The 72089-nt window shown below is 37.6% G+C and overlaps 2 pseudogenes; both read right to left on the bottom strand.

The window, feature by feature from the left end:
• Positions 1-5426: 5426 nt before the first annotated feature.
• LOC129395919 (ankyrin repeat domain-containing protein 18B-like) lies at positions 5427-7021 on the bottom strand (annotated as a pseudogene).
• Positions 7022-19620: 12599 nt separating this feature from the next.
• On the bottom strand, positions 19621-42742 carry LOC117977893 (putative ankyrin repeat domain-containing protein 20A2; annotated as a pseudogene).
• Between the last annotated feature and the right edge of the window lie 29347 nt (positions 42743-72089).

Genomic DNA, 72089 nt, shown 5'->3' with positions numbered 1-72089 from the left:
CCAATTAATGTACTTGTAGATGTATCTTATCTTAACTTGAGTCTTTGCTGCCCCTAATGAGGCATGAAGGACTCTTCTCCCATGGAGAAGTTTTTCTTTTTCAGGAGGGAGGAGGGCTTTCCCAGGTAATGTGTCTAGAGTGTTGGGCAGAAGAATCTGGGAGCACACCACACCAGTTCTCTCCTTAATCCACGTCATTTGCCTTCTATCCCAGCTATGTTTCCAGTGTCCTCTTGGTGTTTCCAAGAGCAACAGGAAATGAATAAATCTCTGGTGAGTTGTTTATTTGTTCTTCAGTTTGTTTTACACTGTATTTTCTGAGTTTATGGGTGTCTGTGAATTAAAAAGGAAAAGTAGAAATAAGTAAAACTCAAGTTGAAGGAAATATACATAAATAAGATAAAGCTGACCTGTAGATATAGGCAGGTTATAAGAGCTTAGAGTTGTCTAAGTTGAGTGCAAATTTTCCTCTGATCTTTCTGATGCCGAGAGAAAAAAGGCAGTCATATTTGTTATGTGATTGGAATGGAATCCGAGAAGAGAGCATGCTGTGTTCTTGTGGGACAGGAAAGCTTGTGTGCACCAAGTCTGAACCACCACCTTCATTGGTGACATAGATTATGTGCTGGAACATATTTCACACCAGCCTGGCAGTAAGCACTTGTAGTGTTGTGCAGTGGAAATGGTCATCGGCCACTAAAGCACAGCTTCCATCATAAGGTATGCTCCTTGCTCAAAGAGTGTGGTCCCAAACAGCTTTTGGGAGGTCCTCCTCGATTCATGGATGAAACCTGGAACATATTGAGGACTGAGTTAACCATAGGTCCTTAAATAACTCTCCACACCTTTTTCTTAGTTTATCTGTACATGCAGGGTGTGCAGCAGCCTGTTCAAAGTCATATTTTCTGGGAAATATTTCCAGTGTTTATTTGCACTTTAGCTCACTCTGTGTAGTCTTAACTTATTTCTTCTAAACTCACCATTAACCTAAATAATAGTCAAATTTAGGGGGACTGTATTTGCCTTACTCGAGTCTTCTACCATAGTTGAAACTGTCATACCTGAGTGAGTTAAAGAGAAACGCCACACTTTGAGATGAATTCGGGAGTCCTTTATTAGCCGGTGACTGAGAGATGGCTAATGCACAAAATTCTCTTGGCCCCGAAGAAGGGAATAGATTTTCTTTTATACTTTGGTTTAGAGAGGGGACGGGGGATTCTAGCTGCAGCAACTTTACAGAAGAAAAAAACGACACAAATGTTAAAAATACTTATGGTTACAGGAAAACAAACTGTTCCAGGTGCAGGGGCTTTAAATTCACCACAAAGTGATAGGTGAGGGGGCTCTGGGCATTATCTGCTGGACAAATGTGGGGGCTTTATGATACTATCTCTGAGTAATTTGCTGGGAACTGTGGACATCGCTTGTCTCAGCACTTTATCAGTTAATTGTACTCTTTGATATGTTGAAAATCAGCTTGCACAAGTTAAAGTACTTGAGGAAAGGGGGTGGTTAAGGAGCCCTTGATGTCTTGTAAATGAAGGAGTCAAATGGAGTTTGTCTGGTTTTCTCAGCTAAGGGAGAGTCTGTTCATATTAAAAACAAGGTTAGCTATCTAAGGAAGAGTCTATTCATGTTAATACAAGGTTGGATATTACAAAACGTCTGGTCATGATCTGGAAATTCTTCTGTGTTAGTTCTGTTAAAAGGAAAACTTTAAAGGAGTTTAATTGAGCAATAAACAATTCACGAATCAGACAGTCCCCAGAATCACAGCAGATTCACAGAGACTCCAGCGCAGTCATGTGGTGGAAGAAGATTTATAGACAAAAGGGAAATGGCATACCGAAATCAGAAGTGAGGTACAGAAACAACTCAGCATTTGCCTTGTTTGAACAGTTTGAACATTTGGCAGTGCCTGAGTGGTTGAAGTTTGGCCATTGGGATTGGCCAGGATGTAGCTGTTGTTCCAGGTGCATACTCTCAAGTTAGTTTTTCATTCTTGTATACCTATTAAAGTAGGTTGCAGTTCATCCACAAGGACTCATATATATAATTATGGAGTCCTTCTCAGGCCATACTTAGTTCACTTTAACAATGCCTTCCCTTTGGTTATTTTCTCAATTTTGAGAGATTGGCCAAAACTTCAGTCACTGGTGTCACTATTACCCTTGCAAATGTACTTACTTGGTTTAGAAACCCCTTGGGAAATAGAACAGTGAGATTTGAAAAGGTGGAACAAGGACTTGAGTAGAAGATATCTTCTTATGCTGGAACATCCTGTTTACAGGAGAAAAACAAAACCTGGCTTCTTCTAGGATTTATGTGTTTCCTTAAAGTCTTAGTTTGATTATGTTACATTTAGCATGAGTGACTCCATTTTGGTTTGGTTTGGTCTGTTGGGACCTATTGCATGAGCTTAGTTCAAAACAATGGCCTCCCATAATTTTGCTTAAAAAATTCCTCCTTTTGGCTGGGTGCAGTGGCTCACACCTGTAATCCCAGCACTTTGTGGGGCTGAGGTGGGCAGATCACGAGGTCAGGAGATTGAGACCATCCTTGCTAATACGGTGAAACCTCATCTCTACTAAAAATACAAAAAATTAGCCAAGTGTGGTGGCGGGTGCCTGTAGTCACAGCTATTCAGGAGGCTGAGGCAGGAGAATGGCCTGAACCCGGGAGGCGGAGCTTGCAGTGAGCCGAGATCGTGCAATTGCACTCCACTCTGGGGGACAGACCAAGACTCTGTCTTAGAAAAAAAAATCCTCCTTTTCAGTCAAGTTCTCACTTAGTTGAGAGTGTGACCAAAATGTAGGGCCTTAGCATCACTCTTAGTTACCATTGTTTTGGGTTCCGATTTTAGCAAGTCATTCCCATTGTTTTGGGTTTCTGGTTTAGCACGTCACTCCCATTGTTTTGGGTTCAGGTTTTAGCACGTCATTCCCATTGTTTTGGGTTTCTGGTTTAGCAGGTCACTCCCATTGTTTTGGGTTCCAGTTTAAGCACATCACTCCCATTGTTTTGGTTTCTGGTTTTACACTCACTTCCATTGTTTTGGGTTTCTGGTTAGCAGGTCACTCCCATTGTTTTGGGTTCTTGGTTTAAGCACATCACTCCCATTGTTTTCATTTCCGGTTTTAGCACATCACTCCCATTGTTTTGGGTTCCAGTTTTAGCAAGTCACTCCCATTGTTTTGGGTTTCTGGTTTAGCAGGTCACTCCCATTGTTTTGGGTTCTGGTTTAAGCACATCACTCCCATTGTTTTCATTTCCGGTTTTAGCACGTCACTCCCATTGTTTTGGGTTCCAGTTTTAGCAAGTCACTCCCATTGTTTTGGGTTTCTGGTTTAGCACGTCACTCCCATTGTTTTGGGTTCCAGTTTTAGTACATCACTCCCATTGTTTTGGGTTTCTGGTTTAGCATGTCACTCTCATTGTTTTGGGTTTCCGGTTTAGCATGTCACTCATAGGTTATGGTGTCCTTATGGTTGCACTTTTTTTTAATCTCTTGTCATTCCAGTTGAAGAGATACCATTTGATATTTTAGAGATGCCTGCATGCAAACTCGTAAAACATTTGAGTAAGTACAGTGCACCAGGGAGACTCTTATGACTATTGGGATAACACCAAGAATTTGGTATATGCTCCTAACTCAGGGTCCCCATAAATCAAACCACCTAAAATCAAATAGATTAAAGAATGAATTAGATAAAGAGCTTACTTGCTTAACTCGTGGGTTTTTCTGTTAATTCCCTACAACCAAATCTTTATAATACCCCATGTTTTCTCCACATGTTATAAGTGTTAGCAGTTGCACAGATACTTCAGATAAGTGTCTCATGATAGTAGAGAAGTCTTGATCTGTGATCTTGGGAAAAGCTGTTCACATTAAGGATGCCATCTTCTTCTGGGGGGGGAACTGTCCTTGTTAGCTTTACCTTAAGGGTTCCAGTGGGTATATGGTTCCAAGTGTGGAAGGACCCTTCTGAGTTGTGAGACTATGAACCCAAAGTTTAAGGTTTTAAAGTTTTGCTGTCATGTGGATGGCAAGGGCAGTCCTTCTCTGATGTTCTCAGAAGATCCAGTCATCAGATTCTAGATTTTGCAGGGGTTGACTGTCTTCAGTGAACCATAAAAGGCTTTCTTTACCTGGTGAAAATACACTGCAGGGTAATAATCTACTATTTTAACATCAACTCTCTTGCATGGAAGAGCTTTTATACAATCAGAAAACATGCACTGAAAATGACAACTGAATGAAATCCCTTTATAAAATGTTTAAATGGCCCATCAGGTAACCAAATGTACCTGAAGTTTTGATTGTTTTCCTAGGAATATAGGTTTGACAAACCAAACATTGGTTATAAACTATTTTAGCAGTTTACAAATCACCACACCAATATATTTAATTTGGATCATTTTCTCTTTCCATGATGAGTTATGGAATGCAGAACTTTTAATAACAAAAGTTTTAAGGACTTAAGAAGGATAAGGTGGCCATCCTGGTTCTTCATAAGTCTGTGCTTAATTAACATTAGACTTACATCCTCTTGAATACCAGCTGCTTCTCCAAATTAGGTGCATGGCACTGGTAACTGATGAGTAGTTATAGGTGATTTGACTTAGACCATGGAGTTTATTTAAATTATATATCTAAACAATTTCAATATTGGTGATTTAGCTTGCAAATGTGGCAAAATATTTCCTTGGTATACAATTTTTGTTTTACTTAGGTTAGCAGTCTTATAAACCAGTTGGTCTTTTTATTAAACTTTTGGGATTTTTTTTTTGAGACAGAGTCTCACTCTGTTACCTAGGTTGGAGTGCAGTGTCACAATCTTGGCTCACTGCAACCTCCGCCTCCTGGGTTCAAGCAATTCTCTTGCCTCAGCCTCCAGAGTAGCTGGGATTACAGGCACATACCACCACACCCGGCTAATTTTTATATTTTTAGTAGAGGTGGGGTTTCACCGTTGGCCAGGCTGGTCTCAAACTCCTGACCTCAAGTGATCCACTGGCCTTGGCCTCCCAAAGTGCTGGGATTGCCGACATGAGCAGCTGCACCCAGCCTAACTTTTGAGAATTCTTAACCAGTCCAATTCTTGGGGTATCGGGGAACTTATGGGGAATTTTTACCCATGATATTAAAGTTATTAGAAATCTGTGTTCACGAGTGTTTTTCAGGATCCTTTTCATTCTTTCATGAATCTTCTAAGAGACACCATATTCTAGTGACAAAGGCCCATATTCTGTGACAAAGGCCCTGGAGGTGGGGCATGTTCTTTCTGCCTTCCACACACTGCTTCAGGCTGAACAAGGTGCTATTTTTTAACCGCTTTGTGAATTACACTTCTTTAAATTCCTGTGATAATTATTCCCTATTTCACAAGGGTGCCTTTCTGTAACATCTTGAATATGTTACACAAATAGTCTTTCTTGAGGCACCCTCTGGTGATAATACTAAAGATCACAATCAAAAACAATTGTGCCCAGAGTAGCAGGACCACTTTGCATTTAGGTTGTGATCTACAGAAAAGTAAATTAAACACATTAATATTTCTATTTAGGGAAATTCTGACAAGTAATTTTATAACAAGATCACTTCATTAATTATAAAGCTTCAAAAATACTTAGTGAAAAAAACTAACAGATCAGGTTAATTACATGAGACTTTTCAGGAAAAAAAGCCATACAAAAGCAAAAAAAAAAAAAAATGAGAGGAGAGACAAAAACTATCTTTGACTAACATTTTAAAGGTAAGATTATTTACTAACATTATTTTTCAAAATTACATTGTGAAATTAGCATTCACTTCCTTCTAATCTCATGAAGCCATCTCACTAAAAATTATGCTTTTGAAACAAATTAATGAGCTTAATTCATTTTCTATGAGTGTATATTTTGACTTACTTAGTTAATTTTTTTGACATGGAATTGTTAGCTTTCAACGCTGCTGCAAAGGCTTCCTTATATTCTTCTAACTCAGTTGTAACCTCTTCATAAGCAGTTTTCATTTTGTAGAATTTACATTCCACATCTTTAAGTGTGAGTTCCTTCTTATTTAGTGAAGCTGTATTATATCCTCGTTTAACTGCTCTAATTGTTTTTTATATTGTGCTTGTTCCTAAAACAGAGGAAAAGAATACACTTTTAAAACAATTATAACCTAATTATTATGTTTGTTGCCTTTCATTTTGCGTCAGTGATTCAAAGAGTATTTTTAATATGTTAAAAAAGAGGCTGAAGTTTAAAATATTTCAGCAATATCAAAACTAATAACTGAATTCAGAATTAAGTCTGATTTGTAAAAATTTGAAATCATAATTATGCTAGTATTAATGTAATCTGGTCATATAAAAAGTAATAGAATCCATTCATAATTTTAAAAAGTGATCAATGAACACTGTAGCTTAAGACCAATTCATAATTATCACATAATTTCTAAATCACAATTTTTTCCTTTGCCAACTGGTCTTAATCATCAAATGACTCCATAATGAGAATCATTACTCTGAAAGATTTTGTTATAATAATAATGGAAATTTAAATATTTAAAAGAAAAAACAGATACCATTTTTTTCTAGAACTCTACAAAGCAGATTGCTACAAGAGAGGCAGATGAAACACTATATATATATATATATATATATATATATATATAATCTCCAAAATATAATTTGCAGTGAAATAAATGAAAGCACATTACAAGTAAACTTACCTGATTTAAACAACTCACCTGTAAATGGATTTCTTCTAATTTTTCTACTGCCTGCATTGCCCTTTCATCTAGCTCTGATTTATATTCTTGTAGTTTACTAAGTTCTACCATACTGTTTTCCATGTGTCTTAAGATTTAATATTTCTTCTTCCAACATCTTTTTTCCTCCTCAAGTTTTTCACATTCCTGTTGTACTTTTTACATAGATAATAACTCCTGTTGAAAAACCTGATTCTCTTTAGCCAAATTGACACATTTTGAAGATACAGCTTCCTTCTCTGCCATAAGATCATCAAACTGCATGAATAAAATAGTATAGCTTGATAATGAAGTAGGCTGAGAATAGTCTAATACAAAACCAATAGCAAATTTTGAAATGCATTTACTTGCAATAAAATGTTATCTGTAATGCAGCAGATTCTTCAAATGTGAACCCTTAAATTACTCAGAATTTTAAGAACAAAGTTAAAGCTACCATGAGTCATAAAAATATATTCTTTACTATCATCATCTTTGCCATAGAATTTTTATACTTCATTTAACTTTTATTTTTCTGATAATTCATTTTTGTTCCTCCTTAAATGGTACAAAGTTATCTCCTAGTAAAAAGTGTCTAACCCCCTTCCTTCATTATCATTCCCCACAGTATGTCAAAAAAAGTTTCAGAGATATCATATTGAGTTATTTAGGCCAAAGTCAATAAATGGGTCTAGGAATAAGACTTTGAAAATAATATTACACTCTATATTAGGCATGGTGGCTCATGCCTGTAATCCTAGCACTTTTAAAAGCTGTGGCAGAAAGATCACTTGAGGCCAGGAATTTGAGATCAGCCAGAGCAACATAGTGAGACCCCCATCTCTACAAAAAAAATTTTTTTTAATTACCCGGGCATGGTGGCTCATGCCTGTAGACCCAGCTAGTTGGGATGCTGAGGCAAAAGGATGGCTTGTACTCAGAGTTCAGGGCTGCAGTGAATTATTATCACTGCACTTCTGCCCGGATGACAGACAAAAACCCTATCTCAAAAAAAAAAAAACACAAAATAATGAAATCTATGATTAAGGATTCTGATGCTATAAGCCTTTCCTTAAACTGCAAAAGTTTCGTGCTAATTTGAATTGCATTTTAAGAAGTAATGATTCTTGGGGTAAAGGCCATAGAATACGGCACCCAGAAATAAATCCACATATTTCCAGCCAACTGATTTTGGACGAACATGCCAAGAACATACGCTGGGGAAAGGACAGCCTCTTCAAATGAATGACACTGGGAAAACTAAATATCCATATGGAGAAAAATGATATTAGCTTCCTATGTAACACCATATAACAACATAAACTCAGAATCGATTGAAGACTGAAATGTAAGGCCTAAAATTATCAAACTACTCTAAGTAAATATAGGGAAAATGCTTGAGGACATTCGTCTGCACAAAGATTTTTATGGGTAAGACATCAGAAGCATAGGCAAACAACAAATCATAGACAAATGACACTACCTTAAGCTAAAGAGCTTCTGTCCAGCCAACAACTGAGTGAAGAGAAAACCTGCAGAATAGGAGAAAATATTGTCAAGCTATTCACCTAATAAGGGACTAATATACAAAATATACAAAAAAACTCAAACAACTTCACAGTAAAAAAAATCTGAGTTTAAAATTGGGCAAAATATCTAACTATACTTTTTTTTAGAAAAAGAAATACAAATAGCCAATAAATAAATTTTAAAATGCTCAGTATCACTAATCCTCAGGGAAATACAAATCAAATCTACAATGTGATATAATCTTGCTTCAATTGGGATAAATTGCTGTCATTGAAAAGACAAAAAAAATAACAAATGCTGGTGAGGCTCCAGAGAACAGTAAACTCTTACAAGCTGTTGGTGGGAAGGTAAATTAGTGCAGCCACTATAGAGAACAACAGGAGGTTTTCTCAAAAAAACTAATAATGGGACTGCCGAGGGATCCAGCAACCCCACTACTGGGTATTCAGGCAATAGAAAAGAAAACAATAGATCAAAAGGATATCTGTCCTCATATGTTTACTGTAGCTCTATCCACAACAGCTTGTGTATGGAATCAACCTACATGTCCATCACCAAATGAATGGATGAAAAACTGTGGCACACAAACACAGTGGAATACTATTCACCGTATAAAGGAATTAAATCCTGTTATTCGTGGCCACGTGGATCAGTCTGAGGGATGTTATGTTAAGTGCAGACACAGAAAGATAAATACTGCACATTCTTACTCATATGTGGGAGCTAAAGGAAAATTGAAGGCTGGGCAATATGGCTGATGCCTGTAATTTCCTAGCTCTTTGTAAGACCAAGGCAAGAGAATCATTTGAGGCCAAAAGTTCCAGAGCTCCCTGGACAACATAGGGCGATATCTCTACAAAGTCAAAAATCAGACATGTGCAATGGTGCATGCCCATAATGCCAGCTGCTCAGGAGGCTGAGGTGTGAGGATCAGATGGGCCCAAGAGTTTGAGGCTGCGGTGAACCATGATCAAACCACTGTCTCCAGTCTGGGTGACTACAGTTGCCCAGAGCCCAGACTACACTAGCAAGACCCTGTCTCTTAACAAAAAAAAGCTGACAGAAGTAGGGGAGGGGAGGCTGGTTAATGGATACAGAATTACAGTTAGATAAGAGGAGTGAGTTCTGGTGTTCTGTGGCATTGTAGGGTGAATATGGTCAACTATGACTTATTGTATATTTTTAAAAAGCCAGAAGATTTTGAATGTTCACAATTCAAAGAAATGAAAAATGGTTGAAGTAGTAAATGTGCTAGTTAGCTTGATCATTACACACTATATACGTGTATAAAAATATCACTCTATAGCTCATAATTATGTATATATGTGTCAATTAAAACAAAAGAGAAGCTTCATTCATCCCATTTAAAAAACAAAATATGGGCCAGCCTTACTGACTTCCTTCTAATGAGTAGAATGTAGTGAAAGGAATACCATGTGGCTTCCCTAGCTCAGACTGTTTTCCCTTGGAACCCAGCCCCAATTGTGAGAGCCATCAGGCCACAAAGAGAGCCTGAAAGTGCCTGTGTCAGTGTTTATGCTTCCTGTTCCAACCAAGTTTACAGCCGATGGCCAGCATCAACCATCAAACAAGTGGGTGACCAAAGCTTCAGAGGATTCCATTTCCCCAACTAATCAGCTGTTCCTAGGGAAGCTGAAGGGAGCAGAGACAAGCTGTCCTGGCCAAGTTTTTCCCAAACCACAGGTTCATGAACAAAATAAATGTTTTTCTTTCAAGCCACAAGACTCTGGGTAATTGTTAGGAAAATAAGTTTTAAAAAGAGACAACAGGAAACATAACTTATGCAGCAGAAAAGAGTCTCCTTTAAAGCAGGATCTAATAAATGTTGCTATTTATTTATTGATGTCAAACATTATTGAGAAGCAGCAGATAACCAGGAGAGAGACATAAGCTGCTGAGGAGGAATTTTCCTAAAACTCCTTCAATTATGAATTCTGATAACAAGGCAAGGGTGTCTCCTTACAATTTCCCCTCAAGTTAGGAAATAAGACTGGGAAGCAAGAAGATGTATGATTTGAAAAACAACTAGAAATACTTGGTGACATAGGCAAAATCAGACATTTACCTGATTTCAATTAACTAAAATTCTAAAAGAAGAAGCTTTGAGTGTTTACTAATCAACCTAGTATTCAATTTTCATTTTATTTTCTAAATGAGGAAATAAGGAGATTATTATGGAATGATTTTTAGTCTTCACAGAAGTAAAATAAGCATAGTATGTTTTGAGTGTTAAGACATCAAATGCAATTTCTCCTTTACCTTACTCCAAGCTTGTTTGTATGGAGAAGTTAAGACCATCCCATCTCTATGTTATGCCACAATGTCTGTCTGTAGCACACAACTTGGCTCTGAAATTTTGAAAGTCAAAATACTAATCTACTATGTGTCTCTGATAAATTGCCTGAACGTTACCTGATTTTGAAGTGCTGCACTCCTAAGACTTTTTCTTGGAATGAGTTAAACGTTTTATTCCAAGAATCCTCTACTGAGCTAGAAAGCAGAGCTGTGCATCTCTGTTTCAGTAAAAGGAGGTCAATACAGGGAACTGTGGTTTCTGAGAATGCAAGATCTGCACCAAGAAAAGGATTAGCCACAGTGCAACCCAAGAGAACCAGATACCAGGAGGAAAGAGGGTCTGTAAACTGCAAGATGATGACTTCACTTGATTTCCACTGAGGAAAGCTGGTGGCTCAGACTTAAACTTCTCCTTCCTAGATGGTAAACATCTATGGAAGGTTCTATGAATTATAATGAGTTAGTAAAACATAATGCATTAAATATTAGACTATATCAGCAGATCCTGTGACCAAAATTTACTGAAAATATAACTATAGCGGGAGGCAATGAAAAAGAGACTAAAGGCTTGAATGGAGAAAAAAAGAAATTAAGTGTGTCTTGTAAGCCTGGCGTCTGATCATGTCTTACAGGAAGTAAGGTATAAGCTGGCCAGAGACTCCTTTGTGACACAAAAGGTAAAGTTACAGATATTCCACTAAATTTAATTTTTATTATGACATAATACAACTGGTAATATGCAACATGATTGAAAAAAACTTCTCATTCAATTCGATTGGGCCTTGACATAAGAATAGACATAAACAAGCTAAGAATTGACAATCTAAAAATAAGCCTGCACATTTACAGTCAATTGATTTTATACAAGCTTAACGAAAGAACAAAATGGGAAAAGAATAGTCTTTTCAACAAATGGTGCTGGGACAACTGGGTATCCATAAGCAAAAAATAAATAAAGTTCGACCAAATATCTTATTTAAAAATTAACTCAAAATAAAATAGTTAACTGTAAAAGCTAAAACTATAAAACTCTCAGAAGAAAACACTGGCATAAATCTTTGTGACTGCATTTGCCAGTGTTTTCTTAGCTATGACTCCAAAGGAAAAATGGATTCAATGGACTTCAAAATTGAAAACTGTTGTGCCTCAGAAGACAGTATGAAGAAGTGAAAAGGTAAGACGCCAAGTAGAAGAAAGTATTTGAAAAGCGTGTATCTGATAAGGGACTTACATATATAGGAAATATAAATAACTCTTGCAATTAATAAATAACAAGATAAGCCAATTTTAAAAAATGGGCAAATATTTTGAATAGATATATCTGCAAAGAAGATATAAAGATGGATAAGCACATTAATAGATGCTTAATGTAATTAGTCATTAGGAAAATGTAAATCAAAACCACATGTGGTATCACTTCACACCACAGGATAAAATCTTTGTTCAAGAAAAAAGAGTAAGTGTTAGGAAAAATGTAAAGAAATTAAAACCCTTATCTAATGCTGCTGGGAATGTAAAGTGATGCAGCCACTTTGGAAAACAAACTGGCAGCTCCTTAAAGGGTTAAGCATGAAGTTACCATATGACCCAGAAATTCCAGTCATAAGTATATACTCCAGAAAAATAAAAACATACGCAAGCACAAAAACGCATAGATAAATGTTTACAGCAGCATTATTAATAGTAGTCAAAAGGTGGAAAGAACCAGAACGTCTGTCACCTTTGGGTGGGAGAGAACCCAAAGGTCCATCACCTGGCGAATGGATAAATAAAATGTTTGATGTATCCATACAATGGAATATTACTCAGCAATAAGAAGAAATTAAGTACAGATACCGTATTAGTAGGAGACAGCAAAATGCCTAGGCAGATACAGAAGGGTCCCCGGAGAATCTCCAACCAGCCCCACAAGTGTTTAGACCAGATGTTATGTGCAGATAAGGGAACCTGGACTTGTCTTGCCTGGACATGCCCGCAGCAGACCGGAGGCCCACATGCAGTGGGGGGATGGGGTGGGGTCACCAGGAATTCACGCCTTATGCAGAGGAGGAGCCTGGCAGCTTCAGCTCATGTGATCCTGGTATTCAATTGTGAGGTGAGAACCTCTTTGCAGGAACCCTCTCTTTGCTGAGAGCTGTCCTTTCACATAATAAATTCTGCCCTCCTCAATGTGTCTGCATGCTTAATTTTTCCTGGTCACGAGAGAAGAACCCAGATGTAGCTGAACTAAGGAGCAAAAACCCGGCATCAATACCTGCTACAGCACAGATGCAGCATGAAAAATTATGCTAAGTGAAATAAGCCAGTCCCAGCAGACCACTTGCTTTTTATTTCAGAGTTTTATAGGCAAATCTATACAAAGAAGGTGGGTGGTTCCCTAGGGCTGAGGGAGGAAGGGAAAACTAGTGAAGATGGCTAAATGATGTGGGGTTTGTTTTTAGGGTGATGAAAATGTTCTAAAATTAATTGTAATTATGACGGCATAACTCTCTGAAAATACTAAAGTTAATGAATTCTATACTTTAAATGAGTGAATTGCATGGCGTGTTCATTATTTCTCAATAAACCTGTTACCCCCCACCCCAAATTAATTTGGTATTAGAGATCTGGAGATAGGTACTGCTTGGTTTCAAATCACTGGCCAGGGTTCAAGGTCTAAGAGAATCAATAACATGTCCTTTTTATAGAAAAAGAGATTTATATTTTACAAGCTATCCTTTTCATTAGTATCAAGTCTGTAAAATTAAATGAAAAATCTTTCTTTCACTGCTTAAAGCACTGACAGATTTATATAGAGGAATAAGACCTTGTTTTCTTTGGCCCCAATTTCTATCTAAAGGGTCTGGGAAACACACCCTTCAAACTATCAAATCTCATCAGATGGGTTTTATTAACACTTATAATGTGGCTTCCTTTCTAATCTGATTCTGGTGCAGCATCACAGAGAGAAGAAGCTGAAGGAAATCAAAATATTTTACCCCAAAATATATTTTTTGACGTATTTTGAAATGGCTGCTGCAGGGCCAAGAGATTGAAATGGCCCTCATTAAGGTAGTCCAATCTCTCCCCTTCTAGGTCTTCGCAGATCTGGGGAAGATTAACTAAGTGCCTGAGGCATTTAAAGTTTGAAAAGATATATTTACCCTCTATTTTCTCAACATATTTTGGCAGAATTTGGATTTTTCCATTATCAATATTTTCCAAAATGCATGATTTTTAATACCAAAACTGATTTAAAATTACCATACTTTGGAATATAAATTATTCTATTATAAAGATACATGCATTTGTATGTTCACTGCAGCACTATTCACAATAGTAAAGACATGGAATCAACCCAGATGGACATTATCAGTGATAATGGGATAAAGCAAATGTGGTATATATACACCATGGAATACTATGGAGCCATAAAAATGAATGAGATCATGCTCTCTGCAGGGATATGGATGAACCCGAAGCTGATGTCTTCAGCAAACTAATGCAGAAAGAAAAAACCAAACACTGCATCTTCTCACTTATAAGTGGGAGCTGAATGATAAGAACACATGGACTCGGGGAGGGGAACAACAAACACTGGGGCATGTTGGGGTCAGGAGGGAGAACATCAAGATCAATAACTAATGCCCACAGGGCTTAATATCTAGGTGATGGATTGATAGGTGCAGCAAACCATCATGGAACACGTTTACCTATATAAAAAACTTGTTGGCCAGACTGGTCTTGAACTCATGACCTCATGATCTTCCTGCCTTGGCCTCCCGAAGTGCTGGGATTACAGGTGTGGCCACCATGCCTGGTGGTTATTTCTCTTTTTAAATTCTCTCAGGACTCCTAAAATCTCAAAACTTTGACCTAGATTCCCTAATCTACATTTCCAGCTCTGACCATTTTCTTGAGGTCTCTTCCTTCTAGTACACATATTATAGAAAATATTCTCAACCACATGCTCATACATTGCTAATTGGTGCAGATTACTTTTGTAGATAGTGAATGTTGTCTATTTTATGTTTGTTCTCATTAATGTTGCTTTGAGTGTACTGTTATTTTCTAATCTCAAAGGGGGACTATCTCACTGTTATGATAGTAACCAGTATACTTTGTCCTTTTTTTCTTGCTTTCTTCTTTTTTGGACCAGTATACTTTGTCCCTTTTTTGTTTTTCTTTTTTTTCTTTTTTTTGAGATGGAGTCACACTGTGTCATCCAGGCTGGAGTGCAGTGGCACCATCTCGGCTTACTGCAACTTCTACCTCCTGGGTTCAAGTGATTCTCCTGCCTCGGCCTCCCAAGTAGCTGGGACTACAGGTGCACACCACCACGTCTGGCTAATTTTTGTATTTTCAGTAGAGACAGGGTTTCACCATGTTGGCCAGGCTGTTTTTGAACTGCTGACCTCAGGTAATCCACGCACCTCAGCCTCCCAAAGTGTTGGGATTACAGACGTGAGCCACGGCATCCAGCCCTCTTTTTCTTTTATAATGAAAACTTTCCCATGAGAATCATATTATCAATTGTTTGCCTTTGTTTTCTTTTAAAGAAATTCCTTTTCCATAGAGATATGGCATGATGAAAGTCTTCTAAATTTTCTTTTGGGGGACACTTAACTATGTCATTGGGAAGCTTCAGTAAGTAGAGATCTCCCTTCTTCTCATTCAAGATTGTTCATCTCAAAATGGTGTCCACCAAATGTCTTAATCCAGGTAGTCGCTTGTTTAGAAATTCATGAAATAAGAACCTTCTCGAGAAGTTGGAGGCTATTGATTGAGATGGTTTAACGCTGCCCCTTATTATATGTTTTACTCCCAAGGTAGACATCAAAGTAGCTAATAATTCTATGACTGATGTCTAACTCACTTCTATGGGAATCTATACAAAACGTTTTATTTATGAGACAGTCTCCCTCTGTTACCCAGCCTGGAGCGCAGTGGCTTGATCACTGTTCACTACAGCCTCAATACTCCAAGCTCAAACAACCCTCCTACCACAGCCTCCCAATGTAGCTGGGACTACAGGCGTGCACCACCATGCCTCAGATAAGTGTTTAAAAAAAAATTTTTTTTTGAGACAGGGTCTCACTATATTGCTCTGGCTGGTCTCAAACTCATGGGCTCAAACGATCCTCCTGCTTCAGCCTTCCAAAACCAGGTGTTTAACTGGGGACTAACATGAAACACTTAGAAGACTACGTGGAACATAGTGAGCTACATAAAATATTTGCTATTAACATAATAATTTTATAGTATATCTTAACAAAATTGTGTATTTTAGGCAGGTGGCATGCCAATGGAAGTACTCTCCTATAGCTGCACTGAATCATTCTTACCACTGAGAGTTGCAGCAAATGGGGGACATAATTTATAACTTACTTTTCTCTCTGTATGACTCATTAGGCAATGACTATGTATGTACTACAATGTAAACAGCACCTCCTGGATTGAATAGTACATAACTGACATGACCAGCAGAGACAGGCTAAAGACAATGAGCTGAAAACCCTGGACTCTATTGTTAAATCAAGGCTCCTGAATCCGTTCCCTCTGAGCAACTGTTGCTGTGGTGCTGCCTTCACAAGCACTCTGCTGAGCACTCAGATTGAGGTGCTGTGCTATCCGTCATCGGACAAGCTGCACCCAGAACTGTTCAGCTGACAAACTGGTAGCAGTCCAGAAATACAGTTCTGCTGCATAGTGAAAAAAGGCCAATTTAGATTATTTTTCATAGAGAGAAAAACATAAATATGTGATTTAACAAGTCTCCTGTATTAAACTAATTGGTTTAGATTTGATATATAATTGCTAAAAACACACTTAGAATATAAATCTTACTGTGTCAAGGTCTCAAAGAAGAAATAATTGGTATGGTATAAAGTATTGAATTGTATGCTACAAACTTCTAAGCTAAAATATTTTCAATGTATGCAAGGATAGGTGGCATACATATTATATATTATTCCCCCATTAAGCAAATTTATAATGAGAGAAAATTATCTTCCATAAAAAAAAGCCATGTAAAATTAAGAACTAAGTTTTTCTGCACAGACTAGACAATGATTGCTAACACATAAGGTCAATGAGAGAACAGTCAGAGAAAGCTTCATGAAAACAATAATTTGTCTGCCACGTCTGAGTGAATGAGGCTAGATGAACACAAACTGAGAAGGTAGAAAGAATAGCATGAGCAAGACAAGTGGTGAAATCTGCCCAATTAACTCTGAGGATAAAGTCCAATGGCAGAGAAATAAAAACCCGTGTCCACATAATAACCTGTAAGAGAATGTTCACAGCAGCATTTTTCATAAGAGCTAAAAAGTGGAAACTAACCTAAAGGTCCATCAACTGATGAATGAATGGAAAACCAGTATAGCCATGGAATAGAATATCATTTAACTATAAGAAGAAATAAACTACCAATGTGTGCTAAAACATTATGCTAAGTGAATTCTGAAAACATTATGCTAAGTGAAAAAGCCAGTCACAAAGGACTACGTATTGTATAACTCTATGTATATGATATAAGCAGAACAGGCAAACATATGGAGACAAAAGTAGATAGATGGTGGGTGGGTGCCTACAACAGAGGTAGGTGGAGGGACATGGAGGAAGGCTGCAGTCATGCCTAGGAGATGTGGGGTTGCTTTTCAGGGTGATGAAAATGCTGTGAATATACTAATAGATACTGAGTTGTACATTTTAAATGGTTGAACTCTCTGAAATGTGAATGATATCTCAGTGAAACTGTTTTTAAAATCCAAAGGCAGGATCAAGATAATTTTCTCAACTCTCAATTTTTGATGTACATGTTATCTCAAATTTAATTATTTCCACAGTTTTATAGTATATTTTAAATAAAAGATAATAAAGAAAATACCTAACTTTTCCAATAGTTTGTAAATTAACCTAAAACATGCACTTTTAAAAGAATAGTATAACGGCCTTTCTGTACAAGTTAACCTAGAATCTGTGAAATAAATAGACACAGATTCTGTGTCCACTCACAAAAGTGAAGAAATAAGACAATTTTCTGGAACATTCCATGAAACATTCTTCTCTGATTTAATCTGGTCTGCCTCATCAGAGCAATACAAAAATTACTTAAAAATACTGTTTTAACAGGACAAAAGTCAGTTTTCTATGAGGAATGATGTATAATTCTCAACTTTTCCAAGGGTACATATTGTAAGAGAAAAGGTATGCAATGGTTTTTCAAAATGGTAGAATGAAAGTCACTATATAAAAAAATAAGTACATTATAGAGATAGTAAAATGGAAATAATTCATTATAATGAAAATAAAAAATTAAGCTTCTGCCATAATTAGTATCCTAAAACATGTTATGTAATTCAACTAGCTACAGAATAACAGTTGACATGCTAAGTTCCATACATACTTGACTTTCCACTTGAAATAATTTCTTCTTTGGGACCTGTGTCTCATCCAAATTAATGTGATAATGTGATATACCTTCCAGTGGAGACTCTAACATAGTTAATTTTTTTAGTCTGTCAGCCGCTTCTTGTTGAAGTTGTCTCACAACCTCCTGAGAAAATATTTTTGTTACTGATTTTATAAATTGTCTTATTATTAAATTATGTTAATAATATTTAACTCTAACATACTTACTTTGAAAATTATCACCACATATATCAATTCACCTTCTTTTAATCACATGTACACATTTGTATTTATTACTGAATTCAGTGAGGGATGCACAATATGTTCTCTTCCTGCCAAGTTGGTATTCTCTTACTTACATAACAGATTCATCCCACCATTCAATCACCTTAGAAGCTCAACTCAACCTCAAAGTTCCTGACATATTCAATCACCTGTTCAAATCCTTCCAACAGATTCCTATCTCAGAATAAAAGTAAAATTCCAATGGCCTTTGAGGTCCTAGGTAAACAGGTCTCTACCTCCCTCTCTGACTTCAAAGCTCCCACAACTCCCTCCTGTAATTACTCCATTCCCACTGTACGTGAAGCCTGCCACCCCTCAGTCTGAAAATAGGGATCTAATGCCTTACTCATAAATCACAGGCAGCTACAAGTATCTTTGTACTGAACAAAATTATATTCCAATGATAGTCATTGAGCCTTGAAATAAAAATTAGGAGCTAATTATTAATATAAATATTCAAAGTAAACTATAAATACCAGTGGGAAGACTAAACCAAATATAGTTTTGCTAAATATTACCACATGTATCCTAAATTATGATTTTATAACAAGTAGGTGCCTTTAAAACATTACATAGTCATAAAAATATGTAATTTGACATATTTTCAGATCTGTTAAATTAATATGATTAATAACAAAGATATACCAACTAAAATACATAAAAAGCTACTTAAAGCAAGGTATTACAAGACACAGCAATACACTTCAGTTCATCTGGGAAATCTAGAATTAAGTGTCAAAGAAAATCAATTAAATTTTAATTTGAAAATACTCATTTCAGGTGTAAACATTTCCATTTATACTTACATTATGGTCTTAACATGTGGCAACATAAAGTCATTAAAATTATTATTTCAGCAGTACAGAACTATCTACCTTAAAATATGACTCTGTGCCTAATAAAATTTCATAGGTGACACAATGTCTTTTCTCAAAGTAAATCATCTCTCACCTCTACCTTTTATTTCCTAGAAATGAGGCACGTTTCTAAGCTGGTATAGTAAACACGGTTTTCCTTTTTTTTATTAAAATAGCTTTGTTGAAATATAATTTACATACTATAGAATGTATCTGTTTTAACTTAAAGTTAAAAGATTTTTTAGTCCATTTACTGAGTTGTGCAGCCATCTCTACAATCCAAATTTACAGCATTTCCATCACTGCAAGATCCCTCAGGCCCATTAGCAGTCACTACCAGCTTTCAGCCCCAGCCCTTTGCAAACATTAGTCTACTTTTTGTCCCTATACGTTTATCTTTTCTGGATGCTTCATGTAAATGGAATTATACAGTATGGTAAACACACTTTTTATCCATTGATTTTTATATTCAACTAAGTTCAACACGTATCCAGAGCCAGATGTTTAAATATTCTTTCTAAAAGTTTGAAAATATTTATCTTCCTTGATACTTACTACTCTTTCTGCTTTCTCTCATATTGAAAGAGACTTTCTTTTAAATGATCACATTCATTCATTAGCTTCTTATTTTTCTCTTCTAGCATGAGGTCTTTCTTTCCACTCTCAATAAAGCCTCTTTGGATATTAGTTACTATCTCTTTATGATCCTCTTTCTGATGAACATCATCTAGTTGCTGTTCAATGCACGGATTTTCATGTTGGAGTTGACATATCCTCTCTTCTACACAGCTCCACTTTCCAGTGGAATTATTCACTTTAGCTTCTGCATTTTCATACATCTCTTTCATTTCCTTTATTTGCTGCTGTGTTTGGCTTAGGTCGTTTGGAGAGTTTCTAAAGCCAATGACTTTTTTCTGAGAGTATCTCTTTTCTTACGGAACTTATCTTTTAAGGTATTGAATTTAATTTGCATCTTAGAAAGTTGTTCAGTAAGAAACTCATTCTTATCTTCTACTTCGGAAATATCAGAACTCATTTTTACTTGTATGGAAACATTTTGTGTTCACTCTAATGCAAGTTTTAGGTTTCTTTCTGTTTTCACACTTTCACTGTGTTTACTTATAGCAGCAGTCAGTCTAGACTGATGATTCAATTTCAGCTTCCAGTCTTTTGTTGCTTTCTTCTTCCTTCAACAGTTCGGAATTGAGCCTTGTATTCTCAGCTTTGAGATCATTAAGCTCTTGTTGATACCGGAATGCTGTTTTTGTTGTCAATTCCTCATTGAGTTTTATATAATTTTCAAGGGCAGCATTTGTTTTTTTCACAATTTTAACGTCCTTAAGATATTTATTGTCTTTTTCCAGGTTGTCATTTTTCATTGTGCATATTTCCTGTCTGAGTATAGCAATATCTGTCTTCAAAATGCAATTTTCATCCATCAGATCTTTCATTTCTTCGTGACTATGAAAATCCTAAATAAAACAAAAGAAAGTTTTAGCTAGTACTCAATAAAATAACATATCATGATTACCTCTGAAGTTAAAGAATAACCTGCACATCCATATACTAAAAAGGTTACTGTAAGTGGATATCCAACTGGAGAAAATGTTGAAACAAGACTTTGAACCTTATAGAACATAAGTTCCAAAAAGTTCAGAAATTTATTTAAAGTCAATGAATTTATAAAAGTAAACACACACACACACACGCACACCAGAGAATTTTTAAGAATTTCAAAATTGGAAAAGCCTTTCCCTGAATTACAACAAACTCAAAAGCATAAATTAAAGCATTAACAAATTTGACTAAATTAAAATATATCAAAAAATTGCATTTACACTTTGATATCTAACCCATACACCACCCTGTAGTAAGAACCTTACTTCACACGTATTTGGACAGATAAAATTTCCCAGAGTTACTACAGTTCTGTTTCGCTGATAACATTCTATTTCAATTTGACTCTTTTAACACTTTTATAGTCAGTTGTAAGAATTACATTTACTAAATCATAAATCTAGACATTATACTAGTCACTCCTATATACATTCATTGATGAACTCATCAAGTTACCACAATTTTGAAAAAGAAATGTTAAAAATATAAGCAAGCTACAGGATTTTCCCCAGGACTTCTGACTCTACTTCTAGTTCTCTGACAGATCACAGTTACTTCTGTGGTGTAAATGTATCAATAAGAAAGAAAACTTTTATTTCAAAACACCAATGTTAAATAAGATAAAATTTATAGAGCTCTTCTTAGAATATCATGAGATTATTTGTGATTGCAATAATTTGTTTCCTCTTTATAGTATTAGGTACAGTAATCAATATGAAATAGCGGGAAGTACAAGGAACAATTTTTCTGGGAAAAAATCTTTATCAATAGGTTATCACTAAGTATATATTATGGCATATTATTGTTTTCAAAAGCTCTTTGTAATAAAATAATATCCTATGTGGATGCCAAGATTTATAATAAATATCAATAATTGTACCTGTAAGTGTCATCATTCATTTTTTGAAAATGAGATAACATTTCTGGTTTGTTTTAGACCAAAATATTATATATTAAATCAAGAGGATATTATAAGTAACATTGATAAAATAAAGTTTAAAATATAGAATTTTTACCAAAGATTGATTTATCTGATTTGGAGTATTTCTTGTAGTCTTCAGTTTCATCTCTAGTGATTGAACAGTTGGTTCAAGTTGTTTTGCTTCAACTACTTTCTTATATTGTTTCTCTTTCCTTTCTTATTCTTCTCTATTTTTTTGTACAGCATATTAACATTTGTTTTTTCTTCACTTCCTTGTCTTAAGATGCATCTTCAGATAAAGACATTTATCTTAAAATTCATTTTGTTAAAAAACAAAGAGATCATCCTGTGATCTACCTCTGCAGATGCTCTTTATCATCCTAATAAAATTTCTATGTTCTGGATTATTTTTCCTTTGTAGTTCTCAGATATTTAATTTCTCACTTCAACATCTTCAAACGAATGTATATACTTGAAAAGTAGTAAGGAAAGAATATTCTGCTAAAGTTTTTGTTACTAGTCACTCTAGTATGTATTATAAAGAAGGATACTGGAAATAATTCAGTATAGTTAGAAGTTCAAAATTACCTTTTCAAATCACACAGTCATAATTACTCCCCGATTAGAAAAGATCATTTACAATCAACTAAATTTTTAAAGTTACTATTTATTGACAAGCGTATAAGTTCACTAGAAATAAAGTTTCATCTCTATGAAATATTGTAGGTGTCTCTCCAAATGATTTACAAAGTAAGATGTCTCTCACACAAACTATATCTGCAGATGATTGTCATCTTAAACTAGGCTAAAGAGTCTAACATCTGTCACCCCACACTTTTTATAATTCTTAATACTTCCAATTCACCTTCTTATTTCATATATTTTATATATTTATTAAGCTATTGTTCATTATGCGTAATATATAATTAATGCCCTTAATAAGTGTGTGTATGTTTACACAAGTTATGTTTTCCTGTGAAATCTAGTCCCAGAAGTGGAGTTGTTGAGTTAAAGGGATGTCAGGTTATTTGAAATTTTGATACACAGCACTAAGTTACCCTTCAGAAATAATTTACCAATTTCATATACCAACAGTGTATGAGAATGCCTTTTTCCTCACATTTTCAATGGTAGTAATTACTTTTTCAATATCATCATGACTTTACAAAATATATCTTATTTTATGTTAATTTGCATTTTTCTGATTACCAGGCAGGGCTAAATATCCCTGGTAAAACTATAAAACTTGTTAATCATAAGGAACATTTGTCAAATTTTGAATTAGTTTATAGCACAATGACAATTATCTGCTGAGAAATACTGCTATAGGTGGCCAGGCACGGTGGCTCACTCCTGTAAACCCAGCACTTTGGGAGGCCGAGGCGGGCAGAACACCTGAGGTCAGGAGTTCGAGACAAGCCTGGATAACATGGTGAAACCTCATTTCTACTAAAAATACAAAAAATTAGCTGGGCATGGTGGCACATGTCTGTAATCTCAGCTACTAGGGAGGCTGAGTCAGGAGAATCACTTGAACCCGTATGCATAGGTTGCAGTGAGGTGAGAACACACCGTTGCACTCCAGCTTGGGCAACAAGAGAGAAACTCCATCTCAGAAAAAAACAAACAAACAAAAAACAAACAAAAACACACTGCTGTAGGCTTACTTACCTATCATGCTCTTCCTTCAGTTTCTTGGGAAATTGCTGAGGATACGTTTTCCCAACCTTTCTTTGTTTGGTTAATCTGTCAGCAGCAGAAGATGTACTATGACATACATTTTCTGATAGTTATATTTTTTCACTTTTGTTTGTATTATTTCCTTCTTTGACCTTTAATAAAAGTAATATGAATAATAATTATTATTTTATTCAATAAAAAAACGTTTTCCCTGATTTTTTCACTTGATTCAAGTTAACTATCACCATTTTAATAATAAAAGTATTTTGTGCTTACTTTAATTTTATCATTATACATAATAATTATAAGATACTTATCATTTTATCATTGAAATTTTTGTCAAGTCTGCTCATTTCTGTTTGAGTGAATGGAATAATTTTCCAAAATTTCAAAAAGGACTCTTCTCCATTTTGTGCTTTTATTCGCATCCACTCTTTGCTATCTGATATAAATGTTTATGCTATCTGACTGGCAGAAACAGAGAAATAAAAAGACACAGCCATAATATATATCTTCTGTCATTGCCACCTGGATTTTACATGAAATAGCCAGATTAAGAGGATGTGACCTTGTAGGCCTTCAGGAAGAGTAAAGAAGTTTTCCCTTTTCTGCACTGAGCTATTCTTTTCCCCACTGCCTTTTATCTCTTTTTTTTTTTTTTTGGATCCTGGGATATCAAAAAAGTGAAAGTTCTCCCTGAACTATGGGAACCAATGTTTGCCACAACACAAGAAGCAGAGTGAAACTGCTGAGTTTCTAGTGCAGAATTCTGGAAAATGAGATGCTTCCCAGATTTCACATTCAATTACCACAAACATTTATAGGTGGAAAACATACAGTACAGTTATCTACTTTAGCCCCATTATCTACTGAAAATGGGAGTCAAACCAACCAAGACATGTGAAATGTTTCATCCAGAGCTCTTGAGGTGGCATTCCCTAGCATTTCACGGCACCAAATAACATGATACAATTCCATATTGCTGAATGACATAAATTACCAGATAAATTTATCAAATTAGTCAGATATATTAAAAGTCTAACTTGAGCAAAGCAATTTAACACCTCAGAGGGTGGAAAAAGGCCTCATCTGCTTTTACTTTGAAAGAAGAAAATCTCTAGATTTTTGTCTATCTTTAGAGCACAATGTACAGAATTCAACTTTCTACTAAAGAGTCAAAGGCTAAATTTTTAGCTAAGAAATTATGCTTCTTTCTTATATGATAAAAATCATACATGCCAAAACTTACCATACTTTATTAAACAACATAATGTAAGGTCTGATTCAACAGAAATATTGGAGTGGTGATTTTTTAAAATATGTGGAAGTATATATTTGTTTTCAAAATATTGGAAATAACCATGATGGAACTATAAATTCAAACAGTTTGAGCTAAGCAGATAAACTGGCGTGCATGAAAACACATTAAACAGACTCATTTGGCTGGGAATATTCATTGCAACTCTCAAGGCTAGATGTGTTTTTGTGGCTCATCTCAGTCATTGCTTCCCTCCCATTGTATTCCCATTCTATCATTAAATAAATGTAATTTATCTCTAAATGAATACAGAAAAAAGAATCTAGAATCTAAAGCTTATTTCTTTAGCAATTTCTTTATGTTGATCTGGTTCAGAAGGTCACATGGTATATGGCTGAATTAGTTTCCCAGCTCATAGGCCACTTGGAAGACTGAGAGTGAGACTTAGGTTGATTAATGAAGAAACATTATGAGAACATTCTCCAGAACCGTTGTTTAGATAGCAGGACTAATCTACTTTGACACATAATTACACATTTAGAAAACCCCGCTGTAACTGTACACATGAGATTTTCTTGAATAGAAAATTTGCCTAAATCAAATAATTGATAAAGAGAAAAAAGAAGCAGCAAGTGAACCTCTGTCTTTTTGAAGTTGGACTTTCTCTTTCTCCAAAGCCAGGAACTCTACTTGTAACATGCCTACCTCATTCTTTTTACTATTATTATACTTTAAGTTCTGGTACATGTGCACAATGTGCAGGTTTGTTACATATGTATACATGTGCTATGTTAGTGACCTTGGAATATCTTGCTGTAAGTCTTCTAGCTATATTTTTGATGTTCTCTCACTATGTGGCAAAGAATAACCCGCATTTTATAATTCAACATTCATGCTTTTGTAGTTATTAACACTGGGATTGTCATACAGCGGCTTCTGGAATAAGCACTGTGTTGGTTTTCTGTTTTTATAAGTATCTGTAGCAGCAGAAATACTGTGACTTTCTATCTGAATCATATGCTTCATTTCTTTGGAGTGGGTAAACCACAAATCAAAGAGACTTTCTGGATCTCTAGACTGAGACCAATGCCTAATGTCTAATTTCCAATTAGTGGTATTTGGGTTTATATATTTTTCCATTTGCATGTCAAACTCTTAATCATTTTTCATTTCAATCATAATTACTGGGTTCCTTACTTTTTCAGTTTCTATATCATAACAAAAATTTCCATCATCTGTGTTAGAAACAAGCTGTGTGTCTGGTTTGTTATCATTTTTATAGTCTGATTTATTTTATTTTAAATGAAGCTTAGAAGATGACTGGTAAGTGTATTTCAGGGACCTGGAGTGTGAATGGAATAAAAAGACATTTGACATGGGCTTCCTCTGTTCAGGCGCTGCCTGGACTGCCACAGAGCTAGACCCTCCAGATACATTTTTCTCCTCACAATCAGGGACACGATTCATCAGACTAGAGGGCACTCCTTTTTTGTTCATCCCTCTTTAGAGTTACCATGTAGGAGCTCTTCCTCAGGGCAAGCAGTAATTTTGGGGTTTTCAGCAATTTTACCAATATTCAGCTTGAACTTGTTTGTAATGAATTTTAAAGAAAGTCATGAATATATAGATTGATTCCCTTTATCACTGTTCTTACCCAGTTCTGGTTCTTGAGACTTTTTTTGGGGGGGGGCAGGTGCAAAATGGAAAACAAATTTGCTTGTTTTGTTTCTCAGATGTCTTTTCTGTCAGAGTGCATGTTTTAAAATTAGCCTTAATCAAGTATAAACAAAGAAATATTAGAAAATATTTAAAATTTAACTGTGAAACTTAATCTATGTGTTGCTACTCTTAAATTATGGGATTGTAACTAAAAAGTGAAAAATAATTTGCCTTGGCTTAACATAGGACAGAAACATGAACCAGCAAGCTGAACTCTCAGTGTCTGTTTGGACTAAACTTAATGCATTTGTGTAAAATCTACCAGAAATGAATTCAAAGATGATAGGTAGTATTATAAAAGCTTCCTCTCTTACGAAGACTTTACCTCAGCATACCAGAAAGAGTGAGCCCCTACAGTGCATGTTTATTTCTGAAGATTAACTAGAGCACTAGGCAAACACTAAATTATTAAGAGCTAAACTGAACACCAATAAGAAAGAGAAGCAAAATTTTAAATTCTAATTCAAATGATATACTATGATAGTGTTATGTATCTAGATAGAATTTCTGCTTATATCCACTTCTAATATATTTTAAGTTCCGGTAGTGATAGGGTTTGGATTTTTTAAATTTTAGTAATGTTTAGTATGTATTTATGTTGAAATAAAGTTATTGTTCACACCCTGACACCAAAGGTCCCATTCTGCAAGGTAGGATTCTCTTAATAGGCAACTGCATTGACTTTTATGACCCCATTCACTCCCTGAACACAGACACAGAAGTCAACCGGTGACCACAAAACAGAATAAATCTTTAACCTCGGCACTGGTGACCAGCAATATAAAACTGCAACATTTGAAGCACTGGCAATGATGACTCCTTTAACACTAGTTTAACTCAGTGGCCATTGGTGTTAAACTGTTCATAATTTCTATTCCTCAGTAATATGACCCAATACTTCATGTTACCTTGTGTATTATGAGTAAGGTTATATAAATAAAACAGCAAGATAATTCTGAAAATTTCTTGCCTCAGTTCCAAGGGTAAAGACAGCTATGAGTTAATAGAGATACTAAGAATTACAAAAATAACTAATAGTTACTAGAGATAGTAAGAATATCTTAAGTTTCATAACTGGTTAAGATGTTTTAAAAATTAAATATAAAATTATGATCTATTGGATTCTAAAGGTATAGTCTGAAAGGTCATGTCATTTGGACTATGCTTTGTTAGTAAAACAAAAAAAAAAACCTAATATTAAACAAGAACTTAAATTTTCATATACCTGTGATTGCTTCTTTTCACTTCTTTCACACCTTTCTTGCTCTTCCTCTAAAGCCACTGATAAGGTTTGTTCTGTAGACAAATTCATTGATTTAGTTCAAATGAACTAAGAAGAGTTAGATAAAGACTATAATCTTTATAAAAATAAATAGAGAATAACATTTCTTTGTATTTTATATTTTGAGAGTTTGAATGAAACAATGTTTACTGAAATATTTACTTCTGTAAGAAATACTTCTAATTATCCAAAACTTCAACAAACCACTTGGGGAGACACCAGATATCACCAGATTCAAGCCATGCAAAATCTCAGGGTCACTCACAAATTGTTCCACCCAACATAAGTCAACAAAACTGTTGGAAACAAAACAGATATTTGAAATACAGTCAAAATATACAATGTAATGCTTTACTATACTTCATAACAGTATCTTTTTAACAAGACATTAATTGAGTTGGCAGTTACTAATAATTTGCAAAATTATTGTTCTTTATACCTCAATTAGTGTGCACCCCATTTTTTACATCACAAATGTTTTCCCCTGCTATTCTGAAAAATTTATTTTCTTATTTTAAGACTCAGAAAGTAGGCTGGGCATAATAGCTCACATCTGTAATCCCAGCACTTTGGAAGGCCAAAATGGGAGAATTGCTCAAGGCCAAGAGTTTAAGACCAGCCTAGGAACCATAGGTAACCTTGACTCTACAAAAAATTAGACAGGTATGGTGGTATGTTCCTGTTGTCCCCTCTACTCAAGAAGCTTAGATGAGAAGATCCCTCGAGCCCAGGAGTCTGAGGTTTCAGTGAGTCTCAATCATGCCATTGCACTCCAATCCTGGGTGATAGAGTAAGAACTTGTCTCCAAAAAGAGGGAAAAAAAAAGGCTCAGAATGCTATGTGAAATCTTCCTTGATTCTAGCTATCTTTCTCCACACACACAGGTGTCTGCTTCGTTGGGGTCCCTTAGTACCTTGTCAATTTTTCTAGTGTCACTTTACCACCTGACCTGCACATCATGTCTTTACATGTTGACCCCCTTTGCTGCTAGACTGTAGAGGACAATCTTTTGAATCATCTTTGTATAAACAGTCTTAATTTTGCTAAATAATTACTTAGTGAGTTACTGCTAAGTGTTAGGCACTGGGGAATAAGGAAGGAAAATAGAAGCTGTCAGGGATGGCTTTCCTAAAGATCATCCATTAGCTGAGACTTAGAGAGTGAGGTTAGCCAGATTAAGCGTGGCAGAGGGCAGGAAAGGGTGAGCACATGCCAGGCAGCAACAAGAGAGGAAGAGAAGCCTCCAAGAGAGTATGTATTTCTCTGCAGAAGAGGAATGGTGAGGGGGCCATTACCAGCAGCTCAGTAATTCCAGAGAAAAAGGCAGATGGGGAAAGGGATACAGATGGAGATTTGGGCAGAAATCAGTTTCCTTTTCTTTTCTTTTTTGGGACAAGGTTATACTCTGTCTCCCAGACTGGAGGGCAGTGGCATGATCTCAGCTCACTGCAACCCAGCCTCCCAGGTTCAAGTAATTCTCCTGCCTCAGCCTCCTGAGTAGCTGAGATTACAGGAGCGTGCCACTACCACCTTGCTAATTTTTGTATTTTATTAGAGATGGGGTTTCACCTTGTTGGCCAGGCTGGTCTTGAACTCCTGACCTCAAATGATCCACTTGCCTCAGCCTCCCAAAGTGCTGGGATCACAGACATGAGCCACCATGCCCAACCCAGAAGTCAGTTTCTGAAATCCTTATATAAACCTTTAAGATGCTTGGACATTAGGTATTCAGGAGTGGTTCACGGATCTATTTGCATTAGGGATAATTCACTCTAAATACTGTGAGGAGCATAAAATTCTGAGGCATATAAATCAATGAACAAAGATAAAATGTAAGGCAATGTTGCAAAGATGATGCAGGCCTGAGGAGATGTTTTCAGAAATATTTAGGATATAGGTATCAGTGGCCATTATAAGAATGAATTTCTATTGAATAAATAAATGTATATATCTGGGTCCCTGGAGAAATACACTCTGCTCATTACTTTACAAATTTTATCAAATGAGAAGTAAAATAATATACATAAACTCTTTCAGTTACTTGTATTTACTTTACCCTTTTTCTGTTTCAGTTTTACTGTGCCAAGGAAATGCATTTGGGTTTTGTGGTGGTTGTTGTGGTTGTGGTTGTTTTTGTTTTTTGAGATGGAATTTCACTCTTCCTGCCCAGTCTGAAGTGCAGTGGTGTGATCTCAGCTCATGGCAACCTCTGCCTCCTGGGTTCAAGCAATTCTCCTGCCTCAGCCTCCCAAGTAGCTGGAATTACAGGCATGTGCCACCATGAACAGCTAATTTTGTGTTTTTAGTAGAGATGGGTTTCTCCATGTTGGTCAGGCTGGTCTCAAACTCCCAACCTCAGGTTATCTGCCTGCCTCAGCCTCCCAAAGTGCTGGGATTAGAGGCACTAGCCACCACACCCAGCAACATATAGGGATTTTGTTTTAAAAGTTCTGTTTCCTGGATCTACCAAGCTCATGAGAAAATAGAGCAAACAAGTCATTTGCATAGGTAAGAAACTTTGGATTTATAGCTTGTCCTCACTACTCTAGAAGATTATCATCATGTTTTGCAAAGCAAAATGTTAAACACAGACATAAGGGGAAAAAGAAATTAAAACTGTAGGGGTGGCTGAAAAAATATTGCATAATTTATTACTGTTGACCTCATCATATGACTGATTAAGGGCACTGAATTTAACTTGGATGTGAAGTAGACCTCATATTAGCTGCAGTTAATCAGTAGACCAGGCGTCCTAGCAGAATTAAATTTGATGCTCCTGTGTTATCTTTAAATGACACAGCTTTTCTGAAAACCCTTACTCATAGTGCGTGATTATCCATTAAGAAAAGGTGATGGAATATGTGAATATAGCTGAGGAGACACCACAAGGCAAATGCTCAGTGGTTCCCATTAATATTGGGAAAATCAACACTATAAAACAATAATACAAATTGTAATAAGGTGTAAAAGTTCTTTCTTCACTGAAGCAGTACCATGTTGTCCTCTACCCCACAAATGCACTACTCCCCCGTGTTCTAATGTATTTTAAAAGTCCTGTAATTGCTATTAACTCAGACAAGTTTACTTAACTTGTTCTAAGCTTCTGGTATTTACTACAGTTTACTTTCAATCACTCAACCATCTCTGTTATATATGTTGTTTTCCATGAGAAATTTGTTTATTAGTAATTAAGATTCTTCAGGGATAAGAAAATATTTGAATAACTAAGTTTGTGCATAAACACATTAAGGTCAAATACCCATGACATTATTGTGTGTTTCTGTGTACTAGAGACAAAAACTTCACAAAAATTTTTAATGAATATACGTTAAATTAAAAACTGCTTTCATTAAACTGAGATAATCTTCCCTCAATGCATGAATACCTTCAGAATTCACATAGACCAAAGAAATGTATAAAATATAATAGCCTTAAAAATCTTATTTGTAGCTGGCACAGTGGCTCCCACCTGTAATCCCAGCACATTGGCAAGCCGAGGTGGGCAGATCACCTGAGGTCAGGAGTTCAAGAGCAGCCTGGCCAACCTGGTGAAACCTCATCTCTACTAAAAATAGAAAAATTAGCAGGGTATGGTAGCATGTGCATGTAGTATCAGCTACTCAAGGGGCTGAGGCAGGAGAATTGCTTGAACCCGAGAGGCAGAGGTGGTAATGAGCCAAGACTGAGCCACTGCACTCCAGCCTTGGTGACAGAGCAAGACTCTGTCTCAAAAACACAAACAAACAAAAAACCTAATTGTTCCCATATAAGTCTATGTTCATACAAGATCTCAAGAGTACACAACACCGTGAGACAGGACAGACATATATTTTAAAAGTTATATTCCTGGTTTCTGTAAAAATAAAATAGTTGAATTTAAGCTTTCAAGACAAGTCAACGAAAAGAGCAAAAAATGCAAAAGTGAAACTCGAAAGGTCATTTTCCCATCAAGGGCTCATGATCACTGGACATTCACAAACTATACTGTTCAAAACATTAGATCTGAATTTTGATCCGAGTATCCCTTTAGTAGCAGTTTCATTCAAGGATGTCCAAGAGGTAAAATAAGACAATATCATTTGCTATTTTCAGTTTTCTTTTCTGAGAACAGCCCAGCATTCTTCTTCAGAGAAATGAATTGTCCTAACTTCATAGGCTAAAGTCTCATGAGTCATAGTTCTAAGGGCATTAATAAAATATGGTGATGCATGCTTGTATTCTGAACTTTTCAGGTTTAAACTCTCATATAGTAAATGCTAATAGGTACAAACCAATTGAAGAAAAGCCTTCTTAATCTGACATTATTTTTCTTTTTATTTCTTCATTTATCAGCAACAGGAGAGTCTAACTAAATGTGGTAAAGTGGTATGAGGGAATACAATGAACGGTGTAAAATGAATTAAACCAGAGATAATCACACCAATGTGGGTACGAGTGGAAAATATAATACAAAACACACCAAAGAAAGTGGCAGAAAGGTATATAAAGTGTATAACCACTCACATACCATTTTAGGACACAAAAAATTCTGCATATTATTTCTGAGCATCACAATGTAGTTAAAGATTTCAAAAGGGCATTGAAATGAAAAACAACCAACTTATGATGTTGGTAGCCTCTATGCAATCATGTTTTGAAAACTTTAACACCAAAAAGGCTCAAAATCACCATTTTAAAAGACTGTGTCTACCAGTCATAAATGAATCATTACTTTCGTCATTTGTAATAGTCAAAGATGCCACAAGTGCACGCATACACACGTCTATATATACACCTACACACACAGTCTTGCTCATTAGAACATCTGATAGGCTTCAGATCATCAGTGTAATAACACTAGCAGCAAGCCTCTGAAGTTAAAACAGAAACTGACACTTTAATAAGTAAAGCTTTCCTCTAGGTAAAGATCGGAACTCCAACTAGCACTTAACTCACTGGAAATATCTTAAGAGTCTCAAAATTCACTGCTTTGAATCCCTGACAAGTATAAAAATTTTATACTGTAAACTTCATGCTATTCAAAACATTAAAACAGAAACATCTGACTTAAAGCTTACATTTTTAAAATCTTTTTTATGCTTCTAAATTTGTTTTTATTCAAATATGGATACCAACAATAACATTTATGTCAATGCCTTCTATTCAATATTGAACAAATAGAATTAGGAATAAGAATAATATGAGTACATCCAATCATTGAATGTACTTTATTTCCAGTATTCCATTAAATGTACCTGCTCTCAATGTCTGTACATTCTTTCTTTGTACTGCTCCTTTCACAGCAGGATCTTCCACTTCAGTGCTAGGCTGGATGGGTTTTAAAAGAAAACGATTCATAAATCATATATATTTTATACAACATGGAGTTTGTGATTCAAAAATATACATAATTAATTACCTTCAAGGAAGGATGTTTTGCAGGAGGCCCTACAGAGCAAAGGGGATATGTCATCAATTATATGTAAGTATGACAGGGCCAACCAAACATTCATGCAGTGTTACTGTCGAGCTGAATTCTCAGGCCTGGCTATAAAATAATTACTTAAGGTTTTGAGGGTTCTTCTTGGCTTCTACTTTTCATTGCCTAGGACAGCAACATGACAGAAACACAATGAGGAAAATAGGAATATAGGATTCCCAAAATGCACAGTTTACATTTCAGTAGTGAGATTATGTTTCAAATGCCTATACTTAAAATAGAAAAGCATTGATATAACCGTGAACACGTGGACTGATGAGGAGAAAAGGGACCATTAAACAGAGGGGTAAATCAAACCTGAGAGAATCAATGTCAAAGCTGATGGTGAATGTACAGAGAATTTTAACTCCACACACCAGAGGCATTGCTGCCAGCACAGCACAAATAAATTCCCCTTGTCTTGTCACTGAGGAAATACGCAGTTGGGATGACAGTTCAGGTGAATGTGTGATTCACCTCTCATCAAAGAAAGGGTTCTACATTGATCAGCTAGGATACACACTTATGAAATAACAGCTAATCAAACTACTCATTTTTCCCATGATCACATGGGCTACTGCAGCACCTACATTTCTCCTATCCCCTCATTTGGCCTTGAATTAGAGCTCCTTGATCCACGCATGCAAGGTGGTCCATAAAACACATCAAATAAACCATGTCAAATAAGCTTCTGATATCAAAATATTTATCAAAAAAGAAAACATTGAATGACCACAGACTTGCTGGATATTAATACATATTTATATTTCAAAATCAGTGCAGTATTTATTGAAAATGATAATTTTGGTTTTCATGGAATGAATTTTATGATTACTTCTAAAATTAACTAAGTTTGGTATATTATCTTACACTGTAAAGGACTTTTATAAAACAGCTATCATATCAAAGAACTGGCTGTCTCAAAAAAATTTCGCCAAAGCATCTATATGCAACTTAATCATATCTTATTCACTCATGTCAGTGAAACTTCTCTCCCTGAGGCCTGACAGTTATCAAGTGAAATGAGCTGCTGTGGTTTACCCCAACTCTAGCACTCCCTCCTGTCTCCAGTACTCTCCACAGCAATAACCTCTTTTGTGAGACTGGGCATATGCTGAAGAAACTGGAAGTGAGTTGTCTCAAGTTTACTTGGCTTTAACTCCCAAGACCCCAGCAAATGTCTTTCTTTCCTCCTTTTGTGTCCTTTCGCCATCCCTCTTCCTTTGAAAAAATGATTATCAGACTGTCATCCTGATGCTTCCCTTCCTAACTGCTTTTTATGGATGATTGTGACCACTTTTTTCATCTGTATTCAGCAGTAGTATACACCTGTAATCTCTCTTTTTTCATCTCATTTTCCTTCTCCTGTGGCTAGAATCATGCTCAGAAATAAAAGGAAATTAAAGCTTTCCCTGGATTCTGTTATTTTTTAAATTGCTCTCCAGTGGTTCTTTTTCCAGATTTCTCTAAAGGAAGGCTATTCCCTTGCTATTCAGAGCTGTGTCCAAGGACCAGCACAAACATCACCTGAGTGCTCATGAGAAATGCAGACTCCAATACCTGCTGAGTCAGCATGTGCACTTTCCAGAAGCTCCTCAACGAATTCATGACAATTTGAATGCCCTGTTCTACACTGGTGTGCTTCCATATTGGTTTACCCTAATTGGCCTTTTTGGCCTAGCCTCAACTTCTTTCCTATTATGTCCCTGAATTTAATAGTACGTTATAAGCCATAATGTTTCTAATGAACTTTTAATCAGGCAAAGTTTCTCTAATTAATTTCTTCCCAATAAATCACCCAACACTATTCTTTTCAATTATGTTAATATGATACTATCCTATGAAGTTACAACATTTTCTATAAAAACAAATTATAGCCATACATGGCTGACCATTTACGGTGATGTTCATCTATGGTAGATAAAATACAGGTCTGCATGGTAAAGTACCTCAATCCTTAATGCCTCCCCAGTAGCGAGAATGACAGCAAGAGAAGGAAAATGTTACTGTAATTATATGACACATTTTGGTACTGGAAGCTCACTTTATCTTCCTTCCTATTTCTAACACCCTGTTCTTCCTTCTTCTACAGATCAATTTGACTTTACGACCCTCCATTACATACATCCACTTTTTTTTTATTTATTCCATGTACACTCTGCCCTCCTCATTCTTTCTTTCTCTTTTATTCATTTCCTCTTCCCTCTCTCCTGACTTGCCTCAGGTCTTAGGGTATGTTAAAATGGAACTCATAACTCAGCTCCTTTAGTGGTACTTCCAATAGAATCAACTGCTGACCCTTGGTTAGAGACACCACTTATCACCATTTCATTTCTCTTTTACTTATGATACAGTTAATAGGACATTTTCTTTAGCTATTAAACTCTATTAGTGCTCATATTTTAAAAGAAACATTCCATCAATGCCTTTTTTTTTTTTTTGATATGGAGTCTCACTCTGTCACCCAGGCTGGAGTGCAGTGGCACGATCTCCGCTCACTGCAAGCTCCACCTCCCAGGTTCACACCATCCTCCTGCCTCAGCCTCCCGAGTTACTGGGACTACAGGCACCCGCCACCATGCCCGGCTAATTTTTCGTGTTTTTAGTAGAGATGGGGTTTCACCATGTTAGCCAGGATGGTCTTGATCTCCTGACCTCATTACCCGCCCACCTCGAGCTCCCAAAGTGCTGGAATTACAGGCGTGAGCCACCGCGCCTGGTCTCCATCAAATGACTTTTTAAATAAAATACGGTTCTCACCTTTTCCTTTTCCATTGACTATTCTGTTTCCTTTTTCATGAGAAGGTCCACGTAAAAGCTCTGACACTTTCTCGGGGACACACAGCTAAGGTAATATCAAGAATTAGTTTCCATTTAAAATTATAATGAGTTGCATCAAGAGTTTCTTATCAATCCCTTTTTATGAAACTGGGTCTCACTCTGTCAACCGAGGGCTAGAATGCAGGGGCCTGATTATGGCTCACTGTGGTCTCAAACTCCTGACCTCAAGCAATCTTCCCACCTCAACTTCCTGAATAGCTGGAACTACAGGTGCATACCATCATGTCATGCTAATGTTTTTATTGTTATCTTTGTAGAGACAAGGCCTCATTATACCTCCCAGGCTGGTCTCAAGCTCCTGGGCTCAAGCAAATCTTCCACTTCTGCCTCCCAAAATGTTGAGATAAGCAGTGTGCACCACCACACCCAGCCCTAATCAATTTCTTTAAATCAATCTCAATGTTGCCCAGGCATGGTGGCTCACACCTGTAATCTCAGCACTTTGCAAGGCCAAGGTGGGTGGATTGCTTGAGTTCAGGAGTTGGAGACCAGCCTGGGCAACATAATGAGAACACATCTCTACACAAAAAATACCAAAAGGAGTCAGGCATGATGGTGTGTGCCTGTAGTCCCAGCTGCTTGGGAAGCTGATGTGGGAGAATCACTTGAGCCTGAGAGGTGGATACAGCAGTGAGCCAAGATCATGCCACTACACTGCAGCATGGACAACAGAGCAAGACCCTGCCTCCCCAAAAATTTCAATTTAACATGTGAGAACAAAGAGAGATACAAACAAAAAACAAGCATAATTTGTCAATGAAGTATGAGCTTAAGCCAAGAAAGAAAACGAAAACCATGAAGTACAATAAAGTACATGGGGAAATAGATCTATAACAGAGCCTTCAGTCTTTCATAACTCTGATAATACTAATTAATATTTATGCTGCAATTAGTTTTTTGTAAGTACTTCTGTGATAGTGTTTCTTACTATAAGACATTCAATTAGCTAAATATGGTCATCTACCATTACCTGAAAGAACATTATTATAACAGAGAGAGAAAACTGGAACTTTCCATCAACTTTCCACCCAGAAAAAGAATTGGTCACCAGAATTCTAAAGAGTAATGTATGGCAGACACATGAAAAAATGCTCATCATCACTGGCCATCAGAGAAATGCAAATCGAAACCACTATGAGATATCATTTCACACCAGTTAGAATGGCAATCATTAAAAAGTCAGGAAACAACAGGTGCTGGAGAGGATGTGGAGAAATAGGAACACTTTTACACTGTTGGTGGGACTGTAAACTAGTTCAACCGTTGTGGAAGACAGTGTGGAGATTCCTCAAGGATCAAGAATTAGAAATACCATTTGATCCAGCCATCCCATTACTGGATATATATATGCAAAGGATTATAAATCATGCTGCTATAAAGACACATGCACATGTATGTTTATTGTGGCACTATTCACAATAGCAAAGACTTGGAACCAACCCATATGCCCATCAATGATAGACTGGATTAAGAAAATGTGGCACTTACACACCACGGAATACTATGCAGCATAAAAAATGATGAGTTCATGTCCTTTGTAGGGACATGGATGAAGCTGGAAACCATCATTCTGAGCAAACTGTTGCAAGGACAGAAAACCAAACACCACATGTTCTCACTCATAGGTGGGAACTGAACAATGAGAACACTTGGACACAGGATGGGGAACATCACACACCAGGGCCTGTCATGGGGTGGGGGGAGAGGGGAGGAATAGCATTAGGAGATATACCTAATATAAATGACGAGTTAATGGGTGCAGCACACCAACATGGCACATGTATACATATTTAACAAACCTGCACGTTGTGCACATGTACCCTAGAACTTAAAGTATAATAATAATAATAAAGAGTAATGTATGGCTTGAAATGGTATATTTAATGGAAAATGAGTTGGTTCTAATAAAAAGCTTAAGAAATGTTAATCTAAAATCTCAATGTTAAGATTCCAGTTGAATGATACTAGAAAATATATTGTAACCCTCTTTGCTACCGATGACCTATTTCTATTTTATTTCCTTTTTAATTATGGCATAATTTCTCAACATAACATGTCAAAACTTATACACCCTTAAATATTAAAAAATAATACAATGTAAGCAATATTTTAAATACAATATTTAATGATTAGATACATTAGGTTTATTATATTACTTATAACATTCCATTACATAAAAATTAATTTGTTTATTTATTCAGATTAAACAACTATTAAGGCTGAATATCTCATGTCTGTAACCCCAGCACTTTGAGAGGCTGAGGCGAGCAGAACACTTGAGCCCAACAGTTAAAGAAGAGCCTGGACAACAAGGCAAAACCCTATCTCTACAAAACTCAGCCCAGCATGGTGACACCGCTCTGTGGTGACATAGCTCTATTGTTTCAACTACTTGGATGGCTCAGGTGTGAGGATCACCTGAGCCTAGGAAATGGAGATCGGAGTGAGCCAAGATCTCACCAGTGCCCTCCAGCCTGGGTGACAAAGTGAAACCCCATCTCAAAAAACAACAAGTAAAATGCTTCTTACATGTAAGACTGTATTCTAGGTACTCCAGGATACACACAAATATGTTTACTGACCTCCAGTAGCTTATGGTATGCAGGAGCTTCCAATGATTATTTAAAAAACTAAATAGAAAACCTTCTGACATTCAAACTTTCAGAATATGATATAAGGACTTTGAGTGGTTATTTTATTTTATTTTATTTTTTAAGATGTAGTCTTGCTCTGTCACCCAGCCTACAGTGCAATGGTGCGATCTTGGCTCACTGCAATCTTTGCCTCCTGGGTTCAAGCGATTCTTCTGCCTTGGCCTCCTGAGCAACTGGGATTACAGGCATGCACTATCATGCCTGGATAATTTTTGTGCTTTTTTTTTTTTTTAGAGACAGGTTTTCACCATGTTGGCCAGGCTGATCTTGAACTCCTGACCTCAGGTGATCTACCCACCTCGGCCTCCAAAAGTGCTGGGATTACAGGTGTGAGCCACCACGCCTGGCCAAGTAAATATTTTAAATATACTACAATGACAAAATTATGATGATAAAGACTTACCATATTGGTATTAAGAGTCTCTGCTTCTAGAACTGGTTATTTGCAGGAAAATACATGTTATTCAATTAGATGAAGTGTTTTATATAAACTCTTCATGGACAACTCATAAATCACATAAAAATCCCTTTGCAATACAAATCTTGAGAACATAAATTTAAATTTCTACATTTCCACAACTTATATTTTTAAATCAGATACAATGTTGCCCAGGCTGTTCTCAAACTCCTGTGTTCAAGCAATCTTACTGTCTCAAACTCCCAAGTAGTGGGTACTACAGATGTACACCACCAAACTCAGCTATTTTTCTACAATTTTTAATACTTTTTAAGTCTCACTACAGAACCAATAATATAAGTAGAGAAACAATCTCTCCTAAAAACTATATGACACCAAAATGATAAGTTTCCAAGAACAAAAGCTATATGCTATGTGCTGAATATTTCTGCCACTAAAAATTACCAGGAGGATTCCATGATTACTGCAAACAATTTGATCCACTGAAGATTTATACAGGAATAAATATTAAGAAAGTCACACTCATATGATTTAAAAGTCAAAGTATTAGTATTTATCCAAATAAACTTTAACCAAATTTCATATTTCCTCTATTGGAGAAAGCATTTCCTAATGTGATTTTCCTGTGACTACTTATTTTCCAGTTCATTTATTTTTCAGCTCCCACCTTGTCACAGTACTTACCAATCTTTATTAGTTACCAAAGTTAAACACATTTTTTGAATCAACTAGCCATGTGTACGTTTTTCTCTGACCAGCTTTCCATTACCACCATAAAACAATGATAGGTAAACCACTGCTAAATTTGAAAAGTAAATACTATGCAAAACTACACTCAGAGTGAGAAGATTAATTTTACAAGAGACCACTTTACCTTAGTAGCAACACTCAAGTCTTCATCATCCAACGTAGGCAATGAATCCACACACAGTTCATGGAAAATGCTTGAGAGCAAAAATACACAATGAAAATGAGAAAGTTGATTTCTTTACAATTTTTTTAACTGCCAGTTTATATCCAGCTTCCCCCTCAAATAAAGGAAAACATAATCTGGGAAAGGTCAGTGATCTATATATTAAATTATGATTCTTGATATAATTAAAATATGTCCTCTGTTCTAAAAATAGATTTTAGTTACCTATTTCTACCTCTACCTGTCTAAATCTATCAAATATTCAATGAAAACTAACCTTGAGGTTTATAACAAATAGTGACAGTCAATATATTGGCAGAGCCTGACAATAATGTGCCCTCAAAAATTATCTGTCCTGAAGCTGAACTTAAAATTCGATTCATGGATGACATAAATTTTGTTCCCTAAACTGGAATAAAACTGATGACCTAAAACAAGGTAGAAAGATCCACTGTCTCTTTTCCGTGATCTGTCTCTGGATAAAAGACTAATCTACATCACTTCAAAATGGTAGTCTTGATTCCTCAGCATGGATCCAACTTAGGAAGGTCCTATTGCTTTCCTTTACCCTAAATTGGTACAGGAAAGCCCCCACAATATTTGAAATGTATGAAAGCTAAATGTACAGAAGTCAAATAGCAAAGGTGTATGTTCTTATTGAGAATACTTTTCCCAGAAAGATTAAAATATTAACAACTATAAAATCGCATTATTTTCACTCTATAGGTCCTACCTTATTCAGGTCTACATGAACTAGCAAGCCCTTAAAAATTTTCATAGGCACTCAGACACCCAAGGAGAGAGACTGCCAGAAAAGAAACAGAGTCATGATAGTTGTACCTCTATTTCCCTAGGTACTATCTAAGTATATTTCTTCCTATGGACACCCACTTCCAGATTCTACTTCTGCAGGGTTCCACAGAAGTCTCCAATCTTCAAATCTTCAGTGTATGAAAGCACAGATTCCTGAAAGAATGGCCTCAAATGACCAGGAGTAGGAGCTCTCTATATCCCTGCTCCTGAAAAACAAGCTAACTGGAGTCTCCATCACCTGCCACCAGCTATACACACTACCAACTACCCAACTGAACTCCATGACTGATTTGCCAGCTAATCATGCCCCTGACCCAGCCCACATGGACATGGGAAGGACATCAGTGAACTGTGAAAAGAGGCAGAGGTGAGGAGACACCTGCCCTGTGCCACACATCTATGTAATTCCGCAATTTCCAGCCCCTTAGTACTCCAGGGGCTCTAAGCCACTCCTTTGTAAGTCAGGATGGAAGTAGATGACACCACATTTCTATCTGCTCTGGACATTCTTCCCAGTGTCTCAAAATGTTTTGGCATCTTTCAGTAAAAATCTTCAAGTTTGTCAGTCCTTGATTAAAAAAAAAAGCAGCAAAATTTTTAGAGCTCCCTTGAACCTTCTATTTTAATGTGCCTTTGTAGATAATTCCCAACATCTTGTGTCCTTCATTTTTATAATTTATCTTTATCAAACTTGTCATAAACCCCAATACTTTGATCTCTTGTAGAAGAGTCCGTACTCCTATCCATTCCAGTGTTGTTTATCTTCAAACTTGGACTTCCCCTGCTCATTCCATTCTTATCTACTTCCATTGGGTTCACCAGCTAATTCCATTCTCATTCTATCCACAGACTCACTCCCGTTTGTATTATTAAAACACACGCCAATAGGACATAAAAAGAAGCAAGAGTACTGGGCTTTACTATGAGTTCAAATCTCATTTCTGCCAATTCCTATGTCTAAAAAAAAAAAGCTTCCTAATCTCTTTGACCCTCACATTCTCTATCTAGAGAATCACTTGACCAGAATGTTCAACGCAGATAAAAATACTAGAAGGTATTTTAATTCATTCCAAGATTCCTTAAAATTCTGTAATTCTATGTCTTCTTGATTCTGTCTATAGAAAAACTTGGAATACATAGGCAGCAGAGTTTGAAAAAATAATAGAACAAAAGAAACACCAAGAAAAACAGAGAAGAAAGTTTTAAAAAATGAAGACAAGATTATATAAAAGTCATGGAAAAAGCAACAAGACTAAACAATGTATTATGGAAGTAAGCAGAAATACTTGCCTAAATGGAAAACCAAACTGGGAAGTCAAATAATTTGTCTCTAAGACTTGCCTAAACTTGCTTTGGTAAAACTTACAGTCCTATGGCCCAAGCTAAGTCAGATCTGCCCTAGAGCCTTTGAAGGTAAAAATAAGATACTGGTTACCACTGAAATCGTCAAATTTATTAGGACTAACCACATTCTAACAATAAACTTAAATGAGAGTTCAAGGTATTTAAACTCTCATTAATTTAGAAGTTAATCAAATTAATGAATCCGATTGATCTGATTGAGACCTATACTTTGATCCAAGGGCTGCACAGATATCTATCAATCTATGCTGAGGAGCAAGAGAAAGGACTTGGAAGGCAGGCAGGCTGATGGTCAAACTGTAGGCCAGCTACTTTGTTAACTATGGGATCATGAGGCAATTAATCAGCTCTAATTCATAGTTGTTTATTTAAGAGTAGGTTATAGGAACACAGATGTTATGATGGCTTTATGAGATGATAAATGCATAGAATATATTAGCATGTCTAGCCCAGAATACAACACTCAACAGATATTAGTTTCTTCCGTCTGTATTTTCTTAGTTAACATAATTTTTTAAATCTATGAAATCTTACCTGAGTGCAGATTCATCAGAAATTCCAACATCTATTAAAGAAAAAGGTAAAATGCATTTTAAATCAATAATAAATGTACAGAATATTAAAATCATAAGAATGCACAGTGATGCATGCCTCTAATCCAAACTACTTGGGAGGATGAGGCAGGAGGATCACTTGAGGAGCCCAGAAGTTTGAGACCAGCTTGGGAAACATAGTAAGACTCTACCTTCATAAAAAAAATTGTGCACACTTGTGTGTATGCTTTAGATCCTGTTTTTTTTTGTTGTTGTTGCTGTTGTTGTTGTTTTGGTTTGGTTTGTTTTTTAAAGCATAAGACTGACGCTTTGTTACAAAGCATTCCTTTGGGAGCATGCCTGGGACCTTATTAGAATTAACATTCATTATATGTATTGGTAGGTAATTAATGCAGTAAGAACTCTTCCCTCTGTATTTATTAGATGCAAAGAAGAATAAATTTATTAAAATTTGGTATCTACAAGTGAACTGCAGTATACAAGTCATCCTAGCCAAAGCCTATGAGATTGAGTAAAAATGGTATTGTTAGCAGAACAGGTGTGATGAGCCAACAGTGTCAAAGAGCATGATTTCTGGACCAAAATATGAGGGGCCATTACAACAGAGTATACACTAGTACCCCTTATCCACTATATGCGCAGAAAGACATACTTGACACGTTTTTCTCTGCTGTCACACCACAGCAACAATCATCAAAAAAGAAGGCTTCTGTGACCAAATGTGTGGAGAGTTTTTCCCCACCAACAAACAAGCAATCATTCCTGCTGATGACACAATTCAATTCTCACACCCTATCTACAGATAACATCAGATTTAATTTAATTTATAAATTAAACTTTGTCATAGATATGTATGTATAGGGAAAAACAGCTTGTGATTCAGTACTATTCATGGTTTCATGCATGCACTGGGGGTCTTGGAATGTATCTCCCACAGTTAAGGTGTAGTTACTGCACTTATTTTGTTATAACACAACACAGCCTCTCTAGCTCTTCAGTTCAAACTGTTTAGTTTAGAATAAAACATGCTATCACCAGAAACCAACAAAACATAGGAATCAGACCAGAAACAGGAATCCTTGCAAAGACTTTCCAGCCACCAGTGGAGAAGTTCTCAAGAGAGATCAGTGTGTTACTCTGGCTAATACTCTTCTGGGTAAGGTGCTCGGTGGTTTCCTTAGTTGTAGCTATTTGCTCTGGCCTACGTATAACACGGCCCAAATTCACCTGCCATTTTACCTCCCACAGAAAGAACCACTGGAAAGATCACTCCTTTAAGAGCTTATCCACATTCAGAGAGAAGCTGAATAAACACTGGGGAGGTATGGCAGGCTGCCGGGCAATATTATCTGATGTGAAAAAATATATAGAAAGAAAACTATCAACGCCCTTTTACTACCAGAATGTTCTAATGCTTGCCCATCTCCCTAGTAGGAGAAAAAATTTTTTTCACCTCGCATAAAGCAAAACTCCCTTGTCATCTCTCATGACAGAATCTAGTTGTAGGTGAGTCGTGTCATCATAATACAGGCTGTTGTCAACCTCATCCCTCAAAGGAAGAGGATCAGTGAGGAACTTATGTATTTACCTAATAGCATTCACTGCCTGGTCTTATTTCCAACCGAAGGTAAGTATGAAAGACTTTGTGATTCCAGTTTTATAAAGCACAACCCTTTGCACTTGTCCCCTTCCATTGCTAAAGAGTCTATCTGGACCCACCTCACAGAGCAAGATGCTCCAGGTTGTGCTGTGTAGTACGGCATGGTGTCCTTTTCCTCAACCCTTTCTATTATGTGCCACATGTCTATACAAATCATGTTTTCTAAGTATGTAAATCATATCTCATCAGAATACATCATTCTTTACAAAGATAAAGAAGCAAAAGAAAAACAAAAGGAAAAAGAACATCTTAAATGACTACATTCAACTGCCATGGAGCTTTAATTTTTTAACTGCTCAAAAAGATATCCACTCTTCTTATTCCAACTATATGACTCTTCTGAAAAAAGTAAAACTATGAAGACAGAGTAAACATCAATGGTTGTCACGAGTTGCTAGGGAGAAAGGGAGAGATGAACAGGCATAGCACAGAGAATTTTTAGGGCGGTGAAACTGTTCTGTTGATAATATTACAGTAATAGATACACATCATGTCATTATACGTTTGTCCAAATTCACAGAATGTACAGCATCAAGAGTGAGGCCTGATGTAAACTATGAACTTCAAGTGATTATAATGTGTCAATGTAAGTTCATCAGTTGTAACAAATGGACCACTCTCTGGTGGAAAATACTAATAATGGGGGAGGCTATGCTTGTGTGGGAGGCATGGGATATATGAGAAATCTCTGTAGCTTCCTCTCAATTTTGCTGTGAACCTAAAACTACTCTAAGAAATAAGGTTATTGATTTAAAAAAAATATTCAGCTGGGCTCAGTGGCTCATGCCTGTAATCTCAGCACTTTGGGAGGCAAAGGTGGGTGGATCACCTGAGGTCAGGAGTTCAAGACCAGCCTGGCCAACATGGCAAAATCTCATCTCTAATAAAAATACAAAAATTAGCTGGGCATGGCAGCTGGCACCTGTAATTTCAGCTACCCAGGAGGCTGAGGCAGGAGAATCGCTTGAGCCTAGAAAGCAGAGGTTGCAGTTAACCAAGATCACACCACTGCACTGCAGCCTGGGAGACAGAGTGAGATTCTGTCTCAAAAAACAAAAAAGATATTCACTGTCTATGCATCCCAGGATCTCCAGAACAACAATTAAAATAAATAAATAAAAAAGATGGCTGGGGGCAGTGGCTCATGTCTGTAATCCCAGCACTTTGAGAGGCTGAGGTGGGTGGATCACCTGAGGTCAGGAGTTCGAGTCCAGCCTGACTAACATGGTAAAACCTCATCTCTACAGAATATAAAAAATTAGCCAGGCATGATGGTGCATGCCTGTGGTTCCAGGTACCTGGGAGGCTGAGGCAGGAGAATCATTTGAACTTGGGAGGTGGAGGTTGCAATGATCCAAGATTGTGACATTGCACTGCAGCCTGGTCAACAAGAGCAAAACTCTGTCTCAAAAAAAAAAAATAAGTAAATAAAATTAAAAATAAAGATATTCACTGAACCTGTTACTATGATATATTTAAGCAAGACACGGCGACCCTAAAAATTAGAGATCATTGAAGACCAAAGTAACAACATGTGGTCATTATTTCTCAAATTGAAGTATATAAATTATATAAAATAAATAAATTTAATTGCATGCTTAGGTAAGAAAATATTGATAAAAATGATTGAATATTTTATCTTATTTCATAATTCTAAGCAGGGCTTTAGCACAATATGAAAACTAGATTATTCATGTAATCCAAATAAAAGACAATTTTTATTCTAATTTTAACTCAGAAATTATTTTGCTTATTTAACAATTTTACTGAAAGGTAAATGAGATAAATAGGACAGATTATAATTACCTAACATTGCTATGGTAACTTACGTACAAATAGCTGTTCATCACCGAAAGTCAAAAAAGTAACCAGTGCTGCAACTTAAAATGGATCATACAACAGAAATTAGTACCAAGTTACCTTATCTTATAATATTATGTTATTAAAATGAAATTTTAAAACAACACCAAAAATTAAGTTGGGGCTATACAAAGTGTGCAGAAAAGACTTCATATAACAGGCAAGAGACTGCCATCCTTAGAAAGGCCTGCATGCAAGGCTGGCCCTTGGCTAGTGTTTAGGAAATTGGAATTGGGAGGGTTTCCACCATTCCCTGAGAAGAGTGGCTCACTGTGTCTAAAGTTTTTATAGAAACCGCCAGTGGGTGAAATCCAAAGCAGCAGCTGGTGTATCCATTAACATTCTCAAAACAGGATGCATCTGGACCCCTGAGTGCAATCTTCATAGGACACAGACACTAAACAGAAAGGCAGTCATTGCTGCCAAACAGGACCCAAATGCCACACACAGTGCAATGAAGCTATAAGCTCCCTATGGAGAGAAAAGTAGACAAATCAAAAATATTCAATATCCAATCCAAGTCCACATTAAATCTTTATTCCAGAAACGTGCATTAACCACTTCAAAGACTAAAATTTAAACCATCTTTTCTATAGCGATTTCCCATTTGGTTGGCAGGCATACAGGAGTGGAGAATGATTTAATTTACTTACAAGTATTCAGAAAAGATAGTGACCTCTACATTCAACCAGATACAGCAGCTTAGCACCCAGCCAAAGCCTGCATCTCTCCCACCTTAAGATTTAGTGGTTGGCTAGAGTTAGCAGCATCCAGGCCACATCTATCTCTGCATTCTAAGTTTGCTTCCAAGATAAAGATACAAATGCAGGCTGGCTCCAACCTAGCCAGAGATCCCAGCCCCACTCTCTGCATCCCAAAATCCCTCAAAGACCCAAGAGACTTTCCAGATTTCTACAGTCTCCTCACAGGTTCCCTTGACAGTTAAATGCCCTCTCTTTACCTCAACTAGCTGCAGGTAGAATATAATGGGTACAACAGAAAATCACTGTAAGTGTAATATGAAGATACACAGCCCTTTTAAGCATTTCATTATATTCCATCTAGCTTACTTCTAAGTGATTTATTCAGATGTGACTGAAGAAAGTCTAAAGGGAAAAAAAGCAATTTAATTTGATGAATTAAATTATCAATTATAGCCAAATTATTTGGCTATAACAAATTAAACATTTTAAGCAGACAGAAGATGTAAACATTTTAAGTTGACAGAAGATATAAAATGTTCACTATCAAAATGTCACAACTGATAAAAATGTTCTAAAATATTTCTGTCTCAAATTTGCATTGTTCATTAAGGAAGCAAAATAGGTGAGACATACACAGCAACAACATCCCTCAAAAAACACCTTGGCTTATTCCTATAAGCCAGGCAGCAAACACATCATCCTTACATATGTTAATTATCTTCCAATTTCAAATTCTCAACTGTGAAAAAAGGGCCATTTTATTTGGCTGCTTCCAGTTCAATATGACTGTTTTTATTAAAACATCTCTAACTTGAAAAATATTTGGTGTTTTCTAAAAAACTGCAAATTGCCACAAATGGCCAGATAATTTGGAATAAACGCCCTACAGAAAAAAATATATATTCAAGTTGCATAAGTCACTTTGAGCAATCCTTTGAGGATATTTCATTTATATCTAAATGAACCACAGGTTTAGCTGCCTTTTCCGGAAAACCAGAAGCAAATAATGTATGATTATAATGAAAACCATCTCAAGCAATTTGGAAATGAAGTACCATATGTCTTATCCTGTCCCTTCCATGCACTTGACAAAACAGCCTAGAACAAATTGTTTGAGATTTAGCAGGAAAATTCCATGAGGTTTAAATGAGATGACTACTAATAAGCCATCTACCTTTGACTCTATTCCAATTAAAAATGGGTTAGGAAAGTGCTTTGAAAATCAAATGTGTTCATCAGGGAATCATTTACCTAAGTCTTCTTAACACTGCTTAGTGAATATTAAGCCTGATGTAGTAAATACACGCTAACCACTAAATTGAAGGGGAAAGAGGGAGAACAAAGAGGCATGTAAAGTACACTTAATTTTTCTAGTAGGAAAAAGCCAATTAAAACTATCACCTATTAGTTTTATTGGAATCAGTCTTACAGGAGGTCAAACTTCATACTGTCGCTACCTATTCTCAATATTTTTCTTATTTCTTCCTAAACTTCTAGAGCCGTGCTGTCCAATAAATATGTGAGCCACATATGTAATTTTAAATGTACTAGTAAGCCCCATTAAAAGGTGAAATTAATTTTAAATATACTTAACTCAGTATGTCCCAAATAGTAATCATAGTAATAATTTTAACATGTAATCAATATAAAAAATTATCAAGCAGATATTCTACGCTGTTCTTCCCACTCCAATGACAAAATCCAGTATATTTAACACAACACATCTCAATTAGGACTAGCCAGGATTTCAAGTGCTCAACAGTTACAGGTGGCTAGCGCCTACTGAATTGGACACTGCAGTTTCAGTGCATTGAATTTCTATCCCACTTAGCGCTAATTAAAACTTCACCCTCTCACCTGATAATTATGCTAAGATCTCAGAAAGTAACCCACTACAGGCAGTTTCAAGCCCTAATTTACCTCTAATTACTCTTACAGCAATGCAATGAATCATGATTTAAAATTTTAAAAAAAATTGCTGTTAAATTATTAGTCAAGCGCCCAGGGCAATGGACAGTAAAGAAATAATGTAGGCCATGGGCCGAGATGACAAAACGGTCCTTTTATTTAAAGCTATAAGAATAATCTGAAGCCAGCCCTGTAAAATAGACATCCATTGAAAAAGGCATGCTAGTTCTTTTGCTTTTTTGTGTACTTGGCCTCCTGTGTCCCTAAACAGACCTCTTCTCAGCAGGGTTTGCTCAGCAAGTCACTTGTTGAGTCTTGCGGTCAACAGAGGGGGTAGGGAAAGGCAGGGGCTGGCATAGGAGTGAGGTGGAGGAGGCAAGGTGAGGGGGGCCAGGTGAGGAGGGGGGCACTTGAAGGGGAGTTCAAGACCAGCCTGGGCAACATGGTGAGACCACCGCCCCTCACTGCCGCCATCTCTGGTCTCACTCTGGTCTCACACACATGCACAAATTAAATTTAATTTAAAAATTAAAAAATTGTTTTAAAATAAGTGAAATATTTACACGGATTATGTATACATTCATTTTGTAGAACTATAGATCCCATGTAACTGGGAACTCTTTACTCTTCTAACACAACATTTATTTAGCCACAAATAAAAGACCAGTGATGTAGCCTGTACACAAAAAAGTAAGAAAACACTGGTTAGGCTGGGGCAGGGGTGGGGAGAAAAGATCTACAAAATTAAAATTTTATTGGGAAGGATCACTAATTAGAATCAGAACAATTACTGCTTTAAAGTAGTCAAGAACAGAGCACAAGGAACCCAGAGAAGAAGCAGATATGATTCAGAGCAGAGCTTACAGAGCAGATGGTATCTGAGCCGAGACTGATAGAATAACATTAATAAGGGCATTCACGGCCATTTATTATCACTTAACTGCAATGCATTTTGTATAAGTTATTTCTACTCTTCATATCAACCATGGAAAATAATACTTATTCTTCTCTTTTGAAGTTAAAGAAGTGGTAAGTGGTCTAAGAAGATAAATTAACATACCAACACCAAATAGCTCAAGTTCAGTGACTCAAGAGGGCCTGCGTCTCCCCAAGAAGTTGCTCAGCAGGCAGACGAGGTAGAGAGCCCTTCCAAGAAGTGACAGTGAGATGTGAAAGGTCTCAGTGTGTCTCTGAGAACAACAGAAACAAGTAAGTAGACCAAGTGGGAAAAGCCACGGAAGAGGCAGGGATTTCCTCTTAAGAGAGCAACAGTAAACAGAGCAGGGCTGAGGGAAGCCATGGAAAACGGGCAGAATACCATGCATTTAGTGAGAAAAAAACAACTTTTACTTTAGAAAGGGGGAAAGAATGGTGGTGGTCTAGGTAAGCCTAGAAGCAGAGGAAAGGGCAATGGAGAAAAAATAAACAAAATGTATGAGTCAGGGTTCTCCAGAGGGACAGGACCAACAAGATACACGTATATGTATAAGGGAGTTTACCAGAGAGAATTGGTTCACACGGTTAGAAGGCAGGCCCACAATAGGCTGTCTGCCAGGTAGGGAAAGAGAGAAGCTAGTAGTGGCTCAGTCCAAGTCCAAAAGCCTCAAAACCAGGAAAGCCCGCAGTGCAGTCTTCAGTATGAGGCCGAGGGCCTGAGAGCCTCGGGGAAGCCGCTGGTGCAAGTCCCAGAGTCCAAAGGCATAAGAACCTGGAGTCTCATGTCCGAGGGCAGGAAGAAGGGAAGGAAGTGTCCTGCATGGGAAGAAGAAAAAAAGAGAGCCAGAAGCTTCAGCTAGCAAGGTTATCCCATCTTCCTCCGCCTGCTTTATTCTATACAGTGCAGCGTGTGTACAACACTTCTGTGATATTGTTCCTAATATCCATGGGAAGAAAGAGTGATGTTACTCCCAATAGCGTATGGGGGTGTACATCCCCTGTGATATTATTCCTAGTATGCAGGGGCAGGGAAAGGATGACATTACTCCCAATATCGCAGAGGGTGTACTCCCCGCCTTGTGATATTGTTCCTAATATTTAGGGGATAGTGGGTGATATTACTCCCAATATCACAGGGGGTGTGCACCCCCCGTGGTATTCTTCCTAATATCTGGGTTGGGGGGAGAGGTTGATATTACTGTCAATGTCACAGGGGGTGTACATCCTCCCGTGGTATTGTTCCTAATATCTGGGGGGGGGGAGAGGATATTACTGTCACTATCACAGTGGGTGTAGACCCCTTCAGTGATATTGTTACTAATATCTGGGGGGGATAGGATGATATTACTGTCAATATCGCAGGGGGTGTACACCCCCCGTGGTATTGTTCCTAATATCCGGGGGGGAAGAGGAAATTACTGTCAATATCACAGTGGGTGTACACCTCTTCTGTGATATTGTTCCTAATATCCGGGGGGGAGAGGATATTACTGTCAATATCGCAGGGAGTGTACAACCCTTCTGTGATATTGCTCCTAATATCCGGGGGTGGGAAAGGATATTACTGTCAATATCGCAGGGGGTGTACACCCCTTCTGTGATATTGTTCCTAATATCCAGGTGAGGAGAGGATCATATCACTTTCAATATCGCCAAGTGTGTACATCCCCATTGTGATATTGTTCCTATATTTAGGGGATAGTGGATTACATTACTGTCAATATCGCAGGGGGTATGCACCCCCCCATGGTATTGTTCTAATGTCCAGCAAGGGAGAAAACACTACTACTTCCAATATGGCAGGGGGTGTACACGTCCTATGCGATACTGTTCCTATATCCATGGGGGAAAAGAATATTGGGAACAATATTACAAACAATATCACAGGGGGGTGTACATGTCCTGAGATATGAGGAGTAATATAACCCTCTCCCCCTCTAGATATTACAAACTGTATCACAGAGGGTTGTAAACCCCCTGCGATGTGGAAAGTAATATCATCCTCTCCCCCACTGGATATTACAAATAATATCACAGACGGTGTACATGTGAGGTGTTTATGATATTGGGAGTAATATCATATCCCCCAGTGGATATTATGAACAATATCACAGAGGGGTGTATACACACTCTGCCTTATAGGGAGTAATATACTCCTCTCCCACCCTGGATATTACAAACAATATCACAGAGGGTGTACACACAGGGTGTTTATGGTATTGGAAGTAGTATTATCTCCCCCATGGATATTACTAATAATATCACAGGGGTGTGTACATCCCCTGTGATACAGGGAGTAATATCATCCTTTCCCAGCCTGGATATTACAAACAATATGGCAGGGGGCAGTACACCCTGGCGATATGGGTAGTAACATCATCTCCTCCCCGCGTGGATATTATGAACAATATTCTAGGGGGTTGTACACCCCCTGCAATATGGGGAGTAGCGTCATCCTCTCCCCCACTAGATATTATAAACAATATCACAAGGGGGCGTACACTTCCTGCGATAAAAGGAGAAATATAATTCTTTCCCCCCAGAGATATTATGAACAATATTGCAGGGAATTGTTCTCCCATGCTATATGGGGAGTAACATCTTCATCTTCCCCCTGGATATTACGAAAAATAATGCAGGGGAATGTAAATCCCCTGCGATATGGGGAGTAAAATCATTCTCTCTGGCCAGGAGCGGTGGCTCACACCTGTAATCCCAGCACTTTGGGAAGCCGAGGCGGGTGGATCACGGGGTCAGGAGATCGAGACCATCCTGGCTAACATGGTGAAACCCCGTCTCTACTAAAAATACAAAAAATTAGCCGGGCGCGGTGGCGGGCGCCTGTAGTCCCAGCTACTAGGGAGGCTGAGGCAGGAGAATGGTGTGAACCTGGGAGGCGGTGCTTGCAGTGTGCCAAGATCAGGCCACTGCACTCCAACCCGGGCGACAGAGCAAGGCTCTGTCTCAAAAAAAAAAAAAATCAAATCATTCTCTCCCTCCCTGGATATTATGGACAATATCACAGGGGGGTGTACAATGAGTTTCTAGAATATATTTGAGGAGGGTGACGGGCGGTGTGTGCATGCTTCATGGCCTTATTCAATTAAGCACTCTGCTCTCAATTTATTGCTAAATCCTCCTTGAGCCCTTAGATTTCATAACGGTTGTCGCGACATTTTTCTGGATGTAGAAAACGTTCCCATTTCTTGCCACCTCATGGGCTACACCTTGACCTAAAGTTTTTATGTAGATACTTGTGCTTACTCTGCGGCCTTTCCAGGGTTTGCTGAAGATGGAGGTATTTAGGCTGGGCAAGAGGTGGTGAGGTAAATTGGGGTTTATCGATTATAGAACAGGCTCCTTTAGAGGGATATAAAGCACCGCCAAGTCCTTTGAGTTTTAAGCTGTTGCTTGTAGTGTTCTGGCGAACAGTTTTGTTGATCTAACTATTCGAGTTTAGAGTTAAGCATAGCGGGGTATCTACTCCCAGTTTGGATCTTAGCTATTTTGTCTTCAGAATATTAAAGGCACCTTCGTAGTTATTTCAGCTGGGGTTTTTTTTACAACTTTTTTACATCTTATTTAGAAACTTTCAGGTTTCTAAATATATGAATGAACCATAATATAAGCCTCAGCCAATACAATGCCGGTTAGGCCTCCTACAGTAAAAAGGAAAATAAATCCCCGGGCTCACAGCATTGCGGGGTATCATTTGATATTACCGCCGTGAAGTGTAGCTAGCTAGTCAGCTAAAAACTTTGATGCTAGTAGGAATAGCAATAATTATAATAGCAGAGGTGAAGCAGGCTCATGCATCCACATCTATCCCTACTGTAAATATACGGTGGGCCCATGCAATAAACCGTAAGGACCCAACTGATACTATAGCTCACACTAGGCACATAAACCTGAATGGTTCTTTTTTTTTCCAGAATAGTATGTTACCACGTGGGAAATTATCCCAAAGCACAGTGGGATGAGGATGTAGACTTCAGGGTGACCAAAGAATATGAATAAATGCTGAAATAAGATAGGATCATCTCCGCCAGCCAGGTAGAAAAAAGTAGTATTAAGATTGCAGTCAGTTAACAATATAGTGATGCCAGCGGCTAGGACTCGGAGACAAAGGAGTAGAAGAACTGCTGTAATTAGGAATAATCAGATGAAGAGGGGTGTATGATATTGGGACATGGCTGGGGGTTTTATATTAACAATTGTGGTAATAAAGTTAATAGCCCCTGAAGTAGAAGAAACACCTGTCAAGTGGAGTGAAAAGATAGTGAAATCTACAGAGGCGCCTGCATGTGTTAGGTTTCCTGCTAAGGGAGGAGAGACTGTTCAGCCGGTTCCAGTGCCGGCTTCTACTATAGTGGATGCAAGTAATAAAAGGAAGGAGGGTGGGAGGAGTCAGAAGCTCATATTATTTATGCAGAGAAATGCTATATCGGGGGCGCCAATTATCGGGGGACTAATCAGTTGCCAAGACCTCCAATTATAGTATTACTATAAAGAAAATTATGACAAATGCATAGGCTATAACAATGACATAAATTTGATCATCTAGTAGAGTTCAGCTCGAATAAGGCTTAAAGCTGTACTGACTATCCCTGCTCATGTGCCAAATAATAAATATAATGTCCCGATATCTTTATGGTTGGTTGAGAATAGTCAACTGTCAGCCAACATAAATGAAGTGAGAAAAAAGGGTAAAATGACTGAGTAGGGCATTAGACTGTACATCTAAAAACAGAGGTCAACGCCTGTTTTTACCATTCCCAAGGTGATTTTCATGTTGAATTGTAAATTCAAAGAAGCAGCTTCAATCCTGCTTCTCTCACCTTTTTTCCCCCAGCGGCTGGAGAAGTAGAGTCAAACCAGTTGACTAGGGAGTTTAGCTGTTAAGTTTTCATGGGTTTAAGTCTCATCAATTTAGTAAGGACTTAGCTTACTTAAAGTGATTGATCTGTATTCAATTGACCAAGGGTGTTCTGTATCTGAGAAAGTACATTTCAGGGTCACCATACAACAACTGTTCAAAAAGGCCTCCAATATGGGACAGTCCTATTTATTATCTCAGAAATATTCCTCTTCGCTGGATTCTTTTGAGCATTCTACCATTCTAGCCTAGCCCCTACTCCAGAATTAGGAGGGCATTGACCCCCAACAGGTATTTCTCCCCTTGACCCCCTGGAAGTACCTCTCCTGAATCCATCTGTATTACTTGCATCAGGAGTTTCAGTTACTTGAGCCCATCACAGCCTAACAAAAAATAATCAAAAACATACAATCCAAGCACTACTTGTTACAATTATATTAGATATTTACTTCACCCTCCTACAAGTCTCAGAATACTTCAAAACTCCCTTTGCTATTTCTGATGGTATTTATGGCTCAACATTTTTTTATATCTACAGGCTTTCACAGAATTCACGTCATTATTGGATCAACATTCCTCAGTCTGCCTTCTCCACCGATTAAAATACCACTTTACATCTAGTCATCACTTTGCCTTTGAAGCCGCTGCCTGATATCGACACTTTGTAGATGTAGTGTGACTATTCTTGTATGTTTCTATTTATTGATGAGGATCTTACTCTTTTAGTATAAATAGTACCATGATTTCCAAAGTTTTGATAGCATCCGAAAAACAGTAATTCACCTAACATTAACCCTAGTAATCAACACCCTATTAGCCCTGTTACTAATAATTATTACATTTTGGCTCCCACAACTTAATATATATGTGTAGAGAGAGAGAAAAATATATATATATGTATAAAATAAATATATATAGAAAAATCTAGCCCTTATTAATGCAGATTTGACCCTCTATCCTCTGCCCACATTCCCTTCTCCATGAAATTCTTTCTAGTAGCCATCACATTTCCCCTATTTGAGTTAGAACTCGCCCTACTACTACCCTTACTGTGAGCCCTTCAAACAATCTGATACTAATAATCCCTGCGATATGTGTAGTGACTTCATACTTCACCCCCCCGGATATTACGGCCAATATCAGAGTGGAGTGTGCACCCCCTGCAATATGGGGAGTGATATCATCCTCTCCCCACTGGATGTTATGGACAATATCACAGGAGGTTTACTTTCTCTGGGTTATGGGGAAAAATATCCTCCTGTCCCCGCCTGGATGTTAGACATATTTAGAGGGGGGTGTCCACCCCCTGTGATATGGGGAGTAGTAATATCCTCGCCTGCCCTGGATGTTATGGACAATATATAGGGAGATGTACAATCCCTTCGATATGGGGAGTAATATCATCCTCTTCCCCCTAAACGTTACGAACAGTATCACAGGGGGGTGTACACCCCCTGCAATATCTGGAGTAGTATCATCCCCTTCTTCCCTAAATGTTACAGAGACTATCACAGGGGTGTGTACACCTTCTGAAACATGGGAATAATATTCTCTTCCCCTCTGGATGTTATTATGGACAACATTACAGCCGTGTGCACCCTCTATGATATGCAGAGTAATATCATCCTCTCCCCCCCGGATGTAAGTGACAATACCACAAACGGGTTTACATCCCCCGTGATATGGGGAGTAATATCATCCTCTTTCCCACTGGATATTAACAATATCACACGGGGATGTACAACCCCTGTGATATTCGGAATAATATCTTCTAATCCACTGAAAATTATAAACAATATCACCAGTGTACACTCTCTGTGATATTGGAAGTAATATCATCCTCTAATCCCCTAAAAATTATGAACAGTATCACAGGGGAGTGTATACTTCCTACTATATTGGGAGTAATATCATCCTGTCGTCTTCTAAATATTATGAACAATATTACAGGGGATGTAACACTCCCTGCGATATGTGGAGTAATATCATCCTCTCCTTCCCTAAATATTGTGAACAATATCACAGGAGGTTGTACACAATCTGCAATATTCTTTGTAGTATCCAGTGGGAAAGAGGATGCTATTACTCCCCATATCACAGGGGGTGTACACCCCCACTGTGATATATTCAATAACATCCAGAATTAATATTACTGACAAAATTGCAGGGGGTGTAAACCCCACCTGTGATACCGTTCCTAATATCCCGGGGAAGAGAGGATGATATTATTCCCAATATTGCAGGGGGTGTACACCCACCCTATGATATTGTTATTAATACCCAGGAGGGGAGACAATGGCATTACTCACAGTATCAAAGAGGTTGTACAGCCCCCCTGTGATAGTTTCTAATATCCAGGGGGTGTATACCACCCTTGTGATATTGTTTCTAATATGTAGGCGGAAGGACAATGATATTACTGTCCGTATCACAGGGGCAGTACAACAAGCCCCCCGGGATATCATTCCTAATATCCATGGGAAGAAAGAATATTATTATATCACAGAAGTTGTACACCCCCTCTGTGATATTGTTCCTAATATCAAAGACAGAAGGCTATGATGTTCTTCTCAAAATCACAGTTAGTGTATACACACCCTGTGCTATTTTTCCTAATATCGAGAGTGAGAGACAATGATACTTCCAATATCGTAAGGAGTGTACACTCTCCCCGTGATACCAGGTGGGGAAATGTTGATATTACTCCAAATGTCACAGTGGGTGTACACACGTTTTGCGATATTGTTCCTAATATCAAGTGAGGAGGAGGATTGTATTACTCCCACCATATTACTCCCCACACCCCATTATACTGTTCTTAATATCCAGATTTGGAGAGGATGATATTACTCCCAAAATCTCAGGAGGTGTAGACCCCTTCTGTGATATTGTTTCTTATATCCAGGGGAAGACTAGATGATAGTACTCCCAACAGTGCAGGGTGTTACACGCCACCCCCCATGATATTGTCTCTAATATCAAGTTGGGGAGAGGGTGATATTGCTCCAAATAGTGTAAAGGGTGCACACCAGCACTGTGATATTATTCCTAGTATCCAGAGAAGGAGAGAATGGTACTATTTTTAATATCACAGAGGGTGCACACCCCCCTTGTGATACTGCTCCTAACATCCAAGGGGTAGAGGATGAAATTACTCCCAATATCACAGTGGGTATACACCCGCCCGTGGTATTATTCCTAATATCCAGGGGGTATAGGATGATAGTACTATAAATATCGCAAGGGGTGTACACCCCTTATGATATTGTTACTAATATCCGTGGGGGGAGTCGATGATATTACTTCCAATATCACAGGGCATGTACACCCCCCTTGTGATATTGTTCCTAATATCCTGGGAGGAGACTACGATATTACTGGCAATATCGCAGGGTGTGTGCATTCCCGTGATATTGTTCCTAATGTCCAGCAAGGGAGAAAATATTACTCCCAATATGGCGGGGGTGTACACTTCCCATGCCATATCGTTCCTAATATCCATGGGGGAAAAGGATGATATTACTCTAAATGTCACAGGAGGTGTAAACCGCCCCTGTGATATTGTTCTCAATATCCATGGGGGCAGAGAATGATATTACTCCCAATATCACAGGTGGTGTACACTCCTCCTGTTATATTATTCCTAATATCCAGGTTGGGAGAGAATAATATTACAGGTAAAATAGCAGGGGGTGTACACTCCGCCTGTGATATTGTTCCTAATATCCCGGGGAAGAGTGGACAATATTACTCTCAATATCGCAGGATGTGTACACCCCCTTTGTGATATTGTTCCTAATATCCATAGGGGGAGAGGGTGATACAACTCCCAATAGTGCAGAAAAGGTACAGGCCCGCTGTGATATCATTCCTAATATCCAGAGGGGACAGGATGATATTACTCCCAATATCACAGAGGGCATACACCCCCTCCCCATGATATTGTTCTTAATACCCAGGGGGTAGAGGATGATATTACTCCCAATATCGCAGTGGGTGTACACCCACCCTGTGATACTGTTCCTAATATCCATGTGGAAAGGGTATAAAGTTACTCCCAATATCACAGGGGTTGTACAACCCCCTTGTGATATTGTTCCTTATATTCAGGGGAGAGACAATGATATAGCTGTCCATATTGCAGGTGGTGTACAACCCCCTGGGAATTTGTTCCTAATATTCAGTGGGGAAGATTATATTAATTAAAATGTCACGGGGCGTATACAACCCCTTTGTGATATTATTCCTAATATCCAGGGAAAGAAAGAATATTATTCCCAATATCACAGGGGATGTACTCCCCTCTCTGATACTCTTTCTAATATCCCTGGGGGGAGTCTATAATATTACTGGCAATATCATAAGGAGCGTATACCCCCCGTTATATTGTTCCTTATGTCCAGCAAGGGAGAAAATATTAATCCCAATATGGAACAGGTTGTACACACCCATGAGGTATTGTTCCTAATATCCAGGGAGGGAAAGGATGATATTACTCCCAATGTTGCAGTGGTGTATAACCCCCTGTGATATTGTTCCTAATATCTAGGTGGGGAAAGTACAGTATTACTCCCAATATAGCAGGGGTCATACACCACCTTCGTGATATTGTTCTACATATCCATGGGGAAAGAAAATGATAGTACTCCCCAATATCACAGGTGGTGTACAACCCCCTGTGATACTGTTTCTAATATCCATGTTGGGGGAGGATATTACTCCCAATATTGCACGTGTTGCACAGACCCCCTTTGATATTGCTTGTACTATGCAGGGTGTGGGGGGAGAGGATGATATTGGGAGTAATATCACCCTCTCTCCCCGGATATTAAAAGCAATATTCAGGGTGGTCGACACTTCCTGCAATATTGAGTATAATATCCTCTCCCAACCTGGATATTAGGAAAAATATCACAGGGGCATGTACACTCCCTTCCTTTCACCATATACAAAAATCAACTCAAGATGGATGAAGGACTTATGTAAGACCCAAAACTATATAAACCCTAGAAGAAAACTTAGGAAATATCATTCTGGACATAGACGCAGGCAAATATTTCATGATGAAGATTCCAAAAGCAATTGCAACAAGAAGAATTGACGAGTGGGACCTAATGAAACTAAAGAGCTTCAGCACAGCAAAAGAAACTATCAACAGAGAACACCCTACAGAACAGAAGAAAATATTTTCAAATTACATATCTGAAAAAGGTCTAATACTTAGCATGTATAAAGAATCAATAAGCAAAAAACAAACCCACTAAAAATAGGCAAAGAACATGAACCCCCACATTCACCATCCTCAAGTCCATGTGCAACTTCTTTCTGGATGCTGGACAAGGACTTGGGTACCAAGAGGGCACTGAACGGGTTAACACTTAAGCCGTCTGTGGATTCTTTTTTCAAAAGACAACATATGTGTGGCAAACAACCATATGAAAAAATACTCAACATCACTAATCATCAGAAAATCAGAAACATGAGATACCAAATCACACCGGTCAGAATGGCTATTATTAAAAAATCAAAACATAACAGACGGTGCTGAGTTTGTGGAAAAAAGGGAATGCTTATACACTGCTGGTGGTGATATAGAAAGGAGACAGGGAAATACTGGGTAGAAGAGAGTGGTTCCCTGGCAAAGCCCTGCCCACAAGCCTGGAAACCCATGGCCCTAAATGGGAACAGGCATTCCCGCTTTTGCACCCAAAAGTTGTCTTTCAGCTCACCATGCACCTCCTGTCCTGTACCCATATATGCCCCAGACCCCAGGCTCCAGAAGCAGACAAGCAGATGAGATGAACAGAAGAGCAGAATTGCAGAATGATGTGGCAGAAAGAAGAGAAGGAGCATCTGAATGCCAAGAGGAGTTTGGCTGGCAGTGGTTGGAGAGATCAGCCTCTGGATGGCAAAGCTCCCGGGGAAGATCATCTTCCCATTCCATCCCCTTTCCAGCTCCCCATCCATCCCATTGAGTGCCACCTCCACCACTCAATAAAACCCCCACATTCACCATCCTCAAGTCTGTGTGCAACTTAATTCTTTCTGGATGCTGGACAAGGAACTGGGTACCAAGAGGGCACTGAACAGGTTAACACTTAAGCCGTCTGTGGATGGCAAAGCTAAAAGAGTGCACTGTAACACATGCCCACTTGGGCTGTGGGAGTCGCAGGCACCCACCCCTAGACAGTACCATGGCCACTTGCCCTGCCTATTACAGCTGTCTGTCTGCATGATCCCCTGCCCAGTAAGGGGTTTGACAGCACACACGGTGGCCAGACAAGCCACACCCCTGTTACACATCCTGCCAAGGGGAGTCAGGGAAGTCTCCAGTTTCATCAGGAATGTAAATTTGTTCAGCCATTGTGGGAAGCAGTTTGGAGATTTCTGAAATAACTTAAAACAGAACTACCATTCAACCCAGCAATCCCATTATTGGGTATATACCCAAAGGAATATAAATCATTCTGTCATAGACATATGCACGCATATTTTCATTATAACACTATTCACAATAGCAAAGACACGGCATCAACTTAGATGCCTGTTAACAGAAGACTGGATTAAAAAAATGCAGCGTACATACACCATGGAATACTACACACCTATAAAATAGGATGAAATAATGTCTTTTGCAGCAACATGAATGGAGCTGGATACCATTATTCTAAGTGAATTAATGCAGGAACAGAAAACCAAACAAACACTGCATGTTCTCACTTATAAGTGGGGGCTAAACATTGAGTCCACATGGACACAGAGAAGGGAACAATAGACACAAGGTCTACTGTGGGTGGAGGGTGGGGGGGAGAGTGAGGATCAAAAAACTCCCTTATTAGATACTACGTTCACTACCTGGATGACTACGTAATCTGTACACCAAATCCCATTGACACACATTTTACCCATATAATAAACCTGCGCATGTACCCGCTGAACCTAAAATAAATGTTGGAAGGAAATAAAGTTACAACCAACTCTTGTACTATTGTGAGGAAACAATCATATGTGTTGACAAAAAATCAGCTACTAATAGATTTATAATAGTATATATGTAGCAGAAAAATATCAGATATAACTTATATACCCAAAAGTATGACTTAAAAACAGCATGACAATCTTTATGATGGGATATTGTGCAACTACTAGAAGCACATTTTCAGAGATTATTTATTAACATATGATAATGACTACATTGAGTGGTTTTTAGAAGCATGAATTGAAACCATGTATAAGCATGACTTTATTGAACTTATATATAACATTACACACACATTTACATAACTATAAAATAAGTATGCTCATGTTCATAATATGTATTTATTTATATTCATATGTAAGGCCAATAGGAAGTAATCTCTGTATCTGAGTTATTATTTCATAAATAATTTATGCTTGTTCTGTGAAAATAAAAACACTGCTATGGATCTTCCAAGTATCCTGAAAGGATACCGTTTATAATTAAACAATAACAATTTTAGAAATAATTATTTTAAATAAGGCTATGATAAATCTGGTTTCATTGCACACTTTAACTTTGGAACATTTCATGAAGCGTCCCTTGATCACGACTCTCATATTCAGGAGTTTTTTGAGATCAAAATGGGACAATCAGTATGAATCTATTTTTTAGACATGCAAATGGATAACTTTAAATAGCAGTAGCGATATAATCAGAGTGCACAGTTGCTCTGGGACAAAACTTGGAAATGAGCATATTTTTAGATTCTTAATGTTTTACACACTTTAGCATTCCACAGCACCATTACATACTCATTTTTCTACTAGAATACCTTGGTAAAAATTCACAGTAGAGATCAGGCTTGTCCTTCATACATTAACTAATCAAGTAGGAAAGTGCAAATGAGAACACAGTGCCAAACATAGGCACCACATGGAAACAAGCATGGAACTGCCAGGAAGCCATTTTTGTAGCTTTGTAGCCCAATTATATTTTTCCCAATGTATTGCACACAAAACTTGGGGGAAAAAAAGAGGCAGAGAGAAAACAGGTTATATCAGCCCTATCTCACAATCCACATGTTCATCCTATTAGAGGAGTAACTATGTAAAACAAATTTTATCTGTTGAATGTCCTATTTAGTTAATCGTAAAACTGTACGAGAACACACTTGTGACTTATTTAGCAGCTTGTTTGTTCGCTTTCCACTGGCTTCACAAATGTCCTTTGGAAATAGAATGTACATTTGGAACCTTGTACACCTTTTCTTTCTCCAGTACCCTCTTGTCACTTCCATCACTAAGGTGACAGAAGCAACTAGGGGCAATGCATTTGTAGCACACCTGGGTCAGAGGTATCCTCCAGGGGAAGGATCAGACCTGCTTGAAAGCATGTCGTTGGAATTGGGAGGCTTCTAGTAGCTATAACATAAGCACTGATGTTTACTGTTCCCTGCCCTCCACTTTGATCACTCTGGGAAACGTTTTTTCTTAAAAAATCAATTGTATTGAAACATAATTTACATAAAATAAATACTATTTTAAAGTGCACAGTTTGCTGAGTTTTGCCAGATGTAATCATCCAGGTGAATAAAATTGATTAAACTGACCTTTCAAATAATAAATTAACTTTGCAATCTTGCTAGAAATTTAATTTGTTCACAGTTTATTATCCATTCTATGTACTGCTACATTCAATTGGTTATCATGTTTTAAGGACTTTCGAGTCTATGTTTATGAGGGATAAACATCAAAGTTGTATAATGCCTTTGTCTCGATTTGGAATCAGCAATACTGGGTTCATAAAATAAGATAGGAAATGTCCCTTTAAATTTTCTTTTTTTTTTTTTTTTTTTTTTTGAGACGGAGATTCACTCTTGTTGCCCAGGCTGGAGTGCAATGGCACAATTTCGGCTCTCCACAATCTCTGCCTCCCAGATTCAAGCTATTCTCCTGCCTCTGTCTCCCGAGGAGCTGGGATTACAGGTAAGCGCCACCATGCCCTGGTAATTATGTACTTTTAGTAGAGACGGGGGTTTCTCCATGCTGGTCAGGTTGGTCTCAAACTCCTGACCCCAGGTGATCTGCCCGTCTTGGCCTCCCAAAGTGCTGGGATTACAGGTGTGAGCCACTGTGCCCGGCCCTTAAATTCTATTTCTTAAAAAGAGTCCGTTCAAGATTGATATTATAGATACTCCTCAACTTACAATTGTCTTATGTCTTAATGAACTTATCCTAAATTGAAAATATTGTAAGTCTAAAACGCATTTAATATATTTAACCTACTGAATATCATGACTTAGCCTCGCCTACCTTAAACTTGCTCAGAACACTTACATTATCCTACAATTGGGCAAAATCACCTACCACAAGGCCCATTTTAAAATATTGAGTATCTCATGAAATTTATTGAAAACTATACTGATAGTGAAAAACTGGTCATATTGATGCTCATCATTAATGTACACAGATGAAAGCACCATTATCAAGTCAGAAGAGCACAAGTCAAACCACTGTAAGTTGAGGACTCTCTGTACTTTCTTAAATGTTTGATAGAATTCACCTAAGAAAGCATGTAGCCTGTAATTGTAGAAATCTTTTTAAATTAAAAAAATTCTTCAATACATAGAGAAGCTTTTACTTTTTCTATTTCATTTTGCATCAGTTTTAAGAATTAGTTTTACAAATAATTTCCCATGTTATTTTAATTGTCAAATGTATTGGCCTAAAATTTTCATAATTATATTGATGTCTGTAGGTTCTGTAGTTACATCCTCTATTTAATTCCCATTATCTACATTATCTAGCTTCTCTAATTTTTTCAAGATAAATCTTGCTAGCCATTGTTTATTAAAAAATTTTTTTTCAAACAGCCAATTTGTGGGTATATTAATTAGCTCCACCTTTTGTTATTTGCTATGTTGTTGGTTTACATTTTTATCTTTATCATCTTCCTTCTTCTTAATTTGGATATACTTTGCTCATTTTTTAGCCTCTTAAAAAAGAACCTAAAGGTCATTGATTGAAGCCTTTTATTTTCAATATATTACATCTATAAATGTACCTTTAAGAAATGATTTATCTGCATCCCACATTTTATTAAGTTTTTAAAAAATTTTCTTTCAGTTTAAACTTTTTTTTGTGTGTGTGAAACTTTTCATGGCCAATGGGTTTTTCTGAAGTATTTTGTTTAATGTTCAAATGTTGGGGTGTTATTGTATATATCCTACTGTTGTCCATCTCTGGTTCATGATACAATGCATGTTCTCCATTGCACTTAGATAACATGCCTCCATGTCTCTGGAGAATTCCTCAGTCTTTCTAAAATGCTTTTGATGAATACTGGCAGTTATTTTGTAGAATATCCCTCCTCAATTTCAGTTAGTCTGATGTTTTCTCACGGTTAGGACTAAAGTTACACATTTTGTCTAAGAATACCATAGAATTGATGTTTTGTCCTACTCAGTGTATCATATAAGAAGTTACATGAAGTTCATTTATCTTATTATTAGTAATGTTAACTTTGATCACTTGGCTAAGTTGACATCTCCACTTTGAAGTTACTATTCTATAATTATCTTGTGGGAAGATACTTTCATATTATGCAAATATGTTCTTTCCCAACATATATTCACCACTAATTTTAGCATCCCTCCAAGGTTCTTTCTTGCAACAATTATTACTATGATATTTGCAAAGTGATGATTCTTATATTTTATGTCTCCTAAATTTAATGAAATCTTACTGTAATAAAATACTACCCATTCTCAATCTTTGGTTTATTATTTATGATGTCAATATGGATTTTTTTTTTTTGAGATGGAGTCTTGTTTTGTCATCCAGGCTGGTGTGCAATGGTGCGATTTCCACTCACTGCACTTCCACCTTCCGGGATTCAAGCCATTCTCCTGCCTCAGCCTCCGGAGTACCTGGGACTACAGGCATGTGCCACCATGCCCGGCTAATTTTTGTATTTTTAGTAGAGGCAGGGATTCACCACATTGGTCAGGCTGGTCTCGAACTGCTGACCTCAAGTGATCTGCCTGCCTCTGCCTCCCAAAGTGCTGGGAATACAGGCATGAGCAACTGCACCCGGCCTGGATTAATTGAAAATTTTCTTCTGTAGATTGTAATATATTACTATTGTTATTTATTTTAGTGCCCCAATTTTCTCAAATTTGGCTACGGAAGTTTATTCAAAGTGGATCTGTTTCCCTTTCACATTTTCCCCATTTTGTGAGCATTTCCTTACTTTCTAACATGACAAAATATTTCAAACTAATCTTGTATTTTCCCTGCCCAATCCTGATATCAAATATGTCCCCAAGGAGCCTTGGTTCCTTTAATTGGAGAATGGTGTTCTCATTGTTACTGGGATGATGTTGTTTCTAGGCCCTTTTGTTAGATGAGCTAGAAAATATATGTATGTATACTCACACATTTATACACATCTGTACTTATTTATACAATTATCCATCTGTATGTATACTAAAAACAATGATTTCATGAAACTTTTTATCCCAATCCAACACTAGATAAAGACTATATAGGCCCATTTATTTGCAAATCAGCACATAAACATAGAAGAATTATTAACAATATAAGCTGTAGCTTATGCTAAATGTTGGTTGACAAAAAGTTATGGAGAACTTCAGAGGACACTAAGGTTGGATGGGATTTTGGAAGTCGTACAGGTCAATGCCACTCCATCTATTGGCTGAGTTTCACTAGGTTAATACATGAACAACAACAAAAATAACCTAGATCAGAAGTTAAAGATCATTTTATTGACTATCTGCCGTGTCTGTGCCATTGCAGTGTACTAGGTGCACTTACAAGTCCTCTACTTACAAACTGCTTTTCACAAAATATGAAACTCCAGGCAAAGATTCAGACATACGACATTTGTTTTTAAAATCTTTCTACAGCCTTGTATCCTTTTTCCTTTCCTTCCTTTTACCCTTTTTAAAATGTGTTATGAATTTTATCTTAGACTAACATCATCTGTAATGTTGCTATACACCAGTATTCAGTTGCTGTGTTTGATGAATCATAAAATGGTGTAAAACTTCAATTAGTGTACTTTTTAAATAAAGTATGAATGCATCCAGCAAAATGTTTATGATTTGAGTATTCACAAAATATTACTTTTCTCTGGATCTAACAATAATGTGAAAACCCAAAATGAATATAAAATATTAGCTAATAATAGATTTCAAAGTATTCTACAAGTATGAAAAATATATGATATTGTTACTTTCATATATGTAAAACATTAATAATTTTTGTCAACATAAACATCATCTTTACACCTAAACTTGTATTAATTCAATTAAGAGTTAATATAGTATCCTAAAGTCATCAAATATTCAAAAATAGGATGTATTCTGACTTGGAATATACATAAAATTAACTATTTTCAGCTGAGCACAGTGGCTCATGCCTGTAATTCCAGCACTTTGGGAGGCTGAGGTAGGCAGATTGCTTGAGATCAGGAGTTTCAGACCAGCCTGGCCAACATGGTGAAACCCTGTCTCTACCAAAAATACAAGTTAGCCAGGCATGGTGGAACCTGCCTGTAATCCCAACTACTCTGAAGGCTGAGGCAGGAGAATCACTTGAACCCAGGAGGCAGAGGTTGCAGTGAGCCAAGATTGCACCACTGCACTCCAGCCTGGGTGACAGAGTGAGGCTCCATATCAAAATAATAATAATAATAATAGTAATAATAATAATAACTATTTTCTGTGAGTCCCAAGATAAAATAGCATTACAGAATACCTAATAATCCTGAGTTTGGTTTGTTTTTTTTGTTTGTTTGTTTGTTTGTTTGTTTGTTTGTTTGTTTTGAGACGGAGTCTCGCTCTGTCGCCCAGGCTGGAGTGCATTGGCGCAATCTCGGCTCACTGCAAGCTCCGCCTCCCGGGTTCACGCCATTCTCCTGCCTCAGCCTCCCGAGTAGCTGGGACTACAGGCGCCCGCTACCACACCCAGCTAATTTTTTGTATTTTTAGTAGAGACGGGGTTTCACCGTGTTAGCCAGGATGGTCTTGATCTCCTGACCTCGTGATCCGCCCGCCTCGGCCTCCCAAAGTGCTGGGGTTTGGTTTTCTTGGTTTTATTTTTTCATTTAATTTTGTTCACTTTGACCAGTGGGCTGGTGGTTCTTAGGCGCACCAAGGTTTTCATTTTTCAGTTCAAGATTTTAAAACCTTAATGTGGTAATTTCTCTAATTTTTTTGACAGTTACGTCCCAGGTTGCAAGTTAAAATAAAATTCCCATTTTACTAAAGTCCTTGGTTTATTAACGATTTTATAATGACTTAATATATAATTTAATGAGTAATGAGGGGTACTACATTTCAGAAATCAACACTGAAGAACTTATTCATGGAACCAAACACCACCTGTTTCTCAAACACCTATTAAAATAAAAATACATATAAATAATTTTTAAAAATAAACACTAAAAATAAAGTGAAAGTGAAAAAATATATATCCAGGTTAAAAAAAAACTACTTCAGTTAAACAATAAATACTTTTTGGGGGGACTCAACTCTACTACAAGATTATTCGTTGTTTATTATAATCAATAATACAGGTAAAAGAATAAGGATTTAAAAATGGAAAAATTGTAAAAAATAAAACGATATTAACAAATATTGGTATACTGGTGAAGGCTGGGCTCAGTGGCTGCTTTCCAAAGTGGTTACACCAGTCAGGCATGGTGGCACACACCTGTAATCTCAGCACTTCCGGAAGCTGAAGCAGGCAGATCACTTGAGCTCAGGAGTTTGACACAAACCTGGGCTACATGACAACACCCCATTTCTACCAAAAACTGTAAAAATCAGCTACACATGATAGCATGCACCTGTAAGTCCCAGCTACTTAGGAGGCTGAGGTGAGAGGATCACTTGTGCCTGGAACGTCACAGCTGCACTGGCCATGTTCATGTCACTGCACTCCAGCCTGGGCAACAGAGCAAGATTTTGTCTCAAAAAAAAAAAGTTGGTGACAATTGGAATAATTGGAACTCACATACATGACTGGTGGGAACATAAAATGGTTTAATCAATTTGGGTGTTTTCTTGGCATTTTATTTTTTTAAAAAATCAAGACATTGTTTCCCTATGTTGCCCAGGGTTGTCCTGAACTCCCGAGCTAAGAAAATCCTCCAAACTCAGCGTCTCAAATATCTGAGATTAAAGGTGTGAGCCGCTGTGCCTGACCAGTGTAACCACTTTGAAAAACAACGTGGCAGTTTCTCAAAGACTAAATGTATAGTAATCACATAATGCAACAATTTCACTCCTGAGTGTAAATCCAAGAGAAATAAAAATATATGTTCACACTAAAACTTACGTACGAGTGTTCATAGCAGCCTGACTCATGATGGTGAATACGCAAAAACAACACAAATGTCCATCAACTAATGAATGGATAAACATAAACTATTACTCAGCTACAAAAGGAAAGAAATCCTGATACACACTATAACATGAAAGAAATTTGAAAACATTCTGCTAAGAGAAAAAAAAGCAAATTACAAAAGATCACACAATGTACAATTCTATTTCTATAAAAGGTCCAGATTAGGCAAAACTACAATGACAGAAAATAAATCAGTGGTTGCCTATGAACATGGGGTACGTAGGAGGTAGTGGCTAAGAGGTGAGGGTTTCTCACTCATAAGTGGGTAACTCACAAGTGGGTAATCACTTCTAAGAAAGACTGTGGTGATGGATGCACAGCTCCTTGAATATTCTAAAAACCACTCAATTGTATACTTTCTTTTTTTCTTTAGTTATTTAAAGACAGGGTCTCCTTTTGTCACCCATGCTGTAGTGCAGTGGTGCCATCTGGTCTCACTGCAACCTATGGCTTCTGGGCTCAAGTGATCTTCCAGTCTCATGTCCCCAAGTAGTTGGGACTACAGGCATGAGCCACCACACCCAGCTAATTTTTGTATTTTTGCTAGAGATGCTGTTTTGCCATGTTGCCCAGGCTAGTCGCAAGCTCCTGAACACAAGCGATCCACCTGCCTCAGCTGCCCAAAGTCTTAGCGTTATAGGAATTAGCCACTGCACCTGGCCAGAACTGCATACTTTGATAAATGAATTGCATGATACGTTAATCATATTTCAATAACGTTATTATTTTAAAAATGGCTGGGCATGGCGTGGTGACTCACGCCTCTGATCTCAGCACACTGGGAGGCCAAGGTGGGTGGATTGCCTGATTTCAGGAGTTCGAGACCAGTCTGGCCAACATACTGAAACCCTGTCTCTACTAAAAATACAAAAATATTAGCTGAGAGTGGTGACATGTGCCTGTAATTCCAGCTAGTCGGGAGGCTGAGGCAGGGGAGTTGCTTGAACAAGGGAGGTGGAGGTTGCAGTCAGCTGAGATCACACCACTGCATTCCAGCCTGCATGACAGAGTGAGAGTCCATCTCCAAAAGAAAGAAAGAAAAAGAAAATGGGCATTGAACACAGGTGGCTCCCACCTACATATAATCCAAGCACTTTGGGAAGCTGAGGCAGAATGATCACTTGAGGCCAGGAGTCTGACAACATCCTGAGCAACACAGCAAGATCCCATCTGTACAATAAAAACTAAAGAAGTTAGCTGGGCATAGGGGCAAATGTATGTAGTCCCAGCTACTTGGGAGGCTGAGGTGGGAGGACTGTTTGAGCCCGGGGTTTCAGGCTGCAGTGAACCATGATCATGCCACCGCACTGCAGCCTGGGTGACAGAACAAAACCCTGTCTCTGGAAAGAAAAAAAAAAGAAATCCAAGTTTTTATCACCTTCTGAGACTAATCAACATTCAGGAGGAACAGAGAAGAACAAAAGACCACTGAATGGTTGAGGGTGGGTTGCTGGTTAGGATCAGTGGCCAGCTGAGTAGTATCTGAAAAATTCATTATTAAAATTATGGCACTAGGGGTGAGTCATGCAGTCGAAGGATGAATACTAAATCCAGTACAAACACCCATGGTCTTTCTTTACATGAATTCCAGTGAAAAATTTCTAAGTGCCTAAAATAGCAAGTGGTCTGAAATGATGGCAGCAGTTTATTAAAGACTGAAAAAAGAGGCCAGGCACGGTGGCTCACACCTGTAATCCCAGCACTTTAGGAGTCCAAGGCCAGTGGATCACAAGGTCAGGAGTTCAAGACCAGCCTATCCAACATGCTGAAACCCCGTATCTACAGAAAATACAAAGCTTAGCCGGGCATGGTGACATGTGCCTGTAGTCCCAGCTACTTCAGAGGCTGAGGCAAAAGAAATGCTTGAACCTGGGAGGCAGAAGTTGCTGTGAATTGAGATTGTGCCACTGCACTCGAGCCTGGTGACAGAGGAAGATGCTGTCTCAAAAAAAAAAAAAAAAGAAATGGCATCTTCAAGAACCACAAGACAGTTCCACGCTGAAGAAGCTCTGATTCTGCATTTGCTGAACTACTGATTTGAGTTAGCCAATATAACACTATCTTAGATAAAGTGTACAAACAACTCAATTTCATCTCCTCATTAATAACTGATTAGTCTAATATCAATTCTGATTTTTAAAAAGCTAATTAGAAAAAGAATTAATTATAGAACCAATAAGAGGTTTGAATAGTTACAAGCTATTCAAAGGAGAATTCAAAAAACCACTCAGGTATGAGGCCATAAAGTATGATGAAATAAATTTCATTAATATATTTTAAAATAAACTGATTAGACAGGCAACAACACCTGGGCACAGGTCTCCTCACCTCCAGCAACACAAACCCAATCGCGCAGCTATGGGGTTGCAAAGGCTGCATAGTGACAAACAGACTGCTCTGAGCTGAGATTTCTTTACTTGTATCTGTATTCTGAGACCGGGTCTCACTCTGTCACTCTGGCTGCATTGCAGGGGTGCACTCATAGCTAAATGCAGCCATGACCTCCTGGGTTCCGGGGATCCTCCTGCCTCACCCTCACCATAGCTACGGCTACAGATGAGCACCAAAACACCCAGCTAATTTTTTTGTGTGTGTGTAGAAAGAGGAGCCTTGCTATGTTGCCCAAGCTGGCCTCAAACTCCCGCCCTCAAGAGATCTGCCCACCTCAACAACCTAAGTAACAGATTCTACAGGAAAATACCACTATGCCGGGATAATTATATTTTATTAATTTTTATTTGCATAGACAGGAGGTCATGCTGTGTTGCCCAGGGTGGTCTCAAACTCCTGGACTCAAACAATTCTCCCATCTCTGCCTCCCAAAGTGCTGAAGCTACAGGCATAAGCCACTGCACCTGGCCCGACTTAAGATTTCTGTAATCTAGCATCCCATACTTCATATAATTGGGAAAAGCAGTAGTGGTTTTTTTTTTAATTACTTAGTATTTCAACAAGAATCAACCATCTCTCACCATTGCCAGGGCCCTGGTCAGAACCACTATCATCTCCCACCTGGAGGTTGCCACAGCATGGCCTCCCTGCTTCTACCCAAATCTTCCCACAATCTTTCTCAACTCAGCTGCCATGGGATGCTTTTAAATCAGTAGTCAGTTCGTGTCACCTCTCTGCTCAGAACCCTTCCGC

This window comes from Pan paniscus, chromosome 17 (genome assembly GCF_029289425.2).
Source record: "Pan paniscus chromosome 17, NHGRI_mPanPan1-v2.0_pri, whole genome shotgun sequence".
In the NCBI taxonomy this organism is placed as follows: domain Eukaryota; kingdom Metazoa; phylum Chordata; class Mammalia; order Primates; family Hominidae; genus Pan; species Pan paniscus.
The sequence above is the reverse complement of the archived record's forward strand: the minus strand, read 5'-3'. Positions and strand labels throughout refer to the sequence as shown.